This window comes from Eptesicus fuscus, chromosome 3, assembly GCF_027574615.1.
Source record: "Eptesicus fuscus isolate TK198812 chromosome 3, DD_ASM_mEF_20220401, whole genome shotgun sequence".
Classification (NCBI taxonomy): domain Eukaryota; kingdom Metazoa; phylum Chordata; class Mammalia; order Chiroptera; family Vespertilionidae; genus Eptesicus; species Eptesicus fuscus.
The window spans coordinates 59,424,486-59,496,088 of NC_072475.1; the positions used below are offsets into that span (position 1 = coordinate 59,424,486).

Consider the following 71,603-nt stretch of genomic DNA (forward strand, 5'->3'; position numbering starts at 1 on the left):
GAGTGAAATTTTTTTAACTCAAATTTCTTCTAACACCACTTCTTCAACATAGACTCGCCCAGGCCGTGGTATTTTGTGGAAGAGCCACACTCAGGGGGCCAAAGAGCAGCATGTGGCTCGCGAGCCGCAGTTTGCCAACCATGGGTCTATGCTGATAAATGCGGAGATGCCCTGTAGCTGCCTGGTCCACACCGATTGCTGTCAACCTGTCACTTGTTCCTATCAGCATGGGCCCTTTGGTCTGGCTTTCTCTGTCTTAATTCTTTAGACAAAGGCAAATCTCTCTGCTGCTGCCATGGTAGGAAAGGGTCAGCGATTTGGACTCGGTTTAGCTGGTGGTTCTCCAGGTCTCACCTGGAATCACTCATATATCGGCAGTCATCTCGCTGCCTTATTCACATGGCTGGCAGTCAGTGCTGAGCTTTGCCTGAACTTCTTTTTCCATGTGGTCTCTCATTCTCAAGGAGGCCCGCCCAGCTTTGCATGGTGGTCTCAAGTAGCAAGAAATGGACAAATCCTAAGGCACAAGCACTTTGCAAGCCTCTGCTTGTGTCGTGTTTGCTATTAAACAAAGTAAGATTCAAGGAGGTAAAAATAAAAATACTCCATCTCCTGATGGGAGGAGCAGCAAAGTCACGTTGCAAAGGGGCATGCATACAGGATGGGAGGGCACTGTGGGCATTTTTTGCAATCTGCCACAGTGGTTTTATTCATTCACTCATTTAGTTGCCAATGTTTCAAAATTGGAGCTTCATATAAAAGTCTTCTCTGGGAAAATCACCTAGCCTACTTAACCCAATTATATTTCCTGCCTGTTCTGTTGCACTTGGAGTTTGTAATAATAAAGCCTGGTTTACAAGATTTTTTGTGTGAAATTAAATGAGGTAATGTCTGTGGGAAAATCTGGCAAGAGGATGCATTCGATATATGGTTTCTTCCTTCCTGAATACAATTAGCCACGAAGTTGATACCTGACCATGGCTAAGGAGAATAGCCAAGATGAAGGACAAGGAAGTCATGGAAAAAGTGACTGGAAAGTAATCCCTTGGTCTGTTTTCAAAGAAATAAAGGCATTAGGAAACAAGATTCTTAAAGAATTTATACGAATTTAAGGAATTGAGGGAGCAGTAGTAAACATCTCAGTTTGCTTTGCTTCGAAAGCTCTGAACAATTCACCCAGTTCAACCTTAGGAGGCACCTGCAGAGAGCTGTCTAGACCCGGTCCCTGTTTCAGGCAGCTGTGTGCCAATACCTGTGCCAGAGCACAATTGTCTTCTCACTGCTCTCCAGAGAATGACACTTCCCTATTCCTTCTTGTCCTGAGTCAGGACTGAGTAGAGAAGTCTCTGCCACACACAGCAGGCACTAACCACTTCAGTTCCTTTCCTAGAGAGCTTTAAATGCTCTGCCTTTAGGCCCTGGCTGCGTGGCTCAGTTGGTTGGAGTCTCGTGGGTACACCAAAAGGTCATGGGTTCAATTTCTGGTCAGGGCATATACCCAGGTTGCGGGTTCAATCCCTGGTCAGGCTTGTGTGGGAGACAACCAATTGATGTCTCACTCTCACATCAATGTTTCTCTCCCTTCCTCCCCCTCTCTAAAATTAAAATTAAAAAAAATTTAAGTAAGTCAAAGCCAAATCTGGGCCAAATTTCAAAAAATACAAATAAAAAATGAAAGCATGTCTTTGTGTGAGGATTTAAAAAATTTCTCTGCTTTTAGTAATAAGCCTTCTTTTAAATGGAACAAATAATTAGTCAATCTTTACCTCAGGTGAAGAGGAGACAGGCCTCTGAAGACTCTTCCAGAAACAGCCTGGGGTCAGTAAACAAATGCAATTGTGTAAGCAGTTAGTGGAAAATAAGCCTGCTGGACTTTCTCCCTGCTTCACCAGTTAGGCAATTCTGTGACCAGTTTGAGCGACCTGCTGACCAGTGAGTACAGCAAAGTGGTGGGAATAAGAACATTCAGCAAGTGGTTTAAAGAAGAAACAGAAGCATTTGGACTTCATAACCTCTCTGCGCTTGGGTTTCCTGAAATCACCAGGCCTGCAGCAGAAGGAAAATGGCTACACTGAAGGTAAGAAACTACCAGATAACTTGGCTGTGGCTTCTTCAGCCAGAACTTATGGAAGCTTCAGAGAATTCCATTGTGTCAGAGTTAGAAGGGACTTAGGCCCTTGTCCAAGCCCCCATCTTCAGAGGTTTCACCGTGGTGTCTGTGGACCTGGCTGGGGCTGGGGGCGATGAGGGGGATGAAGGAGAGATGATTTTTAAAAAGGAGAGTTGACGCTTTCACTGTTCATTTCAAATATTGTCTTGGGAATCTGTAGATATCAAAAGGGCTCCCTCCCACCATGGGCAGACACATGTCTTACTGTTTTTCCCCAGCCCCCGCCTCCCTCGCCCCCACTCTCCAATACCTGCCTGGTGCTGAAGCTTCCTGGACGGCCTCCAGCTGAACAATTACATTTGTTTAATCTACTCAGTCATTTTGAGGCCCACAAATAGCCCTTGGCCAGTAGAAGTTCTAACACTTCCTCTAGGAAATCATTCCTTTTTATCATTGAATGTGTGGGTTATGTACAAAGGCACAGTATATACACAGAGCCTGCCTGTTCTGGGGTCCAAGAGTGTTTCAGCTAAATTTGAGTTGCTACAGGGACAGTCAAGTTGAGATCCCCCAAGAGGTGGTTGGAGGTGTAGATCTGGATCTCAGGGGAGTGGGTAAGGCTAGGAGAATAGATATGGGAAATCTTCATATCAAAGGTGTAGTTGAAGTCTTGGAAGAGTGCACAAAAACTGTGTTTCTTAATGAAAATCCTGTGGGGGAGTGCAGCAGGGGTTGGAAATATCCTTACCATTTATAAATAAATTATATTTAAAATCCTCCCCTGCTGAAATTTCTAAGCAATTTATTATGCACAGAGCCAGCACACCAATGTAAATTGCATGCTGGTCTTTGTTCCTAGTTTCAAAGGCATTCATCCCAGCCTGCTGTCTAAAGGTTAGCTCTAGAGATCAGGAATCAAAACACAGAAAGCCAGATTGCATCATTCTAATCAATAAGCATTATATGTTAAAAAAAATTTCTCAGCTTTTATTTATTCATTTTAATTGATATGTCAACACAAAGCCTCAGATGAAATCACATTTACATAAAAGCAAAACTAGGGGAAGAAAATGCAAAAGATAAAATTAAATTTAAAATAGACCATACCCTATGTTCTTAAATTGCTTTGCTTCTATAAGTCTTGATTTCCTCATTTCTAAAATGAAGAGCTCTTTGCTCTGGCCATTGTCTCAGTGGTTAGAGTGCCGGCCTATGCACTGAAGGGTCATGGGTTCAATTCCCCATCAAGGGCAACCACCTGGGTTGCAGATTCTATCCCTGGCCCTGGTCAGGGCCCCTGTGGGAGGCAACTGATCAATGTATCTCTCCTCTCTCTCTCTCTCTCTCTCTCTCTCTCTCTCTCTCTCTCTCTCTCTCCCTCCCTCCTACTCTCTCTAAAAATCAATGGGAAAAATGTCCTTGGGTGAGGATTAACAAAATAATAACAATAATTATGGCTAATATGCAAAGTGTCCCTACGGGAGTTCAACCAGGAGACCGGGAGTTCTATCACTCACTATGACATGCACTGACCACCAGGGGGGCAGCGCAGAATGAAGGAAGGCCCCAGCCAGCAGCCGGAAGGCCCTAATCATCCCTGATTTCTGGCCAGGCCTAGGGACCCTACCCATGCACTAATTTCGTGCACCGGGCCTCTAGTATAATAATAAAATGAAGAGCTCTTTACCATGCAAACTTTGGGCCCCACCACCAAGTATTTTGATTCACTAGGTTGGGGTCTGCATTTTACAAACTTCAGGGGTGATTCTAATGATTAGCTAAAGATAGGTCCCACTGGTCTACATAATTATTATTTCTGCTGTAACAAATTACTATAAATGTAGTGGCTTCAAATTGCACATTTATTCTCTTATAGTTCTCCAGGTCAGAACTCTGAAATCAGTTTCATTGTGCTAATGTCAAGGTGTTGGTAAGCCTGCTTCCTTTTGGATACTCAAGGGGAGAATCTGTTTCCCTGACTTTCCCAGATTCTCCAGGCTTCCTACATTCCCTGACTTGTGGCCTCTCACCATCTTCAAAGCACAGCACTCCAATCTCTGTTTCCATCACCTTTTCCTTTTCTGCAGTAAAATCTCCCTCTACCTCCCTCTAGTAAGGACACTTGTGATTACATTTAGGTCACACCCCAAAAATCTAGGCTTATTCTACCATCTTAATCCTTAACTTAATTACATCTGCAGTATAAGATCTGCAAAAATCATCTCTCTTTTGCTATTTAAGGTAACACCTACAAGTTCCAGGGATTAAGATATAAATATCTTTGAGGGTCATTTTCAGCCTACCGCAATTGTCTGCAAGTTCCCCTAACAACCTATAGTCTAAGTTCCCAACAAGTGAATCAGAAATACTGGATTCCTTACAGAGTGAAAATGGTAGCTGTAGCTCCATCTCTACATGTCTCTCTCTCTCTCTCTCTCTCTCTCTCTCTCTCTCTCTCTCTCTCTCTCTCTCTCTCTCTCTGTCTCTCTCTCTCTTTCTCTCCCTCCCTCCCGCGCCCCCCCCCCCTCTTTGTTTCATGCCCAGTGAAAGAAAGGGAGGTGCACCATCTGCTTGTCCCATCAGGGTGTTACCAGATCAGAGTCAGTAGAAAACAACTCATAAAACCACTCTTGACAAATAAATCATATCCTGGGGACTAGGTGAGAATTAAAAAACTGTATAGTAGGGAGCTGTCAAAGAACTGATGGTACTGAAGTTACATGGAGCTCAGTAATTTGTTCCTTTATTTAGAAAGGATGCATATAATTCTCTTGGAAAGAAATGAAGTCATACTTTTATGTTGGATAAAATTATTCAGAAATCTGGACTGAAGAAAACATATAAACACACTTGCTAAATGTTAGACTTTTTTTGTATAAGATATATTTGCACATAGCCACTGAATCAGCTGGAGTTGAAGGCTCGGATTTTCATTACAAATATAAGCAGAGTTGGGATTTGGTCCTTGATCTCAAAGCCTTGGGAAAGCAGCTGCAGAAAATGGCTTCCTTAATTCAGATACCTTCAGCAGTGAGGGGCCTGGAATTTTAAAGCTCTAAAAAACTCACCTGCAGTTTTTCTCTCAGAGGATTAGGAAAACCAACTGATGTGATAGTGACTCAGCGGTTTCCACCCTCCTCTTCAGTCAGTACTCTACAGAAAAGACTGAGAAAGTGATTCAGAACTCTCACCTCTCTGGGCGGCTCCCTTCCAAATCACCAGCTAGCTGTGCTAGCTACTTTCTTTTCCATTTTTTTATTTTTAAAGCAATAAGAAGCAAATGCTTCAGAACTCCATACACTAGTACTAAATCTCTCTTCCCTTGTTCTGAGCATACAGTAGTATAACCGTGGATTCTGTTCTGAGGCCAGCAGTTGTGAAGAAGGGAGAAGACGCCATGCCGGCCAGATAGATGGGCTGCATTCCCGCCCCTGCACTCACACCCTCTTGCCTCGCTTGCTGAGAGAAACAATGAGGCAGCTGAACAAAGTAAAGACACTGTGACACTCAGTGGCTTCAGTCACAGATTGGTCCAAATTCCACTTCACAGAATTTAGGGTCATTACCATTTCTCAGCAGCTCACATTCCATCCTGTTCATGGTGAGCAGGAGGTTCATTTAGAGAGAAGAAAATTGTGCTCAGTGGAGAGTCAGAATGCTGGATGGTCTCTGCTGTTTCCCCAAAGAAATCATTCCAAGCTGCATGCCGCTGCTGTTAACCAATCTGCATATAATAGAACTCCATGTTTTTAGTGCTGATAGATTTTCATATATTAAAAAAAAAAAAATGTGTATGGAGGCAAAAGGAAGAATTTCACTTCCATTGCTTTCTAGGTCATAACATTTCACATTTGATGTTCCTTTCCAAATATAGACAGCTGCTGGCCTGCTCATCGCTCACACAAGCAGGCACGTTGCATCAAGCTCATCCTTCTCCATGCTGCTGAGCAATCTAGAGGACTGGCCCTCCACCCACCTACATCCTTCTTATATCTCTTAAAGGCATGTGCTCAGATGGTGGCATTTCCCTCCCTGAGCAAGGCTGCACTTTCATCCTGGGCTCAAATTAAGTACATGTATTAGGAACTGCTGGGGTGGGGGTGGGGAAAGGTCATTTGTTTTGGTGTTTAAGTTAGAAAAAAAGGGGGTTCTAACCTCACTTAACAGCATACATATATTCTTAGGATAGGATCTAAGTGACAACTAAATCAAACAACAAATATCTATTGAGTACCTTCTATAAACCAGGCTCAGGGCATATGGAGGTACATAAGAATGTTGTAGTCTCAGACTTCATGGAGCTTATGAACTGACCGAGGAGTCAGACAGCGAACAAGAACTCATCGCTGTGTTAAGTGTTGTAACAATGAGTTTCATGGGCTCCACAGGTGTTACTTTGTTGAGAAACCCCCTAACTTTATTTTCTCTGTGTGTAAACAAGTGACAATCAGAATAGACTCCATTTTGTAATGGTAGGCAGATTCTGGTTTTCTACTGAAAACCAGAGGGAGAGAGAGATAGAAACATCAATAATGAGAGAGAATCGTTGATTGGCTGCCTCCTGCATGCTCCTGTGGAGATGGAGCCTACAACCATGGTGGAATATGCCCTTGACTGGAATCAAACCTGGGACCCTTCAGTCCGCAGGCTGACACTCTATCTACTGAGCCAAACCGGCTAGGGCTTCAAGCTTCCCATTTTTATAGATGAGCCAGATTATGTCGTCTTCTATCTGCAGTAAAGCTAATTTGGAGAGCTTCCTCTCAAGAATATTGCTATCAGAATGGATCCATGTGCCTCTTACAGTTGCTTGTTTCAGAGTATGAATGGGGAGTGGAGCTCCCCAAACCCAAGGAGGTTGCCATCCAGGCCCAGCAATATCCTATTAATCTGGATGAGGTGATGCATGAACCTTCTACCCTATCAGGGAATCCTTCATGGGACCAGAATTAAAGAACCTGTTCTTGGAGTAGGATAATTAAGAACAAGCCCATAAATTTATTAAGTACAGCGAAGGGTGAAGAGTCTATGTCATCCAGCATTCTTCTTCCAACTAATTGGTAGTCTTTAAAATTCACACAGAACATACTGTCTTTCCTAAATGCTTCATATGTCAAGACATAGCAAAGGTATTATGTATGGAAAATCATACACAAACACATGTTCATGTAGAAACTCTTACCTTTGTGGACTGTCAATGTTGTGAAATACTCTTTAAATCCCACTAATGGTGGTCTTTTTGCTTTTGTCACATGCAGTACATTTCTGGATTCGGGAACGAATGTGCCTCAGAGGACCCCCGATGCCCTGGTGCCCTGCCAGAAGGACAGGTATGAGTAAATAGAGTTTAGAAAGCGCTGAATTACAGGAATGAATGACCAGCCCTCAGGCAAAGCACCTCTACCCACCATAGCTCTCGTAATTCAGCCTGTGAAGTATCTAGAAGTTTTACAGTCTTCCAGACAACTAGGATACAGGCAATGACAGCACAAAGATTAAAGTTGGATGATAGTTATTTTATGGCAAAGCACTCAACCCAGAATAAGAAGACTAACCGTGAGATTTTCAGGAGGATCTCCTAGGTCCAAGGCTAAGGGAACTGTTTTTGTAGTTCCCTTGAATAGCATCAGATGTGACAATGATAAAAAAAATAATCAGCCCTAAAAATTTTATGCACAAAGATGTTCACACTAGTGTTGGTTACAATAGTAAAAATATGGCAAACCATTTATCAAAAAATTTTGAAGTATATTGTATGGCATGAGAAAATGCCTATGACATAGTGTTTCCTCTTTTTAAAAGTCCTGATTATTACAGAACTATACATATGTCATAAGATCCCCATTTTGGAGGATAAGAATTGAAGGAAATATATCAATATGACTACATTGGATTATTTCTGGACGGTGAAATATGGGTTCTATTGTATAAATTTTCTACAATAGGCATGCGTTACTTTTCTAATAAAGGGAAAAATCACCTAAAAAATTATTACAAGAAGTATATATGAGTGGGGGATGGTCATATGCAGTGCCCAGTGCATCCCCCATTCAGGACAGAATTCTCTCACAAGTTGCATGGTGGGAAGGTAGGATGCATTTCTGATTGAAGTGATGCTATTTATTGCCTTCTTTGTTTTAGAACAATCCTCAAGTTTGTCCCTACAATCTGTATGCTGAGCAGCTCTCAGGATCAGCTTTTACTTGTCCAAGGAGCACCAATAAGAGAAGGTATGAGGATTAGGTTCATTCTGACCTGCAGACTGTGGGAGCTCTAACTGCTACTTAGTGTTGCCTCCTATACCTGGGCCACAGCCTCATAGGGCTGCCCAAGATCCTACTTCTCACAGACTGTGCTCTGGATCATGGGCCTTGTCTCCAGCTAGAATCAGGTGACTGGGGGATGAAGCTGAGAGAACAGCTGCACAGAGCCTGGAAACACACGTCCACTTCCACTTACAAATTCTCACTTTTACTCCGAAGAAAATGTTCCCAATAGGATTGTCCAATGGAGTTTTGGATTTTGGTTTACTTGTTTGTTTTTGTATAATGATTAACTCAAAATTTTAGAAGATTCAGCACAATATTTTCCTCAGCTGACTGTTCTTTACATGAAAAGGTTGGATAATCCAAGCTCAAGTATTTTAAAGGTCATGTATTACAGCCCCTTGTGGTTTGAATTAATAAGGTTTTTACTCTTTGAAATTTGCTTTTGCTGGAAACCAGCACATTCATTGGCACAAGGTGTCATATTCCATGTTTGCTCTAATCCTATAAACCAGGCCAATGAACTCACTCCCTTGATTAACTCCTAAGGGACAGGTTAGATGCAGTAGTTGTGGTTTGGGGAGGCAGTAAGTGTTTTGATTCAAACATGTAGTGTCTAAATGTAGGAATTTCAGGCTAGGGCACCAGTGAGGAGGTCTGCTACTGACTATTGGAGATTTAGAGAAGCAGGCAGGAGGTCTTGTGTTGCTTCGTGGAAGGGACTGGGTGTATCTCCACAAAGTTCTCCTGAGAAGCAAATAAGACAGTGAGTACAGAAGCATGATGGACCACACAAAGGACAGATTGTTCCCCTTAGTGGTTAATCATGCCCACTCTGGGGTCAGGTGCCCTGAGTTTCAATCCTGGCTTCTTCTCTTCCCAGCTATGTGAACTTGGGCAAGTCATCTACCCGCTTAGAGCCTCAGGTTCCTCACTTGTCAAAAAGATAATAATAGTACCTATTTCATAGTTGTCATGAGGATTAAAGGAAAGAATGTATGTAAAGTGCTTAGCACATTGCCTGCACATGATAGGTGCTCAATTAACATTAATTATGTTACATTATTGCCACCATAGCAGATGAAATTCTTCCTCCGATACAGAGTATTTATCCCTAAGAGGCTACCAGAGAATTGAGTGTGAGATATGGCAGGTACTAGGCTACTATGTCAATATCAAATGGCTTCTCTCTCAATAGATATGTGCACGAGGGGAGGAAGAAATCGTTTCCCATACTTGTAAAAAATCAGGGGTTAATTCTATTGCTATTTAATCATCTCTATCTGTGCAAGCCCAATAGTCAAGATAAGGTAAACAAAGACAATTCCTGTCCAATCCAATGTATAACAACTTGACCTCCATGACTATGTTCTTGACTTTATGTCCCATTCACTAATGGGACACCTGGATTCTGGATTCTGCTGCCTGCCCCCATTATTCAGCAATATCTTCAGCCAGCAGGAGCTAAGCTCTGATCCAGGAGGCTGAAAATGAGCGGTTGGCATTTCATTAAGAAGCTGGCACCATTCCCTGACTCAGAATTAAATCTCTGTCCAGGGCAATGTATTGCTGCTTGGGGATTTTTATAAACTCAGCTAAAAAAAAAAAAAAAAAAAAAGGATCCTAGGCATGGCTCACCCATCTGTTTAGAACTCTTTAAAGATAGCCACACGAATTTTGTGAAAATGATCAAAATCCCCAATGGGAAGATGGAACCAATCCCATCCATAGGTGAGTAAGCCTAGTATTCTTATAGTCACCACTCATTTAGCCACAGAGTGCAGTGCAGAGCCCCCACAAAACTATCTGAGATCATATCGACCAAGAATTAATTTTTATAATATTAATTAACTGACTCCTTAAGTCCTGAGAAAGTAAGAGTCAGGACAGGGAATGTGGAAAATTTGGACCATCATAAAAACCCAGCTGATTAGGAGTTGACATGCAATTCAACATGAATCTAATAATTGAGCACCTACTCTGCATCAGGCACTCTAGGTACATAAACTCTGAAACCTCACAACAATCCTAGGAGATAAGGATGAGAAACACAAGGTCGAGAAAGTGTTTTAACTTGCCCATGATCACACAGATACGTTCACACTCTCAACTCCATAGACTACCAGAAGCTGGAGAAGCTTAGTTTTTCATGGCCTAAAAGACCAATCTCTGGAGTCACATCATCTAGAGCTGGAGAAATCAAATGGAAACTGAACAAATCCAGCCTTTTAATCTCTCTAATTGTTCATGTGCTGTCAGGCCAACTCCTACCCCCCAACCCGCCCCCCCACCCCCACCCCCCGCCCTGAAATAGACTGTCCTAGGGCTTAAAGGACCAGAGCCTGTTCAAGCTTCTCTGGTCTCCCATTGTCAGAAGTAGTATTGTTCTTCCTTTAGTTCTCTGTCAGGGTAATGGCCTCTGAAAGGACTTTGTTCCATTTTAGTGAGTTTCAGTGTCCCTCTCAACTTCTGGAGGGTTGTCCTCCAGGTGTCCTTCAAAGTTTCTTCATCAGAGTCTTCTTTTCCACCTCAATCCTGAAATCTGGGTCCTGACAGGAAGATCTTTGGCTCAGGCCTTGACATATACAGATAGGAAAACTGGAAGGAAGAAAGGAAGCAAGGAAGGAAGGGAGGGAGGGAGGGAGGGAAGGAGGGAGGGAGGGAGGGAGGGAGGGAGGGAGGGAGGGAGAGAGGGAGGGAGGGAGGGAGGGAGGGAAGGAGGGAGGGAGGGAAGTAAGAAAGAAGGCACCATAGATGTACTATAAGAAAATAAGAACAGATAGTCTTACAATTTTGGAATACAGAAGTGTTCATTTCCTAAACTTCGTACAAATTAATATTAAAAAGACAAATAACCCAATAGAAAAATTATAAAGCACTTGTACAAGAAATTCATAGAAAAATGACAAAGGTCCAATAAACATACAGATTCTCAACCTTACTCATAATAAAGGAAATACAAAATTAAAATGAAATATTTTTTACCTGTGAGGGCAAAATTATTCATACTAACCTATATTTGTGAAGATGTGGGTGATTAGACACTTTCACATATTTTTGTTGTGAGAATGAAGTGGTACAATGATTTGGCAATTTTGTTCATATATGCATTAGACATACTGAGAGAATATACAAGGAAATTGTGGAGCTCTGAGGATTGGCTCTGAAGGAGAAAGCCATTTACCTTTCAGGACTTTTTAAATTATTTGAATTATTTTTACCACTGACATGTATTACTCTTTATAATTTTAAAGAATAAAATGTATTTAAATATCAAAAGTAAAGAAACCACCCATATCTTTCAATCTACAAAGGATTCGTTATCCTCACCTTCCAGAGCAAGGACTGGCATTTAATAACATATATAAACTAATGTTTTTCTATGGGTGATCCTACAAAGATGTCCTTCAAGATACTTCCTTTTCCTTTATAGTTGTCACTGGGGAAGACAGTTCTTCATTTTTGGTCAGTATGGGAATAACTGAGGGCCAGAGCTTTAATATGAAGAGTGACGGGTAGAGTAGAAAGGTGAGAAGAGGCCAGGGTAATGGGCAGCAGTGGCTATTAAGGAGTGATGCTGTGTCATTGCTTTTCACATTAAAGTGCATAGATCATTGTTGACTTAAGCATCTTCCCGATAGTACTTCCTGAGCCAGTCTGTATATCATAACATCTCCCTAAGACATGTGTCCTTGTTTCCTCCCAGTTGGCTGTATAGGATTCTACCTTCAGTTTCTCACAAGCCCTTTGAATCCACTGACCAAGGCCATGTCACTAACAACTGGGATGAAGTTGATCCTGATCCTAACCAGGTAAACAGGTTCTGTGAATTGGAACATGCCGTGTATCCAAAGCCTTGAATATAAATATTTAAATTACTCCTGGGTCTTTGAGAAATTAGACAGTGTTTTTAAAAATAAATATTAAGCTGTATCTTTTGTTTTACTCAAACTTGGGTAGGAATTTTGGATTTGATTGATTGCATGAGTGTGTGTGTGTGTGTGTGTGTGTGTGTGTGTGTGTGTGTTTCTGTAAACTTGTGTTTTTCTAGCCTAATGGCACCTAGGTAGCCCAGAAGTGGTTCAAACTCTGCAGGAGTGCCCAGGTGAGTTGGATGAATGGAAATTATACAGGCTAGTGAAAATATCTACATGTCCATAGGTTGGTTAGTTTGTTTTACTATAAACTTACCACAGAATATCAAAAACGCATTCAACACTCACATAGCTGAAAAAAGGCCTCTGGTATAGGGATGAGAGACTTGTCTGAGCTGGAGTCTGTACGTTTATTGTGGTAACAGATTACTGTCACATTCTCTGCAGACCTAGGAAATTCCATTTCTTGCTAAGCTTCCTTCTTTTGTTTGCGTGACCAGAGGGCTTTTCTTCTAGACATCAGTATTTAGATACTCTGCTTTCAGTAATGAGACAGACTCAATGCTACAAAGGACTGAGCTCTATTTTTTTTTACCTTCTGAGAACCCCAGTGTATCCCCTTTGTCCCTGAGCTTAGGTACATGCCACTGACAACAGCTATATAGTGCAGGAAGAAAAACAGGCCTGAGTTTGCATCCCTGTTGCTCTACTACCCGCTGTGTCTTTGAGCCGTGGCATTTTACCCGTAAATTGGCATGATAAGCTGCTGTGCGGTGCTGTTGTGAAGATTATGTAAGAGAACAGGTGTGAACGTACTTCAAACAGTGCCTGGCACACCGGAAGGAGGTGAGAACCTTGATTCCGATACAGCCATTTGACATATTCACTTAAAGGCAGCGGTAGTGCATATAAATTGCAGAAATTGTATTCAGGTAAATTCGTTTTTTTCATTTTCTATTATTTTTTATTCTAAGTTCCTGTCTGCCCAACTAGCAGAAAACAATTTCGTCTCCGTCTTGGCTGGGATATGCTGGTCTTAAAAGATGCCAAAGTCAGAGTGGGGGTTGGGCCTTGCTGGTTGGTCCTTCTCAATGCTTAGATTTTTTTGTAGATCCAGAATAAGTCATAGTCACTTTTGGTTTCCTGCTCTGCTCCATCTCTTCTCTAATTATGGAAATCTCAGAGAATTAAGTACTGAATGATACTCCCCTCCAGCAAGGACAGAAAAGGCATTCAGGGTCGGGGGAAATAGAAGTTAACAACTTCAAATATTAACCACCTCACAACCATCCTGAAACCAGGATATTTTGTCTAAACTTCCACTTGTGTGAAGTGTAATGCATGAAGCAGACATCCTTCTCAGTTGACCACTGGCCTGTATATTACATATTGGCCTTTGAGCATATTGGAAAAAGTCAGGCCCAGCTCCAACCTCTAACCCCACAGACACGGTCCCCTGCCAAGACAAAAGGTTGGGCTTTCAGCTCCCGCCCCTTCCCCTTCTGCTGGTCAGGGCCCTTGTGTGTGGGACAATTTGTACAACCAACCTGGGGACTCTGTCTTCACTTCATCCTTGAGTCTCACCTGGGTTCCTAATCCAATAGTATCTTACCACCTTCTCTCTCACACTCTGGGGTAAGGAATGCATCTCGCATACCATCTTCATTTATCTTCTATATATATAAAAGCCTAATATGCTAAGTGTCTGACCATTCGACTATTCACCGGTCGCTATGATGCGCACTGACCACCAGGGGGCAGACACTCCAACTGGTAGGTTAGCTTGCTGCTGGGGTCTGGCAGATTGGGACTGGGCAAGATGGGCCAGACATACCCTGGAGCCAACCTCCTGCAGTCCTTTGCCAGCTGGCCAATCTCCCTTGGTCCTTCCCCGTCCTCTAAAATATTTCTTCTAATTAATTTCCTTTCAATGTGCATGAATTTGTGCACCGGGCCTCTAGTTTACCATATTCATTTAACTATTTACTTCCCTCAGCTCATAAACTATTCTAGACAAAGTCGCTGTTTATTCTCTGAGAATTAGCCTGATTCCTCAATGGGTTGCATCTCAAATTCTCTAATTTCTCTATTAGAGTTACAATGGCCACATTTGTTTGCTTTGCTTAATAAATAAACCAAACTGCTTAATAATGTGACTCCATCTTCCACTAGAAAATAGAAAGAATGGATAAATGTACTTTGGTAGAATTCCTGGTTGGGTAAAATAAATTAAGCATTTATTATATACTAGTTTTGTAAGGTTGAGAGGTTATTTGGACCACACTACATTTTCTTTTTTTCTTTCTTTCCTTCAGGCAGCATAGAGAATTCCCAATTAAGTTTCTGATAGTTCCCTCAAATAGAGGCAAATTACATGTTCTGCTAAGGAACAGGGTGGTTATAAAATTAGCAAGTAAGACAAAAATTAAGTATAAACAAAATTATCACTGATAAAAAGCCCTTAAATCATCCATAAAGTATAGGATACATGGTTTTGTGTGTGCCACCCTATGTGGTAATTCTTCTGTGCACTAAATTTGAGAACCATTGAGCTAGACTAAAGGAAGGATTATAGGAAAAGTCCATAAGATGTTTGGGAATTCAAACCATGGCCCCTTAAGATAACTATTAAAAAAGGAGTGGTTATTTAATAATTAGGGGTGGAGTGGGGAGTTTCAGTGTCCCTGCCTGCTCATGTCATCCACAACAGTCACTTAAGCCTCTATCACCTTAATATGTCTTCTTAGATTTGATCATGGTTGTGTGGGCAATAGTGGAGCCCACTTATTTTATATTTTATTTGGGGTAGGGGGTTAGATTTTAAACCTAGCCTTTAAGGAAAATGTGACTCTACTGTGAGTGTGATATGTAATATGTTCAGTATTATCCTTTTATTATATACTAGAGGCCCAGTGCACAAATTCGTGTACTGGTGGGATTGGGCCAGCCTGGCCCCAATTGGCGGATTGGGGCTGGGCCTGTCAGGAGGAGGAGACAGCGGAAGGTTGGCCAGCTGGCCTGCCCCGATGGGGGCCTGATCAGGGCCTGGCCAGCTGAGGGGAGGGACCCCAGCTGATTGGCCAGCAGGCCCCACCCCTAATTGGGGTGGGGGTGGTGATTGGAGGGGGACAGCTGCGGGGAGGGGCTGTGGGTGGGTGGCTGGCCAGCCCTGCCCCCTATTGGGGGTGCGATCAGGGGTGGAGCAGACTGGGGGAGGGGTCACGGGAGGTTGGTCACGGGAGGTGGGTGTTATAGTGACCAGTCATTCCAGTTGTTGCGGTGTTCCGGTCACTGGCTTTTTATATATATAGATCTTTATTTCTATGACTACTATTGTTACATTTTATTTAAAATAAATATACCCTTTTATAATGATTATTTGGGGGGTACAGATGGCTTCTCAATGGAAGCTAACCTTGTCCTGATAGAATCTTTTCTGGTTTTGTCTTATTATAAAGGTAATAGAAACTTATAAAAACTCAAATGATGTAAAATTAACAAAATAGGAAATGAAAGTCTCCCACTATAGGTGAGAGTCAAGTATGCCATTTGGGCATGTTAGTTCATTATTTCATAAATTGAGAGGGAAATTTGAGGCAACTGCATTAAGAAGCATGAGTTAATATGGGGGTATCAAAGTAGCTGTATCAAAGGTTTCTGCTTACTTTCTAGTAGGTTCTCAGTACATATTTATTTCCTCCCTCCTACCCCATGTGTCCCATTTAAACCTTTATTTGCATTTCTCCTTGAACTTGTTACCTTTCCCCATTTTGAATTCCTTCAAACACTTTCTATATGGTGGCCACCAAATGAATTTTTTCCCCAATATTTCCCCTGCTCATTTTTGACCTGTGGTCACATACTTTGGGATAGATGTTCCCCAGAACTCAACAGAGCCTCTGTCAACACCAGCCCCATCCAGGGAGCAGTTCATCATCTCCCTCCTCTGTGATTCGCGTCACCTGCCATCCCGCTTCCCTTGCCATGATGCACACACCCCGGCTGTTCTTGCTACATTAATGCTTTTGTCTTTTCATTTACAACTTCTTGACAAGTTAACATCTCTTTCCAATTTGGTGCTTCATTAATAACCACAGCAATTTGCATTCATCACTTTTCCCCCTCATAACCTCTTCTAAATATATATTCTAGACTCCCACCAAGAAAGTCTGAGAAAATTATATGTAGGTACCTATCGGACAACCCTTCCAGCTGAAGTCTGTATGGTAGGTATGTCTTCACCTGTCACAGATCAAAGCAAATGATTCATCAGTTTCACCAAGTCCCCATCTTAGTCTTCTCTGGGTATTTGAAGATCTGAGAATGACCTAATGTTTTCTCCATGAGAACATTGTGGAATATGCTATCATCACTATTATCTTTTTGATACCCTGCTACTGGGGACTATACCCACAAAACATTCATTTTCTTTTAGTGTTTACTTAATGAATTATTTAAGAATTAATGTAAACTCTTTTTGAGTATATTTAGATTTAGCCTGTGGACATGACAATTTCAATCCATTAATAACTTACGTAAGAAATACACCTAATTGTGTTCATCATTCACCTTCCTCTAACTTCTGGAACCTCATAATTTAACAAACAAATCTGCATCCAATTTAACTGATTTTACCGATTTCAATTAGCATTCCTAAATCAGTATTCTCCTTGAAGGTCAGAGTCCTTTAAAGTTTATCTTTTTTTATTACTACATCCCCAACCTCTTGATTGTTGGAAAGTTAGACTCTTGACCCAATTAAGCCTCAGCTGAGGAAATTACCTTTTAGTTCTCAGTATAATTTGAACTAAGTGATAAACACCTCAACGCTAATTAAAGACTACATCATAAAGTTACCTTCCAGGACATGCAAATTATAACAAATGTTTCAAACACTTGTCTAATTTGTCAAACTGTTCAGGTCTCACAATCCTAAAAGCCTCTTTCCTCCAAAACTTCTTGGGTTCTCCACCTCTTTAAGTTTTTAACCCTTTGTAATTCAGCCTGCCCTGACTAGTCTATTGAAACTATTTACACTTCTTTAAACAACATTAATGCACCCCCCATCATTAATATATGTTTTTATTTAAGACTTATATAAAAGTGTCAATGCCCAATAATCCCACCAGTGCAGAGTTAACAACTTCTAATGTTCTGGTTTCTTTCTTTCCAGTCTTTTTCTTTGTATAAATATGTGAATAAATAAGGCCCAGGGTCCCATGCAGCCGGAGACCAAAAATAACTGAAAATAATTTCAAGCTTCACTTGTTTCTCCTGAAAAAAAAAATCAAGAAGACCCACTATATGGCCCACAACATAACTTTTTAAAATCTCCTTCCCCCAGTTTTTCCCAGACTCCAACCCTCTCACACTCTGAAAACTATGCCTTCATTGTCTTCATAGACTTGCAGGATCCAGCATATGCCTTCTTTTAAAGCAGAATGACTAGAATTTGTTGACAATACTCCCTGATAGCTTGGATCCCATCAGCCTGTAAATAGACTAGATTTCATTTCCCTAAATGCACTCACGGGCGTTTGCCATCACTGCAGTGCACGTTGCCCTGTTCAGCCCTTTTTGACAGCTTGCTAGCTCTTTTACCAGTACATCTCCATCAGCTTGTATTTTACTCTTTAGAAAGAGGTTGGAGCTGTCTGGAAACCAGATTACAGGTATTTCATTGTGTCTGTCTCTTATTTTCCGTGTGTAAGAATATTAAATGGGCCCTGTGTCAGGACTTATTCCTGAGGGAACATTTCTGTTTATGTTTCTCTTCCAAAGTCATTTCTACTTATCCATTTCCTTGTTTTCCTATCAGAAAGTGTCCACACTCCCAGGATCTTCTGTAATAGGTTCCCCGGGGGGTAGAGACTGTACTCCTGTTTATCTCCAGAACCTAGCATAAAACTTGGCACACAGTGAGGTTCAATAAATCATTTGAATAAGTTAATATAAAAAGATTGCACAAAAAACATTGACACTAAAGGACCTCAGCAGGATTCAAGTCCCAAAAGACAGACTGGGCCAGGACAACTCAGCACAGGAAGAGCGTAAATAAGATCAGATTGGAAGACCCAGCACAAGACCGTTAAAGGGAGGCAAAGCCTGGATTCAGGAGCCAAGGAGATCATGAATAGTTTGGGAAACATATCAAGACAACCTGAAAGTAAAGGGATTAGGATGTAGGTTACTAAGAGAGTCTGAGAGTATTGGCATCAGGTTTTAGTAGAAAAATATTACTTGGTCTACTCCATCTGTGTTTTCACTTCTAAAATAGAGACAATAGCCCTAGTCGGTTTGGCTCAGTGAATAGAGTGTCAGCCTGTGGACTGAAGGGTTCCAGGTGCGATTCCGGTGAAGGGGGCATGCTCAGGTTGCTGGCTCTATCCCCAGAAGGGGGCATGCAGGAGGCAGCTGATCAATGATTCTGTCTCATCATTGATGTTTCTATCTCTCTCTCCCTCTCCCTTCCTCTCTGAAATCAATAAAACAAATATATTTGAAAATAAAACAGAGACAATAATAATCATAGGAGTCTCCCAGAGTTGTGATAATTAAATGTCATCCAACAAATATTTATTAAGTGACCACTATGTTTCATGCTCTATGCTGGGTGCTGAGTAATGGATTTAATGCCCTTAGCTTTACACTCAAGGGCAAAGCCAAATGGGAATCCAGGTTTTGTTTGTTGGATTTTTTTTTTTTTTTCATGAAAAAAATGTTATCCAAATCCCATGAAGGCTTGCCTCTTTTGTAGCCTCATGATAGACTTTTGAAAACCTAAACAAAGTACAGTGACTTGCATCCTCCTTACTTGTGCTCTTGTCTATTACTCAAAATAATTCCAAAGAACTCAAAGTCTGATTTTTCTTCCACATCAATCATTCAACCTTTTTCCTCAAATTGCTGAGACATTCAGTGAGTTACTGTTTTATTTTATTCATTCCCCCACCCACCCCACCCCCGGCCCCTGCCACCTTCCCTACTCTGGACTAAAACTCACTGTAGTGGATTACCCTAGGCCTCTCCTAGCCATAGTGGGGCTAATAAATGCTGACACAGTGTAAGCACTACTACATCTACAAGTTACTTCCAACTCTTGGCTAGAAGGTACCGACTTCTAACGATGTCTGTCTCTAACCATCCAATGGTGTTGAGAGGATCTAACTTACTTTATCTAAAGTCCAGGGCAATTTTGTAGTGAGTCTCAGTAAATCAAAGAATCTCATTGTTGAAAAGTATATTTGAATCATCCAGTCCAACTCCTGATCTTCTGACTCAAAATAACTGAGGTCAATTCTCTTGTTTTCTTTTTCTCCCTGGGCATGAATTTCAAATCTTGATAATTAAATGTTGCCACTGATTCCAGTCTTTCTCCTTTGGTAACCTTAAAATTTTTTTATTATAACTTTGGACTCCCTCAAATTATTTTTGATCACCTCATTTCTAGTAAGAAGAGTTTATTTTCCAATAAAACTTGTAGAATATAGCTGCAACATAAGTGAAGCAATGATAGAACTGAAAGGAGAATTAGATGAATCCCCAGTTATAGTTGGAGATGTCAACACCTCTCTCCCAACAGTTGATAGAACTGACCAAAAAATGAAAAGGGATATGGAAGAATGGATGAGTTTTATATTTATAAAGAATTGACATGTTTTAGAAATAATCATTGTACTTTTAGAAACATTTATCAATTTACTATTGCCTGAATGTCATTTTGACTTCCAAAAATCTCACAAATTTGCTTTATTCTTGTTCTTTGAGATATTAGCAATGTTCTCAGTACCTTATATTTATGCATTCAACCATTCACCACAAATTTATTAAAATCTACTAGTGTCAAGACATTGCATTGGGTTCTACAATGGATTTCATTGTTTTTAAATGTTTAATAATTAAATTCTTAATTATTAAATTATTATATTGATAAATAGAAGGCTATTTATCAATAATATATAGTATGAATAAAATAAATGATTAAAAAGTTATAGGACTGCCTAGCCGGTTTGGCTCAGTGGATAGAGCGTTGGCCTGCAGACTGAAAGGTCCCAGGTTCGATTCCGGTCAAGGGCATGTACCTTGGTTGTGGACACATTCCCAGTAGGAGGTATGCAGGGGGCAGATGATCAATGTTTCTCTCTTATCAATGTTTCTAACTCTCTCTCCCTCTCCCTTCCTCTCTGTTAAAAATCAATAAAATATATATTTTTTAAAAGTTATAGGACTAAATCAGGAAAAAAAATCCCCTTTATTACTTTCAGAAGCTCTTCTCTGAAGTGAATTATGGGTTTATAGTTTTTCTTACATGTAAGAAAAAACACAATCCAGGGAGAGGAAATGACGTGCCTGAGCTTACAGAGTGAATGGGAACAGAGGCGGTAACAGAACTCAGGTCTCCTGGTTCAGCCCAATGCACAGCCCCCTTTGGATCAGGGGGTAATTGCTCCACAGCATGCAATTAAGTTGAACATCTGGAGATAGCAGATGGTTCTATCCTTTACTCCATGGACTTTTCCTTTTTATCCTTTCCCCAGCTCTCCCTCCTTACATTCAGCAGCATATCACACCAAAGCTCCTAACCTGAATCTTGCCTGAAGGTACAAAGCTCGCTTCTTCTTCTGGGTACTGGGTTTGATAGGACCACCTTGCAGTCTTTATCATCCTTCGTGATATGCTGAATTTAGACCCTGTACAATCTGCTGCCATCAGATCCTGCAGATAAATTACTCCTCTCCCTATACCATCTCTACCATTTGAAGGGCATCCCTCTTTGCATTAGGAAAGGCTCTTCGAGGCCACTGCTCATCCAGGATGTGAGCCCTATTGAAGTGCTTCGCTGTGGCCCTTCCTGACGTCAGGGGCCTATCCTCCTAGCTCAATGGTTCTCAACCAGGAGAAAGTTGTCCCCCAGGTGACATTTAACAATGGAGACACTTGGGATGGTTACAACTTAAGCGAGTGCTACTGCATCTAGTGAGTAGAGGTCAGGGATGCTGTTAAACATCCTATGATGCACAGGACAGCCCCTCACAACAGAGAATTATTGGCTGCAAAACGTCAATAGTGCCAAGGTTGAAAAACCCTTTCTAGATCCTTGTTCTTAGGTTTCTTCTCTTTTCCCAGGAAATATCATCTTGAATGAATTAGTCCTAAATATTTTCCTTCTTTCTGAAGCATGATTTCAACAACGTTCCTCACATCAACATTTTACATTCCTTTTAAGTAGTCCCAGAATGTGATAATCTGTGTTGCTTTTAAGAAATAAAGGCTGCTGTGTGACTGTGTATATCCGAGAGGCAGAATAATCCCAGCGCTGCCTTTCCATTTGCTGCTTGCTTTCCCCTCCCCCACCCCCAACCGTGACTGCCTCTCTGAAATACAGAATGAGCTGAGCCCAGTGACTTAATGGGCCCTACCTAGCCAGTGGAGCCATTCCTTGGGGTGCAGTTCACCCCACGGAGTGTCCCGAGGCTGCTAGGTTTATCAGCTGCCAGCCTGGCTGGGTCAGGCCTGCCGTCAGATTGATTGATAAGCACGGGGCTGACTCTTTGAGTAGGGCCTGGGCCTGCTGATTTTTCTCCCCACTTCCTTAGATCATTTCATTATTAAATTAAAGATTGTTGTGATTTAAACTGAACTGTCAGGCAGCCTGGGGACAAACGTGGGGTTTGGTGAAAAAAAAAAATTGAACCTGGTCCTGCATTTACCAAATTCAGTCTCAGCTGGGTGCTTTTTCTTTTGCTTCAAGAAATAATTCAAAACTCCAAGGGCTGGCAGAAGTAGAACCTTCTCCTGCAGTGTCCGGGGCCCACACAGAGAGGCTGGCGTGCCAGCAAAGGGAGCTGATTATAAATAGCATTAGAAGCAGCATCGGTCAAAACTCACTGGTGTGCCTGAGCAAAATGCTGAAAGAAATAAACAGTTTCTGAAATGAGAAGCAATGGTCTTTATAAAAAAAAATTATAATTCAAAGTGCTAATGAACAAAGACAATATATATGCATATGAATTAAACACACACACACACACACACACACACACACACACACACCAACTGATCCCCTTTAAGAAAATGATGGATAATTATTAAATTTAAAATAACAAAATCACAAGTAGTCAGAACCTTGCAGGGAGCAGCTGTCCTTTTTCTATGTAATCGGTGCTTTTTATTTAGAAAGTCTATTATTTCCCCTTGTGAAATCATATTCCTGTATGTGTATTTTTTTCCAGCTTAGATGGAAACCATTTGAGATTCCAAAAGCATCTCAGAAGAAGGTGGACTTTGTGAGTGTAAGTAAACGCTGCCCACACCTTCCCACTGCTCCTTCTCTCTTCCGCTGTGAGCGATCCAGCCATTTGCGGGCTGAGTGCCAGGCAGAAGCAGCCTCAGAGGCGGGCAGCCGGCACAGCACCATCTGCCTCTGCTTTCGGCACTGCCCATTGATGTCTTACTTACCGGCACCATCTCCCCCGGACACCAAAGGGCACTCGAGGGCTATTTACAACATCTCCCAACAGCCAATGGAAATTGAGCTTTTACCTTCCCAGGTTCCTTTGTTTTGGGGAACAAAGACTCCTTTGGTAGTCTGGTGAAGCCTGCGTTCTTAAATGCATAAAATAAATTACATAAAGTGACAAAGAAGCCGATTATATTGAAATGCAGTGATGAAAATATTAAAATAAGTTAGGTTTGGTTTATAGTAATAAGCATGCTTCCTTATTAATGCACTAAATCACAAAATCTATGAGAAGATCTAATAACTCTGGTTATTAGAAGTATGAGTATAAATGATATTTTGGGATATCTGTAACAACTCTAATATGATGTAAAATTATCCATGATTTCTATCAGTGTCAAGGTTACAGGCACTTCTAATACTGCTGTAGTTTGTTGCTTATGTCCACATTAATTGAAGGAAATGATCAATTTCAGTCATAGATTAGTGAAAACAAATATATAATTATTTTTCCCATCCAAATTCAGAAACTCTCCGAAATGAGCCCCTGAATAGGATCAACGCAGGCCAGCAATTCTGGTTAGGACAATGCTGATTAGAAGTTCTGCTTGGTGGTAATAGGTGCTGAGAGTATAGGAACACCTGCACTCAGAGCAAGGTGTATCGGGGAGGAAGAGAGGAGCTGTAAGGAGGTGGGGCTCAAAAAAGCTAGTGGAAGATTCTGCAGACCAACCTCAAATCATGGTTTACATAGGTGTCCAGCCATAGGCCAGATTATTTGTATCATGTTGACCTCATCACCCATATTAAATGCTCCAAACCCTACGTAGACTCATCCAAATAGCCCCCAAACTTGGAAATTGAATTAAAGTACAAAAAGAAGTCCTCCACCCTGTGTGAATCATGACTATCTGGAGGAACAGAACGCTCTCCTTGTGGGCTTTCAGTGTACAGGTTTGGGGCTGAGGGCAGCTTTAGATGGCCTGAGTGTTACAGTTCCTTGGACTGTGGATGATCAGCAGAGGGTTACAGTTGGTCCAGGTGCTTCCCTTTGCCTTGTTCTGGAGAGATTAGTGCTGACCCTATTCCTAAGCAGAGGAGTGCCCACATGGTCTGGTGTATTTGAGGGGCATTAACTGGTCCCTAATGGTGCAGTCTTCCTCTCCAAGCCTCCTGGATATCTGATTTTACCTCCAATAGAAACTTTCCTTCAGGTTGACCTAAGTACAAAAATGATAAAAATGCTCTAATCAATTGATGCTCTATAAGTTCATCTGATGCAGCAATTAAGGCAATCCAAAGCTAGGGCCATGGCAGGTAACGAAGGTGAACCACCATCTACCAAACATAAGTCAATAAAGTTTGGGCTCCCCATAGGTAACCTGGATCCTGAATGTCCCACTGGTCCCAAAGGGAAGACGCTTGTACTAGGACCTTGCCTCATGGTCCTCAGGTACCAGGAAGAGGGGTAGCCTCTTAGGCACTATTCATGTTCACTCTTCCTTCTCCTTCGGGTCTCTCCCAGGGCCTGCACACCTTATGTGGAGCTGGAGACATCAGGTCTAACAATGGGCTTGCTGTCCACATTTTCCTCTGCAACACCTCCATGGGAGACAGGTAAGTGACTCAGTCCTGAGGTAGGACATCCCCTTTCCCCAAAAGCTGCTCACCAGAGGGGTTGTTGTTTTTGTTATTGTTTCTTCCCCAGGGCAATGTTGACATGCATTTATTAATAATGACAATAAATGCATATTTTTATCTTGATAGACTCCTGTGACATAAACAAGAATGTCACATAACAATGCAAATGGAAAAGGGACGACAGGGCACTGGAAAGCAGGAGTACCCAAGAGGCATTTTGGCTTTAACCAGATTTGAGTTAGAATATTCTTAATTTCTAAGGTTCCCAGGACTATTCTTGAGTCCAAAGTCATGATGCATGGTCAGCCATTAGGACCACCTGTAGGTGGCAGGTCAAGCAGACAGACTTTGGCTTCAGCTAACAACTTTGTAAGCTTAAAATTCCTAGATAGAGGAGCTTTGATACTGGATTTTTTTTTTTAATCAGAAAAGTACGTGAATGGCATTCCTGCCTTTTCTTTGGGAAGCAGAATATCAGAACCATTTTTGAACCAGACCACTGTGTCCAAAGGCAATTCTACTCTTCCTGAGTGACCTTGGGCAAGACATTTAACTTCCCTGAGCCATGAATCAGGTCCAAGACCAAAGCCCTATGACAAGGCACAGGAGATGTCCCTTTGGGTCCAGCTCATATCAGGCACCTCCTCTCTCCCCACTTGAGCCACTTTAGCCTTCATTCAGTTCTTTCCACCTGCCATGTGTCCTCCTGCCTCAAAGCATTTGCACATACTGTTCCTTCTGCCTGGGATAGTCTCCTCCCTCCTTAAACCCTTGCCTAGATGATTCCTTCAGATCACAAGTCAAATGTCCCCCTTTCAAGGAAGCTCGTGCTGATTCCTCAAGCTAGATCATGTCCATTATTTTTTCATTTCCCTGGCCTTAACTTTCATAGTGCCATTACAGTTTACGATGACATAGTTCTGTTTGATTGCTGTCTGACTTCCTACCAGACCCTAAGCTTCATGAGGGCAGAGATTGGATAATTTTGCACACCATTTTATACCCAGTACTAAATCTGGCAGCGTGGGTACTGAACAATAATTTGTGCAGTGAATTAATTTGTCTGGGTGATGTTAAAACAGGAAATCACAGGAATGATTCTATGTTTCAGATGCTTTTACAATTCAGATGGGGACTTCTTGATTGGTAAGTTTTGAAGATTTTAGGCCCCTTCGCTATGAATTTAGCCCTAGTCATAAGCTTCTTTTTAATTTTATACATGTTATGTTCCTTCATCTTTCAATATGTCTTATTTAGTGGAATCTGCAGACTAAGGTCTAAAGACAATTGGGGGTCTGGAAAAGATTCCTCTTGTACCTCAAAGCCCTTACTCTATGTCCTGGTCTCTCTGATTTTGCCCATTTCTGTTGGGTCCTTCTAATATGGGAGATTTGAGCAGCTGAAAAGAAATGAAGAGTAATACCAAGATGAGATTAACTTATTAAGATAACTCTATTTGCCTTCATACTCACCCAAGTAAAAGCTATCTGTCATTGATAACTGCAATTTAAATACAGATTTTCATGCCAGCCCCTAAACTGGAATGTCAATTAGGGATTTGTCTGGTCTGCCCCTTCTTTTTGATGGCTTTAGTAGAAATATTCTGGATTGGACACTTTGGTGTAGACATTAGACATGCAAATAATAGCCTTCTGCTGGAAGTGTCAGAAATAGGTGATTTTCTATCCTATTTCAGGTGCCCTTTTTGGTCAATCCTCAGAATTGTGCATAGTCAAGATCCTTATTTGACAACTAAAAAAGACCCCCCAAAAAACAGTCAATTTTTTCATGCATGTTCTTCTAGATAATAAAATAGGTAACCTAAATTGTCATACATTTTTCCCTTTGAGACTCACTAAAGCTCTGTTCGTTGGGAATGAAAAAGCAAATGCAGGCCTTAAGCTTCTGACTCTTCATGAAGTGGTTCTTCTATTAAAAGAGACACTCACTGCTGCCCTGTCTTCTTTATTAGTTCCCCAGAAAGGGAAACTTCTCATTTATACTGAGTTTGGCAAGATGATTGTGCAGCCCAATGAGATCTGCGTCATTCAGGTGAGTAATGTGTCCCCTCTCTCTGCCTCTCTCTAATTTGGGAGCAATCAGATGTTGCAGCTGCTGCTATTTCCAACTCTAAAATTTCTCTGTCATGTCTGGGCAATGGGGAGGGAGTTTGAGTTACCCAGAAGGCTCCCTGTGCAGAAGGATGAGCAGGCTTGGGTGTCTGCTTTGTTTTAAAATAGCACACAATCACAAAGCAAAGAGCACTGTCAGTTCACCTTCCTGAATATCTACTCACACTCTGGATAAGGCCATGGATGTGGGTGGAGGGCAGTGAAGACAGATTTCTGGAAATGTTTGCTACATCAGGGCACTATTATCTCTGAACCAAATAAGGTAATACACTAGAGTTGGTTTGGGTCACAGATGTGATTAGGGTTTACATTTTTTATTTCTAACTCATCTTTGAGTTGCTTGTCTCTCAGACCTAGTTCAGCAGACTATAGCTTGTGCATGTGGGGTTGGCTGTGGCTCTGGAGCTTCTTTTTAACTAAACTAGAGGCCTGGTGCACTGATCGTGCATCGGTGGGGTCCCTGGGCGTGGCCTGTGGGGATCGGGCCGAAACCGGCAGTCCAACACTGCCTGCAGCTCCGGCCTGCTGCTCCTGCTCATCCCCGGCCCTGCTGCACCTGCCACCGCTGCCACTCCGCTGCGGCCTCCCCGTCTCGGTGCTGAGGCGGCCAGCTGTGAACCCTGCATCTGGCACCCATTGGTCAGCTGAGCGGCACTCCCGCTGTGGGACCGAACTGACCACCAGGGGGCAGCTCCTGCATTGAGCATCTGGCCCCTGGTGGTCAGTGCGCATCATAGTGATGGGTCATTCGGTCCTTCGGTCACTTAGGCGTTTAGATATATAGATGTGTGATCTGGGAGGGCACATGAGCGTCTGCTTCTCATTCCAGAGAGGAATGCGGTTCAGCGTAGATGTGTTCGAGGAGACCAGAGGCTACATCCTGGAGGTCTACGGTGTCCACTTTGAGTTGCCTGACCTGGGACCAATTGGTAAGTCTCCACCACAAGCCTCTAAGCCTGGTTTGACATATAGGACACAGATAATTGCATGAGAGCTAAACATTCTTCTCCCCTCATTATCTCACTCAAACTTTAACTTTCCTCTAGACAACTTCTTCTCTAGACCAAGTGTAGTTGGGAATTTCAGAAGCCCCTTGGAACTCCATGAGTGATGCCAGACTTTCTTTTCAGACCTCTAAGTTCAGGGGCTCCATGTAGTATCGCTGACCCAGCGGCTGAAATGGAACCTTCACTTATTAGCTCATTGGTGTATTAACCCACCAGTTTGTTTCAGCTCCCATGTGTGCTGAAGGTGGTGACAGAAACCTTATCGAGGGTAACACAAACCTCTTCCCGTACGTGTATAACGTGCATAACAGAAAATGACCCAATATAATCCATTATAAATTTCTCCCTATAACAGTACATAGGCCATTGGAGAGCAGTGTATGTACATACACCCTATTGGATGTAGAAGTTGGGATACTGTGAGCCAAGTCACCAAGAACAGCTTCACAGAAGAGATGAGATTGATGAGATTTAGCTAATTTTTGTTGAAAAGATGAGGAAAAATAAAAAAGAAAGGGAACAGCTTAAGCAATACAAATGGGAAAGAGCTTTGTGACTAGAAGGGATATCATTGTCTTAAGTTTATTGGTTGTGTATAGACAATACAGGGTGGAAACCATAACAATGGCAGGTGCTATATTCCTATGGAAAGAGGAAACAGACCAGGAGACACATAGTCTATGAACCTCACATTCCTGCTGAGCACACTCCACAAAATCTAAACACTTAACAGTCAAAAAGGGTACATCACTCAGTGCTATGAAGAAGCTGGAAACCACAGCCTCCATGAGGCAGATTAAAACATTCAAAAGTGAACTAAGATGCCCCACTCCTGATTTTTTCTGGCCAGCTGGAGGCAGGAAATGCAGGAAAGAATTGAAGGTGGTAGGAGGGGTTGTTCTAAAAAACATCTCTTGGAGTGAAAAGAGTGGTTGGGAAAATTGGCCCTTGGTTTCATCTTTGGCATGTTTGCTGAAGGTGGTGGCCACACCTCCCAATGCTTCCCTTTTTTGTTAACAGCTTTTTTAGAGCAAAACAGGGACAGGCCAGCATGTGCCTTCTGGTCACTCCCTTGGGAGGAACCAAATAGTCAGAGGAAGGTGGGAGGCAGCAGGGAGGCAGCTGGAGCCATGGTGGGCCGTCTGTCATCCTGCTCACCGCCCGCTCTTCCCACTTTGGTCTGGCTTCCTGCTGCTCTGCAGTCAGCATAGCCTCCGGGTTCTATGGAACATGTACCCTCCTGAAAATACATATAATTTTCTAACCAGCTGGGGCCCTTTTTTTTTTTTTTTTTTTTTTAACCCCAGGAGCTAGAAACTATAAAACACTCCCCAGGTCTCTCTTCTCAGAGTTAAATTAAGTTTTTGCACTTATGCTTTTCATTTTTGGTCTTTTGATTTATTTATTTTTCTCTGGAGGGAACACTTGCAAAACAAAGGTAAGCAAGCAGGTTTGTCAGGCTGGAGAGCAGTTTTCCAGACCTGGATTTATTCTGAGTTCTGTCTGAGGAGCAATGGCACACCTGGGCCACCAGCATGGAACCCTTTCTATCTCAAGGACTATAGATCAAGGACTGTAGATGAGTTCTAGAGCCATCAGGGTTTTCTTGGGAAGAAAAAGGTCTAGTATTTCTATCAGATCTTCCCTTGTCCTCTTTTCTAGTCTCTTCCTCTTCTCTCTTCCCTTCACCTGTGGTGATGAAATAATATATGTAAAGTGATTTTATAAACCATATTCACTCTAAAACTTTGGGAGATGATGCTGGCAATGATGATGATGACTTTCATGATTTGTTTTTCTGGATCAAATTCTTTGAGTCCTCTCAAAAAGGTACCATACTGGGAATCCAATGAGCCTTTGAACAATGAAAGCACATTGTAGGGTGGCTCTTGACATAGAAAGGCCTTTTGCTTTGTGCAACCATGATCATCTTTCCTAAGTGACTTCAAAAGTGTCTAAAAGACTATGGGTCATTGTATTCTAGGAGCCAATGGCTTGGCCAATCCTCGTGATTTCTTGATACCCGTTGCCTGGTATGAAGATCGCCAAGTGCCAGGTGGTTACACTGTGATTAATAAATACCAAGGAAAGCTGTTTGCTGCCAAACAGGTAAAGAGGGTCAGTGGACAGTGGAGGGAATGATCACCTACTTATTGACAAGACCAGTGTTAAATACATATATTATATTTCTTCATCTTTACACCACTAAGATACTACAAATGAAATAGTATTTGCTTTATTTGTAGCCATGAAAACAAGCCAGGTAGTGACAAATAATTTACCAAAAGTCGTAGTAAATGGTAGAACCATATCTGTTGCTCATGTTCTTTCCATGCACCAAGTAATGAAAATCATGGGGATATAAATGGTGGGGAAAACATAATGTACAGACAGGGTAATATGTTCTAAAAGGGAAATGAGGTAATAGGCAGATCATCCAAGATTTATATTCATCAATGGCCACCATATTTCAAATACTATCAATAACCATACAAAACAAGTAGAACTCAGTTAATTAGCTTGATTTAGTTTATACCACCAGCCTGGTAAACTCAGGAGATAAGCAAAGGCATAGATAATAATAAAAATAATAATTGTCTATCGCTGTATCTCTCACATCTATGTTTCTCTCTCTATCCCTTCCTTCATCTCTAAAGCCAATAAAAATAAATAAATAACAATTGTAACATAATATGTAATTTATAATAAACATATACTAATATTAGTATATATTTTATATAACATGTAGTATATAATTAGTATATATTATTACTTAATATACTGAATATATATTAGCCTAAAGTGATCATATAACAAACATAATCCAAAGATCTCTTCTGCCATTATTTGTTTGCTTTATTTTTGCCCATTTGACTTATTGCTTACATTTTGCCAAGGCATATTATTGGAACATCTAGAAGGTATGCTAAGCAGCAGGGGCCAACTAGTTTGGCACTTAAAATTGACTCCTGAGGGCTAATGGTTACCCTCATTGATACATTGTCACCCTCTTATTCTCTGGGTGGTTTAGAGACCATTTGCATCAGAAATTATCAGGGAGGCTTCTTTAAAACGCAAAAACGATAACCTCTGGGGATGGGGTGTGGAAATCTATATTCATTGTAAGCATGTTCTCCCCATTATTGTTGACATACAGTTGATAAAGAACCATCATTCTAGAGGCAGCCAGCAGCCCCAATAGTTTCCACTTTCCAAGTGGACCCTATGCTGGTTATTCTCCGTGTGAGCTCCCACTGATCCATTCTCCCTTCTCTGCCATGATCTGGGCCTTAGGAGCGTGACCTACATGGACTGTATCACCCAGGCTTCCTAGCCAGCTGGCTTTTGGTTGGGTTCAACTACTAAGAGGTCCTCACAGGAAATTAGAAGGCAGTTGGTTTTTTTCTCTGTTTTTAACTTATCTTTATTGTTGAAAGTATTACAGATGTCCCTCTTTTTTCCCCCTCAATGACGCCCTGCACGTTGAAGTTTTTCTTCCCCCTGCTTCCTACTTCTTGTGTTTGCATCCCTTCACAATCTCAGTTCGTGTTGGGTAGCCCCAGTGGTATGCTGGAGCCAGTTTATACTGGTTTGTCACCTCTTCCCAGCTTTGTGCTTAGTGACAACACATGAGTCGCTCAAAAATGATCCTGGTGAGAGTATTTATACCCCAGAAATCAGCAAATGCTAACGATCAGAGTTTTAAATTTTTTTCCAAGATTGCTGTTTGTAAAATATTTATCAGCCCACCACTGGGCAGCCCCCTTTTCATGGTTTTCAGCTCTTGCTGTAGTCCTGTAACACTTCCTTCCCATATACCACAGGTCTAGGAGGGCAATGTCTTCCCACTATTCCTAGGCTCAGATACCACACCACCCATCTCTAGTCAGCTCACCGAACACTGGCCACACCTCTGTGAGTGGCCTCTCCAGTGGTCTTTAGAACATTCTGAATTGGATGCTGTTGCCAGCATCCAAGACCCATATCTACAGTGGGGCAACCTTCCCACAACAAAACACCGATCCTCTCCCACCCCAGGGCAGGCTCAAGAAGCATCACCTTAGGATTCTCTGAAAACTCAAGTCCTGGGGCTGGAACTCCTAGAGACCCTCTCTCCCTCCTGCACTCACCACCCAGGCTCTGTGTCCACTGGACACTCCTCTGGGCAGCAGTTACCTGGAGAACAGTCACAGCGCGTGCCTGCCCTTCGCACAGGAAACCCAGAGGGTGGCCCAGATGGTCTGAGAATTGCTGGCATCCACAGATTCTCACATTTGCGTTAAAAATTGTTGAAAAGGCACTACTTGGAGAATGTGCTGTGCTTCTGTTTGCTGCACATGTGACCAGAGGCAGCTGCAGTTATGAACTAAAAAAATGGGGTTAGTGGCTAGACGAGGGATAGTTTGAGGGTGTGTGAAGCAGCCACAGAATGATTCAGGGTTAGGCTTCTCCCAAAGGATGGTATTATTAAATAATAAGAACAAAATCAAATCCAAAAGGAGAGAGTGATGCCAACTACAAACGGGCATCACGGCTACAAAAGCATTAGGTGCTAAGATCACCTTTTCTGCTTCTTTTGCAATCAGAATGTCTCCCCGTTCAATGTCGTGGCCTGGCACGGGAACTATACCCCCTACAAGTACAACTTGGAGAACTTCATGGTCATCAACGCGGTGGCCTATGACCACGCAGTAAGTCTGGCCCCTGGGAGAAGGGGGAGCCCTTGGGAGAGAGGGGTTTACAGCAGGCCCCTACGTTCACAGATTTCACATTTCCAGGGTCACCCTTGGAAGCCTGACATACCATCATTTGTCACTGTGCTCACAGGAATCTGAGTCACCTGCAGCAAGGCTTTGGTGAAGGATTAAATAACAGCTAGTGTAAGGTGACCAGATCGTCCCGATTCTTTCCAAAAATAGGGACTTTTTTAAAACGCCGTGGGCCGCGGGACAAATTGTTAAAAATCGGTTTTGTCCCGCCAAAAGCGGGACGATCTGGTCACCTTAAGCTAGTGAGGAAGCCAGGCCAGACACCCAACCTGTGAACACAGCTCCATTCTCTAATACAGTTGTCACAGTTGATGGCTAAAAACTTATTTTCTTCATGGAAAGTTTATCCCCAGAAGAAAACCAACTGCTAGTGTCAGTGATGGAGTGATAAGAAAGAAACATTTCTGGTTTGGGGAAGTTCTCCGTCCTGCCCACAAATACCAAGAGTCGATTTGCCTCCGGCTGCCTACTCCAGGGTCTCCACTCCTGGCTGTTTCTAGCAGCGATAGAGCCGAAGGCTCTCTAATAAAGTTACTCATAATGTTTAGTGCTTGAATTCAAACCAAGGAAATTCTAGACTAAGAACTTGGTCATATTTTTCACTCAATTAAGGGGCCACAAATAGGCCCCAGGTCTGCCGTGCAGGCCCCTGAGGCCCCACATTCTTGATAAAGTGCCAGTCCTGGGGGAAAGTTCAGTGTGCCGCCTCGTTCATAATAGATTAACTTAATTCACAAGCTGGAGGGATAATTAGAGCAGAAGGGAGAGAACCAAAGACAGACAGATTACTCTGAGCCAGTGCAGCTTATCTGGGGGAGGGGGACGCAGGGGGGCACAAAAAGACCTTTCTGAACGGCAGCAACTCTGAATAAAACCAAATAAAGAAGAAAATGAGGCATCATGCCCAAAACAAAATGGAAAAGGATCCTGCGAGACTGATGGAGCTTTATTTGAGCCTCGCGCTACCTTTTCTCTAATGGTTTCAGGTCATTTCTCCTGGCAGATGAAGTGTTAACTCTCACAGCAATAAGCGTTGGTGTTTTGACCTGCATTTGCCCAGGTTCAGCCTCCTCAGCACTGCTGCTGCAGTTACTTTTCCAAAATTCAGATCTGATCATTCTACCACTGCATTAAGCAAACCTTTGCAGGCTCCCTGCGGTTTGGGATTAAGTCTGAGCTCTGAAGTGGGTATTGAGGCTCTTCACCATCTGGCCATGGTCTTGTTTGCCAGTGCCACCTCTTGCCCCTCTCTCCTCTTAATAAAACCTGTGTGCATTTTTATGCCTTTCCTGTTTTCTGCGCTTACAATACCTTTTCCTTTCTTTCCCTCCTTCCTCCTTCTTTTCTTCCTTCTTCTTTCTTCTCTCTCTTTCTCCTTTAATTCTTCAGCACCTATCTCAAATGTCACCTCCTCTTTGAAGCCTTTCCTGATCCTCTCAGGTAGAGACAGGACTCCTTCCTCTATATTCCCTTGGGTCTCTATTTATAAAGTCAGATTGCCCTCAGCACCTTGCTGTGATTAGTCGTTCATGCACCTGTTTTATTACTCCTTTAGTCACCTACCCCACCCCTCCACCAATAATGCTAAAGGGGGCAGGGAATAGATCTCAATCATCTCTGAATGGCATCTGAAAGCAAACATGATCACTGATTTCAATTAAACTGAACCTCAATCTTTTCACTGAAGGATTGTACAGTTCTTTTAAAATTATTATAGTGTCCCTCAACCTACTCCCCTCTACGCTATCACCACCCAAACTAGTGATGTACGTGGTGTGTTTTAAATCTGAGAGTCAAAAAGGGTCAGAAAGTAATAAGGATACCATCTGGAGTCTCTGTGACCGCACCCCCCCCCCCCCCCCCCCCCCCCCCCCCCCCCCCCGCTAAAGAGAAGCAGATCCTACATTTGTACCAAAGCTTGGATATTTTATTTCTATCTCCACCTTACTCTGAGCATCCCTTCTGCCCAGAGCTCCCTGCGGTACAGCCCAGCTCTGGTCACCCTGACTTCAGGTTGGGAGGTAGGCACCACTGGTTCTCAGGCCCACCGGGTAGTACTTACATGAAATAGGCTCAGCAGGGTTGAAAAAGTAGCTCAGAATCCTCCTAGCTGGTGTTAATTCATTTTGCTTCCAGCACAGCAAGAGGGGAAGGTCAGATGAGTGATTACTGCACCTTGATGGCAAGCCCAGACTTCTCAGCCTGGCCTGTGTGGTTTGATCAGAAATTAGAGTGTCCCTCCAAACCCCTTCATGTGAGGGAGCCATGTGTGTCATTATCCAGTCACTCCCTTTCCTCCTTGATCAGCCTCTCCTTGTGCTTTCACAGGACCCGTCCATTTTCACAGTATTGACTGCCAAGTCTCTCCGCCCTGGAGTGGCCATCGCTGACTTTGTCATCTTCCCACCTCGATGGGGGGTCGCTGATAAGACCTTCAGGCCTCCTTATTACCACAGTAAGTCTCTCTTTCGCCAAGTCACATTTGGGAACCAAAGAGACAGCAAAGCAGTGAGCATTGCCCATTGGGAACACTGCCGGAGGTGTTTCTGGACGCCCTGCCCTGGCTGGAGTCCAGGACCCTGCCTCCCGAGGCCTTTAGCTGCTTAAATAGCACAACTTCCCCCATGGGATGGCAGCGACGGGTTGACCCTGAGGAGGAAACACTTTGTAAAGCCTAAGCCCAGTTCCTCTGGCCCTGAAGAGAGGTAGAAAGGTTGATGAAGTGTGAAGCAAGAAGTTTCTTTACATTTCAGATGCTTTTTTGGGGGTGGAGCGGGGGGACTTGTTGTTTTGAGAAACCTCATTACCTAAGTCTGGTGCGAGAACCAGTAAAATGTGCCTTCTTGAATTATTTTGGCCAGGTAGAGCAGACTACAGTCCACACTAGGGGAGGGACCCTATTCTGGAAGCAGTTTCTGCAAAGCATTTGTTGCCTAAAGGAGAACTTATGAAATCTATCATTTTTATTTTATTAATATCCTTATTACTAACAGCTAACATTATTGACCTTGTTCTATGGCTCTGTTATTAGTTCTGTAAAAGCATAACAGTTGTCAGAGATAGGTAGCATCATTATCCCCTTTGTTTTCAGAAGATGGAACTGAGATGAGAAGGATTAGGTACTTGCTCAAGGCCTCACAGCTCGTCAAGTGGTGGAGTCAGGATTGAATTGCAGGCTATCTGATGCCAGAGCAGATGCTCACGACCACTAACCGATGTGCCTGGCACAGGGCTGGTACATAATATGCATGTAATAGATATTTGCTCAGTAAGTGAATGCATCACCAAGTACTTCATGGCTGTACTTAATGAGGCTGGCATTTTTAATTGTGCAGTAGCTAGCTGTAAATTCAACCTAAAGGTCAATGTACAATTCCACTTCCTGGAGATTGCATTTTGTACATAGAATTCTGGAAAAATTCTGAGCAGGAACATTCTTTTGTTGTTATTGTTGTTGCTTTTGTTAATCCTCACCTGAGGATATTTTTTCCATGGATTTTTATAGAGCGTGGAAGGGAGGGGAAGATACAGAGAGAGAGAAACATCCATGTGAGAAAGACACATTGATTGGTTACCTCCCACACATGCCCAGGGTTTGAGCCTGAAACCGAGGTACACGTATATGCCCTTGACCGGAATTGAACCTGGACCCTTCAGTCTGTAGGCTGATGCTCCAACCACTGAGCCAAACTGGCTAGGGCTGGGCAGGAACATTCTTCTTTTAAAAATATATATTTTTTAATTGTTTTTTACAGAGAGGAAGGGAGAGGGATAGAGTGTTAGAAACATCAATGAGAGAGAAACCCATCAGCTGCCTCCTGCACACCCCTGGGGATGTGCCCGCAACCAAGGTACTGCCCTTGACCGGAATCAAACCTGACCCTTCAGTCCACAGGCCATGCTCTATCCACTGAGCCAAACCGGTTAGGGCAGGGCAGGAACATTTCTAAAAACAAACCCCCTTTCCCTAGTTAACCTCAGGGCCTTCTGTCTATATGAGGCTCCTCTCTGTAATACCAGCTCCCAAGATGCCAGGGCAACAGGATAGAAAGGTGCACTGAGTGGGCAATTTAGGCATTTGCAGAGGCCCTCAGAGTGGAAGGACACTTCATGGTCAAATCCTAGCACATTTTCAGGTGACACCATTATGCCTGAGAAAAGGATTCAATTAGTTACCACGACAAAGACACCAGGTGCTTTTGAATAAAGTTGTAATAAACTATGTCCTTTCTGAAGAGTGTCAAGCCCATAATAGGCCCTAACTCTCCTCCTGAAAATTCATCCCCCAGAGGCCCTGTTATCAAGGAGAGAGAGCTGCTCTGGCCTAGAGCCTGTATCTCACATGCTAGTCCTTGATAAGTCCCCATTTCACGTGGTTCTTGTATTGAGATTGCTCTGTGTGCCTGAGGTAATGGTTTTCCATGTGAGCAGGTTCTCAGTGTCAGTCAGGCTATAAGAGGACTTATTGAAACACACGTTCCTGGGCCTCTCCCTCAGACTTTCTGCTTGGGTATGTCCAGGACCCAACAATTTACATTGATCACAAGTTCCCATGTGAAGCTGATGCTACTGCTCCAGGGACCATAGTTGTTCAATGTTTATTCCCAGAGCCCACTCCCAGTGAGGTTAATTAGTTGGTTTTGAGGTGGAACTTCAGTCTGCATGTGCACCAGCCAGTGAGGAGATTCTGAGGCAGGAGGTGTGCAGTTCCGTGTTGAGAAACAGCAGCCTCGGGCTGTCTCCCCACCCAGGGCAAGGGACAGCGGAGCAGTCTGACTCAGACAAGTCTGCTACCTGTGCCACAGCTTCAACCCACTCCTTGATTTTGGTTTGTAGCTCAGATTGCCTGAAACAAAATAGCTTTGTGAAATGCCCCTTTAAAGACTCTCAAGAGAAACCAAGATGGCGGCATAGGTTAAACACCTAACCTGCAGCCGGGCACAACAATTTCAAAAATACAACTAGAGGTCAGAACGGACATCGTCCAGAACCACAGGAGAGCTGGCGGACTGAAATACCCACAGCTGGGGGGAAGGAGAAGGCCACGGGGACAGTCGGGGAAGCCGTAAAAACCTGAGGTATGGAGAAACGGGCGGAGACACGAGCACACGCGCCTGCGGGGAGGATGGAACCGGAGAGGAGGGAACGGCTGATGACCTGGCCGGAGTTCACTGGCAGGAAGGAGATAAAGGCTCCGGAGTGCGCTGAGCACCGGCTCCGATTGCACTGAACCCCATTCCGGGCGAAACCCTGGGAAACTCACTCACTTTCGCAACTCCGCCGCCCCCGCAGGCCACCCGGCCCGGGACGCTGGGGACGCCGCCGCAGCGGCGGCGCCCGGAGCCCGGCGGCCTCCCAGCACCCGTCCCCGCCGCGCAGCCCCCGCGCGCCTGGTGCCGCGGGCCGCGCGCCCCGCACACCGGACGGAGGCCCGGGCGCCCTCTCCGTGCACCTCCCGGCGGCGCTAGACTTCAGTAGAGTTGACTGAATTCAAGGGATTAAGAAGTATAAATTGGGGGGACGCCGCGGCGGCGACGTCCGGAACGCGGCGATGGCGGTGCCTGGAGCTCGGCGGCCGCCCAGCGCCCGTCCCAGCCGCGCGACCCTCGCGCGCCTGGTTCCGCGGGACGCGCGCACCGCGCACCGGACGGAAGCCCGGGCGCCCTCTCCGTGCACCTCCCTGCGGCGCTAGACTTCAGTAGAGTTGACTGAATTCAAGGGATTAAGAAGTATAAATTGGGGGGACGCCGCGGCGGCGACGTCCGGAGCGCGGCGATGGCGGTGCCTGGAGCTCGGCGGCCGCCCAGCGCCCGTCCCAGCCGCGTGGCCCTCGCGCGCCTGGTTCCGCGGGACGCGCGCACCGCGCACTGGATGGAGGCCCGGGCGCCCTTTCCGTGCACCTCCCAGCGGCGCTAGACTTCAGTAGAGTTGACTGAAATGAAGGGATTAAGAGGTACAGATTGGGAAGTATGAAAAAGATGGTGGCGGAGGTTAGGGGCTGTTCTGTTGCCTCGCACCCAGCGAAATCGGAGGGGATGAGGTGTGGAGGTGCGTGGGTCTGGCTGGTGGCGGGGGAGAGGGGCTTTTGTTCCAAACCTAGGGGAGATTGGCTCTCCATCACCCTGAAACCCATCTTCTGGCGAACCCCGGGAGACCCAGATGCCTGCGGGGAGAGGCGGGACTCTTGCGGAGGTGCGCCCAGCAATCAGTGTTTGCTGCGCTGGAGTGCGGAACGAGGGGACTTAGATACGTGGAAGGCAGAAGGACCAGACTCACAGCCATCTTGGCTCGCCGCACCATGGCCTGTGGGCGCCCTGAGACCCCGCCCCGCCCTGGGACCCGCCCCGCACGTTTTGAAGACCTGCCCCGCAAATCTTGCAGGCACACCTGCGCCCCAAGCAACGGCTTATGCATGTGGGTGGCCTGCCCTCTGGCAGCGGACTAGATGATCTGCTGTTCTAGTCGGACTGCTCCAGGGCCACTCAGACAGGAGGAAGAAACTACAGTTTTTGCTGTAATCCTTGCTGAGTGCCTAAGGCAGTAGCTGATCTACACCCCATTGGAGACCCAGAAACGAGGGCATCTGGTGGTCTGTGGGAGATGACACCAGACTTCAACCACGTGCATAAGGGACACATTCAACGGGAATATTCAGTGAGCGCCAAAGCTTTGCTGCACCAAGACCCGGCCCATAAACGTGTCTCCTGCACAGCAACTCTTCCTTTATAGACAAAGAGAGCCCCCCCAGTGACACCAACAACAATCAAGACTTAACTATACAAAGGAGGACCAAGATGGAGGCATAGGGCGGAAGCCTGATTGTTGCCTACCACAACAACTTTGAGACTAGGACAAGAGAGCAGAGCAGACACCATCCAAGACCACCATAGGGCTGGCTGAGTAGATGCTCTACAACTAGAATAAAAGAGGGGTATGTGGGATGATGCTGATGCCGGTGACCCAAAGACCACACTTTAAGAACTACGGCTCAGGCGACACAAAAGAACTAAGGCTCAGGCGATACAACAGCGGCCTGGAACGTGCTCGGCGCAGATCCCCCGGCGGTCTCCGGCTGAGGGGACGGCTCCACTGGCAGCCAAGCACGGACAGACGAACCCCTATGAGACATGGGGTGGGAGACTCCGCGCTTGCTGACCTCTGAGTCCGTCAAGAATCTCAATGCCCCGGAAGCGGCCAGGTGCGCATGCTCGGCGACCAGCCACCGATGCAGACCCAAGGGCCGACGCAGCGACGCCAGACTGGCCCACCGCCATGCACCGGGTGCACCGGAGCTTCGCCGAGCCGCCGCCCGACGAGTTCTGCAGCAGCCATACTGGAGCTCTGGAAGGATGGCCAGGGGAATTGCTGAGGGGGGATTGACCGGCAGGAATTGGGATCGGGAAGACGGGGCCCCGCTGAGACCCGGGTGCGGGCAGGGTTGCGTGCCTCTGGGCTCGGGTGTGGTCACACGCCTCTGGGTATAAGTGAGGCCTCACGTCCCTGGGTCTAGGTGAGGCCACATGCCCCTGGGTCCAGGTGAGGCCGGACTCCGGGTCTGGGTGGAGCCAAGTGCCCCTGGATCCGGATGACGCTGGATCCCGTGCCCGGGCGAGGCCAAGCGCCCCTGGGTCTGGGAGAGCCCACACACCCCTGGGTCCAGGCGAGACCATGTGTCCCTGGATCCGGGTGAGGCCGCGTGCACCTAGGCCCGGGTGAGCCCAAGTGGCCCTGGGTCTGGGAGAGGCTAAGCGTCCCTGGGTCCGGGTGAGACCATGTGTCCCTGGATCTGGGTGAGGCCTCGTGCACCTAGGCCCGGGTGAGCCCAAGTGGCCCTGGGTCTGGGGGAGGCCAAGCGCCCCTGGGTCCGGGTGAGACCATGTGTCCCTGGATCTGGGTGAGGCCTCATGCACCTAGGCCCGGGTGAGCCCAAGTGGCCCTGGGTCTGGGGGAGGCCAAGCGCCCCTGGGTCCGGGTAAGACCATGCGTCCCTGGATCCGGATGAGGCCTCGTGCACCTAGGCCCGGGTGAGCCCAAGTGGCCCTGGGTCTGGGAGAGGCCACGCGTCCCTGGGTCCGGGTGAGACCATGTGTCCCTGGATCTGGGTGAGGCCTCGTGCACCTAGGCCCGGGTGAGCCCAAGTGGCCCTGGGTCGGGGAGAGGCCAAGCGTCCCTGGGTCCGGGTGAGACCATGCGTCCCTGGATCCGGGTGAGGCCTCGTGCACCTAGGCCCGGGTGAGCCCAAGTGGCCCTGGGTCTGGGAGAGGCCAAGCGTCCCTGGGTCCGGGTGAGACCATGCGTCCCTGGATCCGGATGAGGCCTCGTGCACCTAGGCCCGGGTGAGCCCAAGTGGCCCTGGGTCTGGGAGAGGCCAAGCGTCCCTGGGTCCGGGTGAGACCATGCGTCCCTGGATCCGGATGAGGCCTCGTGCACCTAGGCCCGGGTGAGCCCAAGTGGCCCTGGGTCTGGGAGAGGCCAAGCGTCCCTGGGTCCGGGTGAGACCAGGTGTCCCAGGATCCGGGTGAGGCCTCGTGCACCTAGGCCCGGGTGAGCCCAAGTGGCCCTGGGTCTGGGAGAGGCCACGCGTCCCTGGGTCCGGGTGAGACCATGCGTCCCTGGATCCGGATGAGGCCTCGTGCACCTAGGCCCGGGTGAGCCCAAGTGGCCCTGGGTCTGGGAGAGGCCAAGCGTTCCTGGGTCCGGGTGAGACCATGTGTCCCTGGATCCGGATGAGGCCTCGTGCACCTAGGCCCGGGTGAGGCCACGTGCCCCTGGGTCTGGGAGAGGCTAAGCGTCCCTGGGTCCGGGTGAGACCATGTGTCCCTGGATCTGGGTGAGGCCTCGTGCACCTAGGCCCGGGTGAGCCCAAGTGGCCCTGGGTCTGGGAGTGGCCAAGCGCTCCTGGGTCTGGGTGAGACCGTGTGTCCCTGGATCCGGGTGAGGCCTCGTGCACCTAGGCCCGGGTGAGCCCAAGTGGCCCTGGGTCGGGGAGAGGCCAAGCATCCCTGGGTCCGGGTGAGACCATGCGTCCCTGGATCCGGGTGAGGCCTCGTGCACCTAGGCCCGGGTGAGCCCAAGTAGCCCTGGGTCTGGGAGAGGCCAAGCATCCCTGGGTCCGGGTGACACCATGTGTCCCAGGATCCGGGTGAGGCCTCGTGCACCTAGGCCCGGGTGAGCCCAAGTGGCCCTGGGTCTGGGAGAGGCCAAGCGTCCCTGGGTCCGGGTGAGACCATGCGTCCCTGGATCCGGATGAGGCCTCGTGCACCTAGGCCCGGGTGAGCCCAAGTGGCCCTGGGTCTGGGAGAGGCCAAGCGTCCCTGGGTCCGGGTGAGACCATGCGTCCCTGGATCCGGATGAGGCCTCGTGCACCTAGGCCCGGGTGAGCCCAAGTGGCCCTGGGTCTGGGAGAGGCCAAGCGTCCCTGGGTCCGGGTGAGACCATGTGTCCCTGGATCCGGATGAGGCCTCGTGCACCTAGGCCCGGGTGAGGCCACGTGCCCCTGGGTCTGGGAGAGGCTAAGCGTCCCTGGGTCCGGGTGAGACCATGTGTCCCTGGATCTGGGTGAGGCCTCGTGCACCTAGGCCCGGGTGAGCCCAAGTGGCCCTGGGTCTGGGAGAGGCCAAGCATCCCTGGGTCCGGGTGAGACCAGGTGTCCCAGGATCCGGGTGAGGCCTCGTGCACCTAGGCCCGGGTGAGCCCAAGTGGCCCTGGGTCTGGGAGAGGCCAAGCGTCCCTGGGTCCGGGTGAGACCATGCGTCCCTGGATCCGGATGAGGCCTCGTGCACCTAGGCCCGGGTGAGCCCAAGTGGCCCTGGGTCTGGGAGAGGCCAAGCGTCCCTGGGTCCGGGTGAGACCATGTGTCCCTGGATCCGGATGAGGCCTCGTGCACCTAGGCCCGGGTGAGGCCACGTGCCCCTGGGTCTGGGAGAGGCTAAGCGTCCCTGGGTCCGGGTGAGACCATGTGTCCCTGGATCTGGGTGAGGCCTCGTGCACCTAGGCCCGGGTGAGCCCAAGTGGCCCTGGGTCTGGGAGAGGCCAAGCGTCCCTGGGTACGGGTGAAGCCAGATCCTGGGTCCGGGTGAGGCCGTGCGCCCCTGGATCCATCCGGGTGAGGCTGGGTCCCAGGCCCGGGTGAGAACACGCGCCCCTTGGGTATGGGTGAGGCCACGTGCCCCTTAGTCCGGGTGACGCCGTGCCCCTGGGTTCGGCCGAGACCAAACCAGAGGGAGTCGGACCTCCGTTACCACCATTTGTCCACCATCCAGAGCTGAGGGGTCAGTGCTGACATGTACACATAAGGAACTACTGGACATCGAAATTGGGTCTCAAAAGAACTGTTGGTCCAGGGGGAAGCTCGCTACAGATTGATTCATTTGCCTGTCAGCATAAATATTATTGCTCGTCTCACATTCAGTTCTTATTAGTATATATCTAGTGACATATGATCTCGTTCATCTAGAGGAAATGATGAACAACATAGACTGAGGAACAAGAACAGAACCAGAAGCAAGGAGGCATCGATCGGACTATCGGGCCTCAGAGGGAGGATAGAAGAGGGTCGGGGGCGGGTGGGGGCGGGGGAGAGTTCAACCAAAGGACCTGTATGCATGCATATAAGCCTATCCAACGGTTAAGTTCAACAGGGGATTGGGGCATGCGTGGGGAGAGGGGTGGGATGGGAATGGGGGGATGAGGACAAATATGTGACACCTTAATCAATAAAGAAATTAAAAAATAAAATAAAATAAAGACTCTCAAGTAAATTGGGCCCTGGATAGATAGATCTCCAGAAAGGTATGGTTGCCCCAAGTTAGTTGGAAAAACCATAGAACCCCAAGTTAGAAATTCTTTTTTACTAGGAGATTTTTAAGATATTGCTTTAGTAATAATCAGAATCATGCTACTTTGATGTGACTTTATAGGAGAAGTGGAGAATTATTTGTGTAGAAATATTGCATCTGGTCATCTTAATGTGCCTTGGTCAACTGGTTTCAGCATTAATCAGAAAGGCAAGGTCTACCTCCCACTGTCCTTTGAAATATAGAAAATGATATAGAAATGTCATCACCAAACTCATTGCTACCTAAATTAATATTCAGATCAAAGCTGAATTCCGTCTTGCTCTCTTCTTAAAATTGGGCTGTGAAGGTGACCCTGAGTACACACACTGGAGTGAGAAGTGACAATATATTTAAATCATGAGCAGAACTGTGTTTAAAAAGCATAAAGACTTTATGCTTACAGTTGCATCTTTTCCTCTATTTTCGCTTCATGGAGAAACAAATGGAGCCATGACATTGGTCTTACCTTTTCTGTAGGGCCTGTAGTAGCATTGTGTTGTCTGGGCAGGGAGGGTATGGCTGCTCAGTCAATTACAGAATTATTTTGGCACTTGGTTACACTTCACATGCAAGGAAGAGGGGTTGGGCATTTATAATGTCAAATGTTTGGCTGTGCAAGGGTTGCCACTGTCATATCTCTCTACTCTGTTCATCATTTGTACTCTTAGCACTCTCTTGGGACAGACTGTGAGTAATTTTTTATTATTATTATTATTATTATTATTACTATTATTATTATTATTATTTTGAGTTTCTTTCTGGGCCAACAGTTCTTTTGCAACCCAATTTCAATGTCAAACAGTTCCTTATGTGCACATGTCAGCAACGATATTTCAGTTCTGGATGGTGGACAAATGGTGGTAATGCAGGTCCGACCCTCTCTGGTTTGGTCCTGGGCAACCTGCAGTGACGCACAGCTGCTGACTGCTAGTATGGCAAGGCGACGTCAGCGTCTTCCATCTCCGGACTGCTTCTCTTCTGTCTTCATGGCTGGAGTAGTCCTGTCGATTCCTCTCTGTTGCTGGAATCCACATGGTCTCGGAGTTGTTTTCTGAAAATATACAAACATATTCTCGACCAAAAGTTAATAAAGAGACTGTGAGTAATTTTAGACAGGCTATTTCTTATTCATTTTCATCAGTACTTAGCACAGTGTCCAATTATATATATTGGATGGGTGGATAGACAGATGGAATGGGTGAGACATGGACAGATGAATGGATGAATGGGTAGGTGGGTAGATGAATGGAAAGGCACTTAAATTTACTCAGATGTTATATTTCTTTAATTCTTGCTCTAAATGTGTTGCCATCCTAATAAAAAGCTTAATTTCAATAAAAACCTACTTTTGAAAGAGTGGGAATATGGTGATTTTTGTCAAATTTTGTGTGACTTCAGAAAACACAACTAGGACCAGTGTATTTAATTTATGTGAAAGCAAATTTCCATTTAACATGAAAGAAGTTTTTAACATTCTAAGCTTTGTTGAGTAGAGCACTTAGATAGTTTAGAGCTCAGTAGCTTTGTTGAGTAGAGAGCTTCCATTCACAGGCTTAGCACAGGAGACGATCTGTCGGGAATGATATAGAAAATTATTCTGTATTGAGTAGAAGTAAGGGTCCCTTCCAATTGTAAGATTTTAGAATTCTACGAGGATAATGTCAATGGAAATAGAAAAAGATGAACCTAATGGCCATTTTTAATATTGAAAGAATAAGATGATATCAGATTCAGACATAGAAGATAATATTTGTTAGAATATAGCATTTATGGACTGGGTTTTACAAATACTAACATCTTTTTACACAGGTTATCATTTGATAATGAAATCTAAGTCCAGAGTTCTTTACATTGCCTCACCATTCCATACACACACACACACATACACACACGCACACACACACCACTTCAGTGTTCTAGATTGGGAACTAGAAATATGGTGATATATGTGTTACTGTGGGGTTATATGGGAAGCAACTCAGATCATAAAAGAAGATAATTTTGATATGAGGCTTGGAAGCCTAAATGAAAGAGTACATTCACTTTTTATTACAATGTACATTTTAATTATTATTAGAATTCTTGTCTGGGCTCTGCTTTTCTTTAGATCTAGTCTACTTTCTTTCAGGCAGTGGAATACAAGATCTCTGCTAATCCACATGGTCAGGAGGGAGTATGGCTCTGCCTACCAAGAATTCCACACTAAGGAATGTTTTGTGTTTGTTCCTTTGTTAATCTGTATTCTTTGTTAATCTTACAAAATGTATCAGATTCTCCTATCTTCTTGTCATTCTGTGGAAATAATGTTTGAAGGGTCTTAATGTTTATGGGTCTGCTTTGGATAATAAAAATAATACTGCTTCCACCTTCCCAGGGAACTGCATGAGTGAATTCATGGGACTCATCAAAGGTCATTATGAGGCAAAGGAAGGTGGGTTCCTGCCAGGAGGAGGCAGCCTGCACAGCACCATGACTCCCCACGGGCCTGATGCCGAGTGCTTTGAGAAGGCCAGCAAAGCCAAGTTGGTACCTGAGAGGATTGCTGATGGCACCATGGTAAGCAAGTTAAATGCCAGGCCCTGGTGGCCTCTGGAGCCCCCAGTCTTGTTGAGAGAAGTGTCTATTTTTCTATTTCTCCAAAATCACAGAGGAGGAGTCAGGAGCGGAGAGTGTGTGTCTGTGTGCCTTTCCCATGTGCATATGGATGCAACCCGCTGTGTGTATACTGGATTCCCCATGTAGTGAGGGTAGAAAGAACTTTGGACTTAGAGCCAGGCCTGGCTTCAGATCCTAGCTCTTAGTTCCTGTGTGACCTTGAGTAAGTCACTTAACTTCTCTGCTTCATTTCCCCCATCTGTAGAATGGGTATGGTATCCAACCCAGCAGGTGGCTATAATTTAACTTTAAAGACCGTCCAACACTGTTCAAATGTCAGGGTGTGTATTTAATACTGCGGGAAGGATCTCCCCTTATCTGCATGCATCCCTGTGTGTCTGTGCTTGTCTCGGGATCACCTCCTGCTTTGGAAGTACTCCTCCAGGGCCCCAGCAGCAGAAGATGCAGATGTCACCTTCAGCCAGGTTCTCAAGCCAAGGAGGGTCAGGACTGTGCGCAGCACTTCTCTGCTGTGTTCTCATTTTCTTTTGCTCTCCTTTGGCATGGGATGAAACTGATGGGATTTAAAACCTGTTTTGTATTCCTCCTGAGTCCGGCTGTAAACACTGAGGCTGAACACAATTGCACACGGCTGCGGTTCTTGATTTTATTTTATTTTTGCATTCTTGGAGGTAGAGTTTATGGACCACAAGGAGTCATTTTATGCTAAATCATACGCAAATTTGCATTGTCTTTTTCAACAAATGCTTTCAATGCTACCTGGCTTTAAAATCAATAGCACAGACCCACCTGACTCCATGCCCAATTTGCAAACTACCTAAGCAGGGAGCTTTATCTGTCCCGCTGTCCCGTGCAGTTTGCTTTTAGTCTCCATCCCGGGGCCCGAGTCGGTGCAGCTGGTCTGCAGGGGGAGGCTGAGAAGAGTCTCCTCTGCTTGACCTCAGATCTGCTGCCCCTTGGAAGGGCCTCTGTGGGGTTTTTGTACACCCCTGCTTCTCTGTGAGGCATGGTCTGAGAATATCCGTTAAGCTTTTGCCTCTGAAGGCTCCTGAGGTGCACAGGCTACCCCAGAGTTGCCATTCAATAAACGTTGGGGTAGTCAGTGTTACCAGGGGGCGGTGTTCTGCAACAGTGAGGCCTGGGACAGGGCTGCTTTTATGAGAGCATGGCTAGGGCTCGGAGCACAGATGAGAACGTGCTCTCCTATGTGGGGGCCACAGGAGCTGGGAGGCCTGGGTAGCCAGGAAGCCCAGCCTACCTGGTGGGAGAGGGCCAAACACCTTATCTGGACCTAACTTTGGGCCTCCCTCACTATTTCTCATGGTGTAATTTGGACCCAGGGCCATCTATATGCCTCATCCTTATTCCAGTTTGGAATAAATTAACTTTATGCAATTCTGTCTTCATAGCTCAATGGGGCTGGGGTTTTATTACTCCAGGAAGACAGCAAGGCTCCTAAGAAGCAGTCAGCCAAGAGACAACAATAATAATGGCCTTGATAACAACCCTCATATCTGAAGAGTGCTTTATACCGTGTAAGGCACTGCCACATGATCTCATCCTGTCCTCACATCAAGCCTGTCCCGGGAAGTCGGGCAGGGACAATCATCTCCATTGTTTTAGGCAAAAAGAAGTTAATGTGTATTGGACACCAAACAGTGACGTGGGGCACAGAGAATTTTTAGTTCCTTTTTGCCCATCTATATTTTTGTAATTTCTAATAATGTGAGCACATCAGAATTGTAGGGTCTTATTTTGTTTGCTTGGTTTTTATTCTTTTAAAAAGCCACAGAGAGTAGGAAATTCAGCCATCGGCGAAGCTGGAATGTCTACAGTGCACAGAGCACTTACATATTCTTACTGTGGCGACAAAATCCTCCTGAACACACAGGACATTCAACATCCATTCCCTTCTGGAATAGGGTTTCTAAAGGAGCTACAGCCATTCCTGCCTCCTGCTTCTCTTCTCCTCACTCTCTCTTTTCCTCCTTTTCTTTTTCCCAACTCATCTCTTGGTCAGAGTCCTGAAAAATAAAGGCTCAAATCCCAGCTTTGCCACTTCTTGCTACCATCAGTTTAGACAAGTCATTTCCCGGGGCTGAGCCTTAGTGTCCACCTCTGCAAAGTGGGGAGTGTGGCCTCCCTCACACGGACATAGCCACCGTCAATGACAGCCTCTGAGAGGGTGAATATTACTAGGACTCTCCCACCACTGCCCTTGGATCTAGCAAATCTAGCTCCATAACGCTACAAGGACAATGTGAGGCTTATGTGTCCAATTTCACTTTTTTAGAGTGAAACTGGAGGCACTGAGAAGTTCGAGGCCTTCCGTAAGGTATCACCCACTTATGATGGTAGGGTCAGAGCCAGAAGCCAGGGCCTGGGCCTGCTCTCCACCCCGTGCTAGCATACAAGACTTATTTATTCAGAGATTCTGCCTACTCACCCCTTGCCTCTTGACATCTAGTCAGATGTGTTTTGTTATCCACCTCATCTCTTCTTTCTCGTCGTTTCCTACAGGCATTTATGTTTGAGTCTTCTCTAAGCATGGCCGTCACCAAGTGGGGGCTCAAGACCTCTCACTGTTTGGATGACAACTACTACAAGTGCTGGGAGCCTCTCAAGAGCCACTTCACCCCCAATTCCAGGAGCCCAGCAGGACCTAAGTGAGACTGGAGCGTTGCTGCCTAGTTGAGAATGGATTTGTTTCCCTTAGAATCTGGTGACTTCTGGCAGTGTTGGGTGAGGGGGCGGGTTAAAATGAGAACTCACATGTTGATAGTCAAGTGACTGAGACATTGGTAGAAATGTATTTAGAAAGTTCTGTGGCCGTGAGCTTAATTACTCAATAAATACTTCCTGGTGTTGTGTGAAAGTGGCAATTGGTCCTAATCAGCACTTGATGGAGCAGACCTGTGGCGGCCAGCACTGGAGTCCACGCCATTGGACTGAGACCCCTTCACATGCTCTTAGCCTGAGACCCTTTATTCCAGAAGCACGAGTCCAGGGCATCTGCCACAGACCACAAGACCAAGTCACAAGGAAGGGCAGGCCAACATAAGGACCAGGAGTTCAGGCTGAAGCCAAGGCCAAGGTCCCAGGAGTCAGCTCAAGCATAGGGAAGCAAAGGGGGTCAGCAGAGCTTTAAGCATCTAGTGTCATCCTTAAACAAATGGGCAGCCAGGGCAGCCACTGTCTAATCTTAGTCACATAGCAGCCAGTACAGTGATAATGGACAAGAAGCTCAGCCACTGAGGGTGAGCATCGTTCACTGAGCGTTCCAACTGCCCTGATTTTCACACTGAAAGCCCCACATCCCAGAAAACACCTCAGTCATGGTCCAAGGAGGACAGTTAGTCACCCTACTATTCACTCACCTATCAGCCCATTTGCTAACCATGCTCTGAGTCCTTACTATGTGCCAGCTACAGAGTGAGACACTGGGGATGAATGATTGAAAAAGAAGAACTGAGCTCACAGTCTGGGGAGATCTGGGCCGAAGACGATCAAGGGCCACTGTGCTCAGACCACAGCAAAACAGGCAATGCTGTGTGGGAAAGCTGCTCCTAACAGCTCCCTTCCCATGGCCAGCATTCCCCCAGAGTACTGGGCTGTCCGGAACTTTGAGTTGATTGGATTCTCCTGGAATGAGGAGACAGGCACATCAGAACAGAAAGGAATGGGAAGTGGCATTTAGTTCTGTAGTTTTAGCACATTTCCCCCACTTTGTTGCCATAGTAGCAATGTTCATATGCTGCTACCAGATTTTTGTTCAACGATGTGTAGTGAGAGTCAGCCATGTGTCAGGGTCTAGGAACTAGGGTTGCCAGATTAAATACAAGATGCCCAGTTAAATTGGAATTTCAAGTAAACCCTGAGTAATTGAATATGTGCTTTAGACATACTTGTACTAAAAAATTATTCAGGATTTATCTGAAATTTAAATTTCACTGGGAAGGCTGTATTTTTATTTGCTCAATCTGGCAACCGGGTGAAGGACATGGTGGTCAAGCAGATAGACGTGTCCCTTACCCTTACAGAGGTTACGTTCTAGAGAAGGAGACAGATGAAATAACATAAATACAAGCTGTGAAACATGCCAAGAAGAAAACAAACAGGAACTGAGTTGGGAGTAACAGCTGGGATGGGGAGATCTTTCTTAAGAGAGGAAAGTCTTCAATGAAGAAGTGACATTTAGCCAGACCTAAAGGATAGGAAGGAACAAGTCATTGGAGGAGGAGGGTTGGGCTGGAGTGGGGTCAGGAGGAGGAGCATTCTAAGAAAAGAAGGCCTTGTGGATTCAAGGAACTGAAAGAAAAATGGGTGTGGGGCACCCCGAAGTGACCATTGTGATGGTGCAGGAAAAAGGCAACATTGTCCTGGACCAATGAGGTTGCAGCAGAGACCAAAATTGACGAATTCCAAAATGTTTACTGAGGACTTAATGTTGCTCCATGTGTCCATGGTGGCAATTCTGCTAATCACCCCCTATTAGCTTCCTTCCCTCCCACTTCCCCACTCTTCCTGGGCTCATCTCCCAAATAACCCAAACCAAGACAACCACTAAAATATTTTATTCCCAAACTCAGCCTTTTCATAATGAGTTCTATCTAACCCTACCTTTATACATACCCAAACCCTCACCTATTTGTCTTCTAGCCTTCAATTAGATATTACCAACTTCCTAGAATTGCAGCAAAGCCTTCCTAGAGCTAAGGCAACGTTCTGGGTTTGCATCCATTTAGCATCAAAGCCCATGTACTTTCTCCCCGCTGCTGGCAGCAGCTCGTCAGCTGGAGACAATATTTCACCCAAGCCAGGCTGTTCACACTAATTAAAAAAAGATTTAGTTTTCTCCTGTTGTGCTTCAGATCAGCTAGAAAGATCTGTATCGTTTCCTTAATTCCCTATTCTCAAATATCATCATTTCGTTTGCTGTTTCATTATAACGATGAGATGCCACAGGAACCTAACTCTTGTTTATATCAGTGAGCCTCTGGTAACATTCATTTCATTATTTGTCGTTTCACTTCAAGTCACAGAACCTATTGACAACATTAAGTGGGGACTTACTGTACCTTCCCCTACTAGGCTCCCCAAGAAACATTATCTTTTTGCTTAGAAATAGAAAATCTCTTTTATAAAAAGGCACCCTGGTTACGTTTCCTCCTATGAGAGGATGGTTTCTGCCAGATCCCCTTGGCATCTCTATATATTTTCCTGTTGGAGAGGGTGCGATAGAAGCCACCCTTCTCTTTTTTCTTTTTGAGAGACTTCTCTCACAGCCAGGGTAGTAGTAATGGCTTTAGACCAATGGTTCTCAACATCGAGGAATTTGCATCTCCCACCCCGACATCTGGCAAAGTCTAGAGACATTTTTGGTTGTCACAACTGGGGAGGGTGCAACTGGCATCTAATAGGTAAAGGCTAGAGATGCAGGTAAACATTCTACAATGGAATGATCTGGAATAATTCATTCCACTATAGTTGAGTTTCCATAGTGCCAACGTTGAGAAAGCCTGCTCTGGATATAGTGATTGTCAACTTCAGCTGTTCACTGGATCCCCTGGCGGCATCTAAAACTCCCAAGTGCCCAGGCTATACCTCAGATCAACTAAATTAGAAACACTGGACATGGAACCCAAATGAGAAATTTTTTTGGAAACTGCTCAGGTGATCCCAATTGCATAGGCAAGGCTGAGGACCAGTGTTATTACGGGGGGAGGGGTGATTTTGATCTTGACATGCTTGTTTTTAAGCATAATTATTAGATACTTATTAATATAATAGCCATTACATATGAATTTAATTTGTTTGGAAGAATCGTAACTAAGGAATTCAGACCGTGCTTTCATAGCTGAATAAAGTACTTTAGAAACTACTTTAAAATCAGTATACAAAACACCCTCTGTTCCAACCTCAAATCCTGATCCAAACCAGGCTTTCCTAGAGTCCTCAGAAAGGAGGTGAAAAAAGCTCCCTATACCTCCCAATGTTCCAGTAAACATGGAACAGGTTGGAATGTGTAGTGAGGGATTACCCAGGAGGAAAAGCAGGTTCCAAGGCAGCGGGAAGGGGCTCAGTAGGGAGCGTGGGGAGAAGGAGGAAGTTAGGAAACCTAAGGCCTAGATGTAAACTGCTTAGAAGTTATAAGTTCATGTGCAGTTTCTGGGTTGCGATTTTACAGAGTGATGACAGAGTTATCACTTCTGGGGTTTTGTCCTTCTGGGAAGATATTTTACTACTAAGATGAAAATGAAAAAAAAAAAAAAAGTCTTGAGAACTGACATTTAGATGTCTTCTATTTATTTATCCGCTAGCCTTCAATTAGATATTATCACCTTCATATAATTGCATCACTAATCTGAGGTATGTCCAAATTTATTTGTGTGTGGGGGAGCCGGGGTCACTAATGTGGTACATAGCTAAGAGCATAAATTCTAGAGCCACACTGCCTGGGTTCAAATCCAGGCTCTATCCCATCTTAATTGTGTGACCCTGAGCAAATTACTTAACCTCTCTTAGTCTCTGTTTCCTCAGCTATAAAATGTGGATAATGATAGTACCTACCTCATAGTGTTAGTGTGAGTATAAAATGAGCCAATATAGATAAACTAGAGGCCTGGTGCATGACATTTGTGCACTGGCGGGGAAAAGGGTTCCTCATCCCGGCTTGCGCCCTTTAGCAGACCGGGAGCCCTCGGGGGATGTCTGACTGATGGCTTAGGCAGTGTGGGGAGTGGGACTAAGCCGTCAGTCAGACATCCTTAGTGCTGCCACCACTGCTGCTGTGCTCGCCAGCTGTGAGTCCGGCTTCTAGTGCACTGACCACCAGGGGACAGCTCCTGCATTGAACATCTGCCCCCTGGTGGTCAGTGCACGTCATAGTGACTGGTCATTCCGCCATTCGGTCAATTTGCATATTAGCCTTTTATTATATAGGATTGCCTAGACTAGTACCTGTCACATAATGAATATGAAAAGCAAGGAGCTATTACTCAGGGTTATTGGTTGGGGAGGGGGGTATTTTGATCTTCACATGCTTGTTTTAAAGTATGATTATTAGATACCTATTAATATAAGCCATTGTATATGAATTTAATTTGTTTGGAATAATAGTAACTAAGGAATCCAGACGGTGCTTCCATAGCTAAATGAGTTGGAGCAAGTGACTTCACCTCTCTAAGCCTGACTTTCCTCGTTTGAAAGAAGGAAATTATTTCTTTCACAGGGATTTGGAGGGGGTGGGGAGTGAGGAGTGTGAGACCAAGCATTAAAGGCACCCACACTGCTTTCTGCGCAGTGAGCATAGACATATATTAGCTATTGTTATTGTTAATTGTTGCTATTGTGACTCAGTGAATACTTATTAGTTCCTGCCTCCCAGAGGCTATTGTGCCACCTACTGTAGGAGACACGGGAATGAGTAAGCCAAGGTCCTTGTCCCCAAATAAACTAGCATTGAGCTGAAGATTAAGGTATGTGTGTACCCTTCTAATGCAATAAGTAACAGAAGTTAAAAGTCTGGAAAATTTAGAAGTACTGCCTCTTTTTCATCATCTTTTAGGTCTTTAAACAAGAAAACCATATTGAGATCAATGGCACATAATAGATATTTTACTGCCCCCTCAAAAGGGTATATTGTATAAGATTTAATTTTATATAAATTCTGAGATCCATGAAAAAAGAGTAAATCATATTGAAGTTCAATTTAAGATCACAACAATGCATATTAATAGTTCAATTAAAGTGAAAGTTAATTGAAAGTGGCTTTGATACAAGCTCAGTAAGTGCTCACTTCATTAATAGGTTCTTGGAAACTGACTTTGAGTGAAACATCGTATGAAGAAACAATTTTACGATAGGCTAACTGACATAAACAACAGTTTACAGCACATTTCTGGTCACAAAAATATCACTAAACTTGTAAATAAAGACCCAAAACATTTTTTTCTTTGTTAATCCTCATCCGAGGATATTTTTCCAATGATTATTATTTTTTTTTTTAAGAGAGAGTGGAAGGGAGGGGGAGAGATAGAGAGAAACATTGATGTGAAAGAGACACATTGATTGGTTGCCTCCCGCATGTGCCCCAACCAGGGCTGGGGATGGAGCCTGCAACCGAGGTACATGCCCTGACCAGAATCAAACCCAGGACCCTTCAGTCCACAGACCAACACTCTATCCACTCAGCCAAACCAGCCAGGGCCCAAAACATTTTTAATAGTAAACATTGAAGTTAATGTGAGCTATACATGCATTTAATAAATATTAATAAAAATAAGATCACTATTTTTCAGTTCAGGGTCTCCAGTGGCTGGAGCCTATGCAGGCAGCTCAGGGCGCAAGGTGGACTCCGCCCTGGACAGGACACCATTCCATTGCAGGGTGATAAAGGGATTTCCACCAGTCTCCTGAAAAAAACGGGTTCCATCAGAAGGAAAGAAAGGGGAGGTGGGTGTCAGTGGGCAACAGCCAGTGCCCACTATGAATGCCTTCTTGTGAGAATTTGGTAAGAATAATATGGGAGGTATTAGGTTTGAATCCAATATCTTGACTCTCACAACCCCCAAAGGACAAATCTGCTAATAATTGCTTTACACAGAAAATGCTCCCTGGTTTCTCTCTAAATCTATGCCCGTTGAAATGACTTTTCAAGTCCTCTGTTTGTATAAGGGAAGGAGGTTAGCTGGCAAAGGTCTCAGTTGTCCCAGCAGTCTCATTTCTAATCACAAACACGTGACATGGGCCATCAGGGCAGTAGGTCTTAATCACATCCTGCGCTCCTAATCCTTAAATAGACAGGGTTTCTTAAAGAATTGAACAAGTCATGTTTCCTGTCCAAACCTTTCCTACAGCATTAGGCTGTGAGACTGGCAGTTCTTTAAAGATCCTTCCAGCTCTAACAATCTATATACTTACGAATGTGCAGAAAATCTAAGCGTGCAAGTGGGCGTCCCTGCTCTTGAAGGTGTTATCTATTTACCTATCTTTTTATTTTTCAATTACAGTTTGCATTTCACACTATTTTGTATTAGTTTCAGGTATACAGCACAGCAGATAGACATTTATATACTTTACAAAGCGTTCCCTCCAATAATTCAAGTGCCCACTTGGCACCAGTGATTACAATATTGTTGACTGTATTCCCTATGCTGTACTTTACATCTCTGTGTCTATTTTGTAAGTGCCAATTAGTACTTCTTAAGGCGTTATCACTTAAACCCTCCAGGCTGAGTCAGATGTTTTCTCAGTACTGGACTCCCCACAGCGTTGGTCTTTATCCCTTTCAAAGAATGGTTAAAGACATGCCTTTTCTTAGAGTCAGGCTGCCCAGATCTAAGTTCTATCTCAGCCCTTATTAGCGAAAGGACTCGAGCAAATTATTTAACCTCACTAAATCTTGCCTGCATAATGGGGATCTTTAAGGTATGCTGGGAGGCGTGTAAAGCTCTCACTTTAGCTTAGTGCCTGGAACACAAGGAAAAGCATAATGAATGTTGACTGCTGTAATTGTTTTTCATCATTGTGTTCCTCCAAAGAGCTGTATCTTCTTCATATTAGTATCCTCAGTGCTTAATAAATAATCAGGGCTCAGTGAGTGTCAGATCGATGCAGAGGAGACCTAATGGCCAGTGTTCTACTAGAATTCTGTGGGACACAGGCTCCTCCTCCCCAGTGGCTCCAGGAAATCATCCCCAGTTCCTGCAGGCCAACAGCAGCTCATTCTCCTTGCAACCTGCAGTGGCGTCTCCTCCCAAACACCCTGATGGGACCAAATCACTTCTGTCATCCCTTCTGCAGGGCATGATTTTGGAGAAGCTGCCTATCAACATCTAACAGATGGCTTCAGGTAAATTGACCACCCTCATCTCCATCTCCCCTCTCCCAAGCCACTCCATGCAAAACAAGAATACTCTTCAATGGTGTCTCCATCTTTTATAAAGTATGAATAAAACCCTCTTTAGAAAACTTTGTGTTCTTAATTGATATGAAACATCCTATATAATAAAGATGTAATATGCAAATGGTCATTATGCTGTGAAGCGTTAGGACCAGATCACGGATCAGCAGGAGGGTGGGGTGGAGAGCTACAGGAGGGGGCAGGGCAGCTAGCTATGAGGGGATACAGGGGTGAGGGTAGGGAGGGCAGGGACAGCTAAAGGAGTCAGCAAAAGGAGTCTCTATCTCAGAGAAATGGCATTAAACAAGGCAAACCAGAGGGGAAACTAGTGAAGTATCACAATTGTAGTTACAGGAGGGTGGGGCAGCAGGCGGAGAGCTACAGGGGGCAGCATCGAGCTACTGGCACACGGATTTGTGCGCAGGGCTACTAGTATACTGTAAGTTCTTAAAAGTGCTTAATTATGCAAATGTAGTTTTAATAGGAGTTCCCTACCACCTTATTCTCCTACCCATGGCAATTTTATATCATATTGCAGCCTCTGAATCCCTCCTATTGATTTCTGGAGCAGCCTCAGCCAGTTGCCTCCTTCCCTACCTACAAGATTGTTTCAGAGCCTTAATTATTAAATAAGAGATGAATGATTTAAATGTAATTGGTGATAGAAGTAAAGAATTGATTCAAAACTAATAAGGTAATAGTTCTTGTGATTATGGGGGAAATGAACTTGAACTTTAGTGACGGGTTTGCTCCGGAAATCTCAATGTTTCACCAGCCATCCACCTCCAGGGACATTCAGAGGTCAGATGTCAGACTTTGACTTTAATCTTTTGAATCCTGAAGCTTGGCAATGAGTTCGACGCACACTGAATTTTCTTGGGATGATGGTGTCCAAGTAGATGCTGCTGCTCAGCGTCTCTCCAGGCCACCGTAGGCATCAGCAAAAGGAGTCTCTATCTCAGAGAAATGGCATTAAACAAGGCAAACCAGAGGGGAAACTAGTGAAGTATCACAATCGTAGTTATAGGTACAAATGGGTCCTCTAATAGAACACAAAATTATATTTTTTAGGAAGTGGCAGTGGAAGCTTTGAAAATTCAGAATCTTTGAAAATACTTTATAGCAGTATATTTTTATTAATTTTAAAGTGTTGTCAAGGCAGTTTCTTGTACAGATTCTAATTTCTTAAAATACCCCATTAATGATCCTGAAGAATGTACATAACCAGTACTCTCTATCTCCCCCAAAGTTATTAGAAGACTGTGCCAGATGCCACCAGGAATGAGAAAAAATAAAAAAATAAACCAGGACTGAACGTGACAGGATTTCAATCAGAGTATGAATGCAATCTTTTTCTCTAGGCAGGATCCACAATAAAAGGTAAAAGAGAACATAGTATTGAAACAAACCAGCCTGTTAGAGATGCAATTTTGTTTCATAGAGGAAGAAGGGATGTCATACAAGGACTTAAGAACGCTGGCTCCTCATAGACATGCATAAAGGGTAACGAATAGATAATATATTTAGACTTTCATAAAGCTTTCAACAAGTTCACATCCCAATGAGTCATCCTGCGATTGGCAGAGATCCTTGGGCATCCAGAATGACCTTCCAGGAATGCAAGTTCAATCAGCTTACTCCTGCTTGCTACCTTCAATGGCTCCCATTGCTGTCTGAAGTCTAAACTTCTTAACTGTGATAAGGGACCTATCTGGTCCCTGGTTACCTCCCTCAGTACATATTTGTCACTTTGTTAGAAGCTCAGCATTTGAACCACTTTCTTATGTTTGAGAATTCCTTACCTGCCTCACATTTTAGAGATGAACATGCTATGTGCTTGCTTTTTCAGCCTTCCTTGCAGCTAGGATTCAAGCACATGACCTAGGCTTGGCCAATCATATTCTCCTGGACTCAGAGCAGGTGATGCAAAGATGAGTTCTTGACCCAACAGAGGCAGGGTAACCAGTGTGGGATCCTGTGCCCAGTGCCCAAAGCTAGTCAGACACATAACAGCATTGACTGCTCAGATGAGAAGGCCATTGCTGTCCTCACCATACCATCTCTGGGTGTGATATGGGTCACTGTTTGTGATTTAAAAAATCTTTTAAAATTAAACCCCTAAGAACATATTGCTCAATAATTCTCAATGTTAAAAAAAATGTTTTAAAAATTCTGACTATGCCTCTCTGGGTACTGTTTTTCTTTCAAAGCTTAGGCACCAAAGATATACTGTAAATGTTTTTTCTTATTACTAAGGTGTACTACAGTAACTCCAGATGGAAGAAGACAGGTATGATCAAGGACTAATATCTTTATCTTGTTTATGCCTTAAAATCTTTAAGAAAAAAGACATATTACATCAGAAAAATTGGGCAGTGGATTTGAGCAAGCAAAAAACAAACATAAATGAACAAAAATATGTTTTAAAAAAAGTGAGGCCTCAATAATAAAATGCAAATTAAAATTTTCATCAATCAGGTTTAAAATAATGTAAACACTCACTGAGATCTGAATGTGTGCTTCTATTCTAAATTATTTCAATAACTTACTAATGAGTTCAATAACAATATTCCTATATTGTTTTAAAGATAAGGAAACTGAGACAAGAATTCAGATACTTCCCAGCTCAGCAGGGATACAAAGCCAAGGAGATAGGGGATGGGACTGAAAAGTTTCAACCCTCTAACCTCAGGGCTGGTTCTCCTGGCAACCTGCCCTCACCCTCAGGTAGGGTCCAAAAGTCATCTAATTAACATAACACAAGTTACCTTTATCTCATCACTTAGGAAATCTCAAGGGTTTCAGAAGCTCCATGCCAGAAACAGGGACAAAAACAAAATATATATATTTATTATCAATCTTAGTTATCACAGGATTTGGCTTTAATCTGAAGCTATAGTTATCGCCTGATCATTCTGAGTTCTTGCACCTGGGGAAAAGTAGACAAAAAAAACCCAACAGACCACCAGTTTTCAGAGTTGCTGTTACACAATGAGAGCAGGAGGGGATATGCCTGGAACCCAGGGGATTCACTAGTGCATCTTGGTGCTTCCATGTCCAGGGATAACTATAAACAGGCAACTGCTTCAACAACGGCCTGATGATGCTACAGTAATTACTGTTCTGGCTTATAGTAGGCACGTATTTGTTGAATGAGTAAACGAATGAGCATGCATCTGTTTCTCCATTAAACTATGAATGCTCACAAAGTTCTACAATGTTCGGTAAACGTTCGTTGAATCAAGGTAACATTAAGAATGAGAAACTATTTCATGATTCATAGATTTATTAAACAATAATATATATAGTCATCATTGTCAGCCTTAATAGGAGATGTTATATTTTCGGTCCAATTTTCCTTCCTGGATAAGTTTTTCTTTCCTGTCCTGAGTAAACAGAAAAAAACAAACAAGCAAACATTAAGAACAATGCATTCTGGCACAGCCCATGATACAACTCTAAAAAACAGGAATGAAATGCTCCAAACCTAATTCCACCTCCCTCCCTTTAAAACCTATGGAGCATGAGTGAGGAAGGAACATTAAGAAACTACTGCTATTGGAATATCTTACCCACATTTTAGTAAGTAAAATTGTATTACTTCACTAAAAAGCATATATCGCAAGCAAAATGCAAATACCTGCTGGGTAAGTGTGGCCTACCTTCCTGTTAAGCAATATTTATCAGATAATCAAAAAATATACACTCTAATAGGAGAGAGGATTGGCTGGTTTAAGGCACAGCTAGATGGCTGGGCACCAGTGTAGATGGCAATGTGAGGCCTAGAAGCTGGGAGGCGTTCCAGCATTCGGGTGGTCTAGGGTCCGAGAGAAGCGTAGCTTTCTCTGCGATCAGATACCCAAGCCTCTGACGGCAGTGATGCCAGCACAGGCTGCTTTTGCTTTCTGGTGTTAGGGTATTAACAAGTTTTAACATTAATTTGCAAAGTGTAACCAATATAACTAGAATTCACACAAATAGGGAACACATTAAATGATCTGCATATTTTGTTAATACTTACCCCAAAAACCATGTCTTTGTAAAATAAATGAATTCAGAAAACTAATTACAAAAATTTGCAAAGATGATCTCTAAAAGTGAATCAGAATAAGTTTAACTTCTACACATCTTCTAATGAGAAAAAAAGACATTAAACTTCTTAAAAGTTATTTCTGCATTCTCTTGTGTAATACTCACAGTATAATTTCCTCATCATCTAAAATACACCAGGAAAACTCTTTCATGAGTAAATTCCAGTCTTAGAAATTTAAATTGACCAATTTATTACTTTAAATTCTAGAGCAACTGTTGAAAGACCCAGAGATCAGTGATTTTTAACAAAGCATATTTCTATGAGTTGAAACGATAAAGAAATAAAACCAAACATATAACTCAATTATGTTTTATCTTGTGCTGGAAAAGAATAAAGATAAAAGAGCACAAAAACTAAACCTCAGGTCCTGATACTTACTCTGTCAGTTTTGAAAACGTAATACCAGAAGACAAGGGGCCCAATTCCAACCACAGCTCCTAGGAGTGAGTTCTTGGGAGTGGGTCTGAAATTGGGATAGACATTTGCTGTTCTTGCGAAGGTCCAACGAGCCAAGGCAGGATCTTCCTAGAATTAATAACAAAAAGTTACAGAAACTTGAGCAGGGCCACACTAAGAAACAACTTCATCAGGACTGTTGTGGAGGAGCATAGGAGATACTTTCCTTTTGTTCTCCACTACAGTTAAAGGCAGGCTCTGAATATTCCTAAATAGCTACAGGGAAGATCTTTTATTTCTATTGGCTGAATAATTCTCTGATGATCGTGTTCAAATTCTTCAAAACTTAAAAGCACTTTTATAACAACTTTCAGCTTTCTATTTACTTAAGATTTAAGAACCCTAATTTTTTTCTTTTCTTTTTAAATTAGAGGCCCAGTGCACGAAATTCGTGCACTCGCGGGGTTTCTCATCCTGGCCTGCACCCTCTCGCAGTCTGGGAGCCCTCAGGGGATGTCAGACTGATGACTTAGGTACACTCCCCTTGGGGAGCAGGCCTAAGCTGGAAGTTGGACATCCTTAGCACTGCCACAGAGGCAGGAGAAGCTCCCACCACCGCCGCTGCACTCACCAGCCGTGAGCCCAGCTTGTGGCTGATTGGCACTCCCCCTGTGGGAGTGTGCTGACCACCAGGGGGCAGCTCCTGTGTTGAGCATTTGCCCTCTGGTGGTCAGGGCACGTCATAGCAACAGGTCGTTCCACCATTCAGTTAATTTGCATATTACCTTTTTATTTTTATTTTTTACTGATTTCAGAGAGGAAGGGAGAGGGTGAGAGAGAAACATCAATGATGATAGAATCATTGATTAGCTGTCTTCTGCACATCCCACAATGGGGATTGAGCCCGCAATCCAGGCATATGCCCTGATTGGGAATTGAACTGTGAGCTCCTGGTTAATAGGTTGATGCTCAAACACTGAGCCACACCAGATGGACAAGAATCCTAATCTTTTTAAAGCTGTCAGAGAAACTACTTTTTCTTTGATCATTGTGATCTATTCTTTTTTTGATTGTTTTTAGCATCATCATTCTTCTGTCATGCTTTGTACTTTGTTACCAGCCCTTTATAATGTTACCCCCACATTGGTCTTTCCAGGCTACAAATAAGTTGCAGGAAGGTATAGACTGAGGTAGGCTAACTATGAGCTTTAAGTTTTTTAAGCTGACTTGGCTGATACTTTTAAGAGCAAAATACTATATTTCACACTATTAAAATAGTTTTGTAGCAAGGACAAGGCTGTTGTTAAAAAAAATAATCATTGTCTTTCTTAAGAAAAAATTAATTGTCCATTTCAGTATATTTATACTAGAATTACAATGTAATAACAAATGTACCCCAAATACATAATTAAATTTAATTAGCTAAATCCCCAAATGATTTTACAAAATTATTCACTCCAATTAACTGATTGATAAAAATAAGCAAACGAAATGAGCTTTAAAATCTTAATACTAAGCAGTAAGAAGAACATTCAAGGTCCTAATCCAGTGGTCGGCAAACTGCGGCTCAAAAGCCACATGAGGCTCTTTGGCCCCTTGAGGGTGGCTCTTCCACAAAATACCATGTGTGGGCGCGCACGTACAGTGTGATTGAAACTTCGTGGCCCATGAGCAGAAGTCGGTTTTCAGCTCTCAAAAGAAATTTCAATCATTGTACTGTTGATATTTGGCTCTGTTGACTAATGAGTTTGCCGACCACTGTCCTAATCAATACCAAGAAGTCATAACTGGAAGGACTAAATTACTTAAACTGGATCTTTCATAGTAACATTTTACAATAAACTGCAGAAACAGCAAAAGTGAAGACATAAGATATAAATTCAAGGGGAAATTTGAGCTCAATAATCTATTCTTTTACCTATCTTTCTGCTATTAAAGTATTTGAATGACTCTCCCATGAATTATCAAATGCCAGTCACCTCTCTACACTTTGATATGTGACAGATCTGCCTTCTAGAAACACATTTCATTTCAGAAAACTGAAATACCCCCTGACCATAGTTCACTGAGTACTGTTGTTAAGAGGTGCTTCAATACACACAACATGAGGGACAGTTCTCCTTTATCACTACTCCACATCTGGACTACCAGCAGCATGTGACATGGTGAACAATCCTTCCTGAAATCATGGCTTTCCATGACATACACCAGCTTAATTTTCCTCCTTTCTGATCATTCCCTCTTAGTCTCTTTTGCTCTTCTTCCTTACTCGCCAATCCTATATAATAAAAGGCTAATATGCAAATAGACTGAACAGAGGAACAACCAATTAACCGGTCGCTGTGATGTGCACTGACCACCAAGGGGCATGTGTGGAATATGGCAGGAGCATGAGAGCAGGGGTGCCAGTCCAAGGCGGGGAACCGGTCACTGTCATCAGGGCAAGCCTCTGGTGGTTACTGAAAATTCTTTGCTCCCACGTGCCGCAGTCCTGCCCGGCGCTTGCACCTGCTGCCAGCGCTGGTCCAGATCGCTAGGTGTTGTCAGTGGGTGCAAACGGCAGCTGCCAGTCCCAATCACCCCGAGGGCTTCTCCACCTCCCCATGCTCCTAAGGGGTGATCAGGGCAGCAGTTGCTGCTCACACCCGCTGCTGGTGCCGGCCCCAATGGCTCTGCACTGTCAGTAGGTGTGAGCAGCGGGAGCGGGACTGCTGAATGAATTCGTGCACTGGGCCCTTAGTCTTAATATTGGACCTCGAAATTTGTTGGCCATTCCGATTTACATTCACTCTATTGGTGATCTCCAGTCACATGGCTTCTAACATCCATCTGTAGGCTGATGACTCGCAAAATTATACCTGTAGCCCTCGATCTCTACCCTAAACTCCAGACATAATATCCCACTATCATGCTGTCTAACAGACATGTCAAATGTGATGTCTCATCCCAAAGTGATTTCCCAGCATCCACTCCACCACTATCCCTGCTCCTCTTTCTTCTCTATCTTGGTAAAAAGCAAGTTCCTTTTTCCCATCGGTTAGGTCAAAAACCTTGGAGTCATCCTTGACCCCCCTCCATCTCTTACACTTTCCATCCAATCTGCCAATGACTTACAAGGCCTGGTCTGATCTAGGCCAGGTATCCTTCTGACCTCTTTCTTCCTACTCTGCCCTCATCTTCCTCCATATTAGCCACAATGATCTCTTCAGTATTTCTGCAATTAAGTAAGCACACTACAGACAGTCCTTGGGTTATGTCAGACTCAACATACGACGTTTTGTGGTTACATCACCATCTCCCATTTATTTATAAAAAAAAAAAAGTTCCATAATTTCGATGTATGCACATATGTACTTTGTTTTTTATTTATTTACCACAAGTAAAGGTCAGGAATTGTTCTTTCTTTTAATTTTTTTTACTGTTTCACTTCATTACTGCTGTGTATGTGCTCCATGTGAATGACGTAGGTGCTTATGTAGGTGGGTTCCGACTTACGGTGAAAATCAAGTTACATCGCTCCATAGGACGGATCTCCACCGTAACCTGAGGACCTACTGTACTACCTAAGGACCCGTGTACTTGCTGTCCGCTCTGCCTAAAATGCTACTTTCCCAGCTCCCTCCCCTCATCTTTCAGATCTTCACTCAAATGTCACTTTATAAGCAAGGCCTTCCCTGGGCCCATCTAAAACTGCAGTTGCTCTCTCCTCCTACACACACTCCTAATCCCCTTCCTTGCTTTATTTTTATTATCATGATCACTATCTAATATGCTAAATGATTATTTTTTTAACTTACTACCTGTCTCCCCCACTAGGAAAGAAAGCTCTATACGGACAGGGGTCTCTGCCTGTTTTGTTCTCCACTGTTACTGCAACATCTAAAACAGGGCCTGGCCTATAATAGATCCTGAATAATTATTTATTCACTGAGTCAATCATTCTTAAAGATTAGGCAAGTAATTTTCATGTATTGATCGATTGGTATATAATAAAGTATGAGACATTCAATGAACAGAACAACCAATGAGTCAGGTATTACTACCTCTGTTCTACAAGACAAAATTGAAATTGCCCTAGGTCACAGAACTGGAAAAAAGAAACTCTACCTCAACTCTGGTTCAAGTCCTTACCATTTTTAACGACATCATCCTATCTGGCACATCAAACCTAATTGTGTATGTATATAATAAATGTCTCGCTCTGCACCTTCTTCACAAACAAGTTTTAGCAAGAGATGGTTCAGCAGATGCTCTGTGTTACTTAGACCAAAGTTCAAATTCTGCTCAAACACTTGCTAAAAAAGTATCTATATTAATAAAAGGGTAATATGCTAATTAGGGCAGACATCTTCTGGACGACCTTCCAGACGTCCTTCTAGACATCCTTCCGGACAAAGCTGCAGCAGGTGTGAGGACTGAGGCTCAGGCAGCGGCAGGCAGCCTGCAAAGGGCCAAGGCACAGCTTCAAAGGGCCAGGCTTAGGCTGGCAGTGGCAGCAGCAGTGGGGTTAATGGGGGCGGTGCCTTCCCCTGATCTGCCAGGTTGCCTCCCGCAGAGGGAGGCCAGACTGTGGCTTAGGCTGGGGCCAAGGCAGAGGCAGTTAGGGGCAATCAGGCAGGCAGGGGGGCAAGGTAGGGGCAATCAGGCTGGCAGGGGGTCAGTTAGGGTCAATCAGGCCGGCAGGAGGGCAAGTTAGGGGGGTGATCAGGCAGGCAGGGGGGCAAGGTAGGGGCGATTAGGCCATCAGGGGGGCAAGGTAGGGGTGATCAAGCCAGCAGGCAAAGGCAGTTAGGGGCAATCAGGCAGGCAGGCAGGCGGTTAGGAGCCAGTGGTCCTGGATTTCGAGAGGGATGCCCTGTGGGATCGGGCCTAAACCGGCAGTCGGACTTCCCTCGAGGGGTCCCAGACTGGAGAGGGTGCAGGCCAGGCTGAGAGACCCCCCCACCCCCGCATGAATATCGTGCATCGGGCCTCTATCACTCTATATACTACTTGTCCTTCCCATGTTGTCTTCTCTTCTGTAAAACAGGGATAGTAATAAGAGTTTAACTCTCTAAATAGTTGTGATATTTGAATAATATTCAGGAAAGTTTCGATAGTCTCTGGAACAAGGCAAATTTCCTTCAATTCTCACAACTTCCAAAAATTCCTACAGAATACCAATGCAACTGTTGGGAAAAGTATTTTTAAAAATCACATTTCATATCATATTTCTGCTCTTGTACAGAAAATTATCAAAAAGCACCCCATGTTAAATAAAAATAACTATCAGTTTGATGGGCATATATTATGTGCAGGGAATTTTACACAAACTACCTCATTTAATCTCACACCAACTCTATAAAGTTAATATCATTCCCATGAAGATCAGAAAACAAAGGTTCAGAATGGCTAGGCAAATTGCCCAAGGTCATACACAGGGTGAGGCAAAAGTGGGCTTCAGTTGTTCTTATGGAAGATAAAACAAGAATTAATACAGAGGCCCTGGCTGGGTAACTCCTCCCCGCATAGATCAAGGATGTGGGTTGGGTCTCCTTTTAGGGCACATACAAGAGTCAACCAATGAAAGCATAAATAAGTGGGACAACAAATCGATGTTCCTCTCTCTAAAAATCAATAAATAAAAATTAAAAAAACAAAAATAATAATACAAGAATAAACTTGTGTTTTACGTGCTCACAACAGTAAACCTGCCTTTGACCCACCCTGTAGTTTGCTAACATGTACCGCCTTGGAGTCTGACTCCAAAGCCCAAAGCTTCAACAAGCCGCAGGGTCTTTGAAGGGTCTTTAAAAAATACAAAGTGAAGAATCACTGTGTTCCCATCAGGTGGGAGCAGCATTACTATGAAGTGTGAGCTGAAATGTGGGAAAACAGCTTAAAAAAAATACACACACACACACTTTCGAACACTCATTACAAGCCCGGCAGGGTATTGGCCCGTCACGTGCTGTATCTCATTTAATCCTCCTCAGACGGGAGGACTGCTCCCATTTCTCAGGTAGGAAAACTGAGTGTAAGCGGCAGAGCTGAGTCACTTTCTCTCAAGATCCTCAGGTGGGAAGCGATCCGGCCAGCACTGAGCCCCAGCCGGGTGCCCGGGGGGTGAGTCCCTGGCCCCTTCCTTCTCTCCACCACCAAACTCTCCGCCCAAGGTGAACGGGCTGGTGAGCAGCCCTGCTCGCTGGGCCCGGAGGAGGGCAAAAGTCTGAGCTACTGATCCGGGACGGCGGCCCCCCGCCGCCAGGCCCCCGGGGCGGGTCTGGGCTGCCCGGCCGCAGCGGAGCGTCCCGACTCTGGCCCGCGGTTCCCGCCCTGCGACCCCCACTCACGATGAGCCCGTGGCGGTTGGGGTTGTTGTACTGAAGCAGGTACTCCCTTTTAAGCCGCGACCTTATGGCCAACCGCTCGGCTTGCGCCTTCCGGGCTTCCGGAGATATGTCATATTCAGCTGGGTCAAGGGTAGGGGGCAAAGTGGCCAGGCGCGCCGGCTTATATTTCGGGTTCGACATCTTGGGACCCTGGCGCGCGACTGCGCCTGCGCGGCCCCCGTCTTTCTCCTGACCTTACGCCTGAGGAAGTGCGCCTGCGCGGTAGCCGGAGGCGGAGTTCAGCCGGGAGTTCAGCTAAGTTCCTCCCTCGCCGTCCTGGCCCGCTAATAGCGAGCTGCGCGTGCGCAGTGCTTTCTTCACCTAATGACCCCGCCTCCACTTCCCTCCTGTACCCTTCTGACCTTTCCATGTCGCTTGTTGTTTCTTACTAGCAGCCTTCTCTACCGACCTGACAGACCTTATTATGCGACGTTGAGCTGTGTGGGACTTGCCCAAACAGGAAATGGGACTGGTTGTGTCAATGTGGACCCATCCAAGCAAGCGGTGTGACCTTGGACAAGTCACTTACAGTCTCCTGGTTCCCTTGTCTGCAGATAATGACCCCTACCCTGTCCACCTAGCAAAGTTGTTGTGAGGATTAAATGAGATAATGAATAGATGCCAAAGTGCTTTGCAAAATTTAATTACCTAGCCAAAAAGACAATAAGCTTTTCTCTACGTTGCAACATTAGACCCATATAACATAAAAGAGTATGCTTCATAGGCACGAAATAATGTATAGTAGGAGAATGTCGTTATAAGAGAAGTGTTGCCTGCCTGACTACAGTAGGCAGACAAAAACTGAATAAAGCTCGTGAAGAAACAATGATGCTTAAAATACCAAAACCTCTTGCCTAAAATCCTTGGCACTGTTCAGGTGCTAAGAATGAGAAACATCCTTAGAGATATGAAAATATGCATAGGGGCATTGTATCTTACCGGGAAAGATGATTTAGGGAGAAAAGGAAAGGAACCTAAAATAAAGCCTTCTCCATCCCTATTGTCTTTCTCCCACCCCTACTATGGAAGGGAAAAAAGCAACTTCAGGTAGCCTGGCAGAATCTTTAGGTGCCAATCAGATATTCCTCAGGGGAAAACAAGTAAACAGTATTTCCATAACTCAAGCAAGGAGAGCTGGATCAAAAGAGCTTCAGCGTGGATGTACTGTCTGGGGACCTGCAGGTATGTTGGGAAAATGGTTGCTAGGCAGAGAAGGGACCTAGAAAGTGTTGGCACTTGAAGTGATGAAGAGCAGCATTGCTGTCAAATTTATTCAACATTTTAATACTGTTTTAAAATATTTATTAAGCCCCCACGGCGTGAAGCATACTGCACACTAGTCAGTCAATCTCTCAGGCTCAGTGGGGAAATACAGAAGAAATGAAGGATGTGATGTTTGTCTTTGAGGAGCTGACAATCAGGCAGTAGAGAAAGAACAGACAGAATATGATAATATTTGCAAGACAGTTTAATGTCCAAATGATTAGAGAGCAAAATGGGCTCCTGAGAATGCAGGCTAGGGGAATGCAGAAAGAAAAAGGAATTCGAGACAAATCACTTACATTCGACTTTAAAGGAGAAAAGAGAAGTTCTGTTTTTTTCAAAGTTGTTTTCAAATATTAAAAATATAAAATAAAATGAAAAGCAGGAGCAGGTTGTAAATTCTAAAAATTCTAAAGGCTACATTAATAAAGTTTCAAAAAAGCATCTGTTTATAGATTAGATACTGACCTAGGAAGAAGGGCATGTCAAAAGAATGAAAGAAAAAAAAAGGAGTGCAATGAGTATAAGCCAGCTGACAAAGATAAAAGCTACCTTTAAGGTTTAGAGAGAGGGAGACAGTGAGAAAATAAACATCATTTTGCTTTAAGTTAAGGTGGTTAATCCCACATTTGCTTAATTATCATAAGGATCTCTTAAGATGTTAAAAATATGGAATCCTAGGTTGTTTTTTGCTCTTGGAAATTCAGATATGGTCTGGCAGGGGAACCCAGGAGTCTGTATTATTTTACAATTTCTTGGGGGGATTCTAACAATATTTCGTGTTTGAGAAACATAGAGATGGGTATAAGAGGTCTTCTTTCTATCTTCCTTTTCCCAGAAAAGGCACTCTTAGAGAGAATCTATTGAAGATGGAGACCTAGATTCCAGAATGAAAGAAAAAGACTTGATTGGGATGTTATCTTGCAATAATGCAACCAAAAAATATGAATATGAATTATTTTTTTTCTTTATTGATTAAGGTATTACATATGTGTCTTTATCCCCTCCATTGATCCCCTATTCCCCCCCACACTCATGCCCTCACCCCCCTGGTGTCTGTGTCCATTGGTTAGGCTTATATGCATGCATACAAGTCCTTTGGAATTAATCTTATATTTAACACATTTTAGGTTACAATTACAACTGTATGCTAAGCTCATTATTCTTTATTTTGCATTTGATTTTTGCAGTAGGGTCATATTTTTGTAAGTTTTGAAGGGCTTTATCCAGTTTTCCCAAGGCCCTCTCTTAATCCTTTAAAACGAAATTATTTCCTTTACAAGCATTGGTGTAATTATCATTCTTATTGATTTTTCCCCCCATTTGTTATCTGGCCTGATTCTGTGAGAGTCTCCTTTATTAATGACTTTGCATCAGGCAATTCACCAGCATTACTTTCATCAATTTCATGAACTTTCACATCTTTTGCAATATTTTTAATATACTTACTTGTATTGTATTTGAGGGCTGGATATTCCCAAATGGATGACCAAGACTTTGATAGAAGTGGGTGTAGGCACTCGGGTTAGTAGATGGAATAGTTAAAGTGGGCAGCAATTTTACAAGTGGTCAGTACATCAATGAATATTTCATGTTTTCCGAGATCAGACGAGATCGGGCGCGTTCAGGGTGGTATGGCCATAGACAATATTTCATGTTTTGAAGACTCTTGCTTCTCTAAGAAATCTCCTCAAAGAATTTATCAGAATTTATTGGAAGAGGGGTTAGAAAGACTAAGTATATTTACCTGCATTTGGCTGGGAGGCGGGGAGGTATTGGAGGAGGAGAGAAGTGCAGATGTGCAGGGGTGGTCCAGCTGTGTGAGTGGGGCAGAGTTTCAGGGAACAGAGATGGACAGGTGAGTGCAGAAACTGTAAGAAGCAGGCAACTCCCAGCTTGCAACAACATGAAGAGCATTTCTTCTTTTAATTGGTAGGATCACAGGTAAATTTGTGAATAAATTCCTAACTTTGGGTTGAGAAATGTAAATGCCAAAATAGGTAGAAGCCCTTTATCAAGTTAAGAAAATTCCCTTATATTCCCTGCCAAAAGTTTTTTTCTTAATCATGAATGAGAGATAATTGATCAAATGCTATTTTTACATTTTTGATCTGTCATCACATGTTTTTTTCTCTGCTAATATAATAAAGAAAGATGGAAAACCTTGGTAAATTGTTCTGAAGTGGAGTCATTTCACATTCTAGAATTAACTCTATGGTCACAGTATGTTTTTTAATGTACTAATGAATGAAATATATTAGCATTTTATTTAAAACTTTATCATTAATATCACAGGTGAATAAACTCTACAATTTTCTTCTTCTTTTTCTTATTTTGTTCTTGTATAGTTTGGGTAATACATTTACATGAAATGAGTAGGATAGATCTCCTTTTTTCCCCTCAAACTCTCCAAAACAGTTTGTAGAATACAGGGACTATAGTCCTTGAAGGCTTGGTAAATTATCTTATAAAATTATCTGGGTCTTCCATCTTTTTTCAGGGGAGACTTTTGGCTATCAATTCAATTTCTGTGATGGCTGTTGGTTTGTTCAGGTTTTCTATTTCTTCTGGAGTTAATATTGGTAATTTACATTTTCTAAAACATCTTGTTTATAACTTATTGCCCTAGAGTTTCTAGTATCATCTTATGATATTTTCTATATCTACTGTCTTCATAATGATGGTCCTCTTTTTTGTCTACTATTGTTTATTTGTTGCTTCATTTTTTTCCTTCTACTCGAGTTTTGTCTACCTTGTTTTTGCAGAAAATCTATTTTTGTTTTGTTAATCATCTCTAATCAATCATTTGTCCTCTTATACTTATTCTATTTTTCTTGAGATTGCTCTAATGTTCTTTTTTAGCTTCTTAAGCAGAATGCTTATCATTCATTTTTGTTTTATAATTATTTGTGGATATAATTCTGCACATTTCACTTTAGCTACATCTCCACAAGTTTTTATTAATATCATTGTCATGTAGTTCTTAGTATTTCATAATTTTCATTGTTTTTTCCTTAGAAATGCATTTTCCACTTTCCAAGAGATTTTGTTTTATCTGTCTTTTTATTGTTAATATCTAATTTAATTGCACTATTGTCAGAGAACTTTGTATAATATTAGTCCTTTGAAATTCCCAGAGACTCTCTTTGGGGCTTCAATGTGGTCAGTTTTTTGTTTTTAACAAACTTTTTTTAAAAAACATTTTTATTTAATTTTTTAAATATGTTTTTATTGATTTCAGAGAGGAAGGGAGAGGGAGAGAGAGATAGAAACATCAATAATGAGAGAGAATCATTGATCAGCTGCCTCCTGAATGCCCCACACTGAAGATGTGCCCTGACAGGGAATCGAACCTCCTGGTTCATAGGTTAATGCTCAACCACTGAGCCATGCTGGCTGGGTTTTAACAACCTTTATTTAAAAATTAACATAAGTTTAGAAAAATGCACAACACAGCTGGGCTGGCTTAGTGGTTGAGCGTCGGCCCATGAACCAAGAGGTCGCAGCTTTGATTCCAGGTCAGGGCACATGCCTGGGTTGTGGGCTTGATCCCCACTGGGGAGCGTGCAGGAGGCAGCTGATTGATGTTTCTCTCTCATCGATGTTTCTATCTCTCTATCTTCTCTCTTTCCCTCTCTCTAAAAAAAGTCAATGGAAACATATTTTAAAAAAAGAAAAATGCACAAGTCATACATTTGCTGTTCAATGAATTATTACAAAGTGAACACACCCTTGAATTCATACATAGTCATTTTTATAATAGCGTCATCTGAACTTAAAAAGAATGTATATCCGTAGTCATTCAGTAGTTTGGATATCTTATATCTTTATTCATCTTTGTCTACTTAATCTATTTCCAATAT

At 44.0% G+C, this 71,603-nt stretch overlaps 2 protein-coding genes and 1 long non-coding RNA gene across 3 annotated transcripts; 1 reads left to right on the forward strand and 2 right to left on the reverse strand.

The window, feature by feature from the left end:
• The first annotated feature begins 2,047 nt into the window (after positions 1 to 2,047).
• On the forward strand, positions 2,048 to 48,572 carry HGD (homogentisate 1,2-dioxygenase). The gene is made up of 14 exons (XM_008146648.3): positions 2,048 to 2,077; positions 7,369 to 7,440; positions 8,252 to 8,340; positions 12,083 to 12,188; positions 22,484 to 22,543; positions 24,236 to 24,327; positions 25,463 to 25,497; positions 26,324 to 26,403; positions 27,313 to 27,412; positions 29,475 to 29,599; positions 32,077 to 32,181; positions 34,588 to 34,714; positions 45,472 to 45,653; positions 48,234 to 48,572. The coding sequence occupies exons 1-14, from the start codon at positions 2,063 to 2,065 to the stop codon at positions 48,381 to 48,383; spliced, it is 1,338 nt and encodes a 445-aa protein (XP_008144870.3). The 5' UTR covers positions 2,048 to 2,062; the 3' UTR covers positions 48,384 to 48,572.
• Positions 46,075 to 49,298, reverse strand: LOC129148586 (uncharacterized). The gene is made up of 3 exons (XR_008555578.1): positions 49,192 to 49,298; positions 48,160 to 48,227; positions 46,075 to 46,266 (listed from the first exon to the last, which is right to left on the reverse strand). It is a non-coding gene; the product is annotated as an uncharacterized LOC129148586 (long non-coding RNA).
• A 9,613-nt stretch (positions 49,299 to 58,911) lies between these two features.
• Positions 58,912 to 66,689, reverse strand: NDUFB4 (NADH:ubiquinone oxidoreductase subunit B4). Its single transcript, XM_008146647.3, has 3 exons — positions 66,439 to 66,689; positions 60,089 to 60,235; positions 58,912 to 59,003 (listed from the first exon to the last, which is right to left on the reverse strand). Exons 1-3 carry the CDS (start codon positions 66,616 to 66,618, stop codon positions 58,941 to 58,943), a joined length of 390 nt encoding a protein of 129 aa, XP_008144869.2. The 5' UTR covers positions 66,619 to 66,689; the 3' UTR covers positions 58,912 to 58,940.
• Positions 66,690 to 71,603: the final 4,914 nt, after the last annotated feature.

Excerpts from the sequence above, each read along its gene's own strand:
- HGD (XM_008146648.3), top strand. Across the intron at positions 12,189-22,483 it reads TTGATCCTGATCCTAACCAG|CTTAGATGGAAACCATTTGA; the intron begins GTAAACAGGTTC and ends ATTTTTTTCCAG. Across the intron at positions 26,404-27,312 it reads ATGAGATCTGCGTCATTCAG|AGAGGAATGCGGTTCAGCGT; the intron begins GTGAGTAATGTG and ends TTCTCATTCCAG.
- NDUFB4 (XM_008146647.3), bottom strand. The coding sequence starts at position 66,618 with ATGTCGAACCCGAAATATAAGCCGGCGCGCCTGGCCACTTTGCCCCCT. Across the intron at positions 60,236-66,438 it reads CCAACCGCCACGGGCTCATC|GAAGATCCTGCCTTGGCTCG; the intron begins GTGAGTGGGGGT and ends TATTAATTCTAG. Across the intron at positions 59,004-60,088 it reads ACGTTTTCAAAACTGACAGA|GACAGGAAAGAAAAACTTAT; the intron begins GTAAGTATCAGG and ends CTGTTTACTCAG.